Source organism: Chamaea fasciata, unplaced genomic scaffold (assembly GCF_029207755.1).
Source record: "Chamaea fasciata isolate MVZ Bird 193981 ecotype frontalis unplaced genomic scaffold, bChaFas1.0.hap1 SCAF_32, whole genome shotgun sequence".
Lineage (NCBI taxonomy): Eukaryota > Metazoa > Chordata > Aves > Passeriformes > Sylviidae > Chamaea > Chamaea fasciata.
Genome location: NW_027094117.1, coordinates 2,500,219 through 2,570,422, shown reverse-complemented (window position 1 = coordinate 2,570,422; position 70,204 = coordinate 2,500,219). Strand labels below are relative to the sequence as shown.

Genomic DNA, 70,204 nt, shown 5'->3' with positions numbered 1-70,204 from the left:
GTGTGGGGTCTACTACTTGTGCTGAAAAGAGCCCTTCTTAGTTCATCTCTGCTTTCTGTTTGGAAGCCATTCTCTTGATAATCCTGAGCGGTGAATAGTTTTGCAAGTAAAAGATTTGAAAGCAATCTTGTTGAGAACTCTTCTCTGACAGTCAGCAGATGGTGAGTTGCTCTCTTAGGCAATCCAATTGCATGGACAGAAGATCTTCCATGTCCTGCTCCTTGCTGCAGGCAGGACACTGCCAGCCTCAGGGGCCTTTGGAGGTGCCATCTGACCACAGTTGTCAATTCTGATCAGGACTGAGAGACAGCAGCATCATCCCCCAGTGCCTGAAGGTGTCTGCAGCTCTCCTGACTTCTCACTTGATCCTGCACCAGCAAAATACCTGGGCCCTGCTCGTGTAGAAGTAACTGCCTTGCACTTACCCTTGGCCAATCTGCTCCAGTTCCAGGTATTTCTCTGCAGGCTCCCCCACGCTCACGCTGTTTCCTGAAAGAAACCACATGGAAGACACTCTCTCCCAGACAGAGACCCCACCTTGCAGCAGAGCCAGAATGCAGCCCCACTCCCTGGGGGCCCTTGTTCTCAGCTGGGGAAGGACAATCAGTCACTCTGGGACATTCAGCTGCAGAGCAACACCGGCTGCAGCTGATGCTGAGACACACACACAGCACCTGCTCTGGCACACAGGAACAGAGCAGACGTACTCAGCTGCATCAGGCACTGCTCCCCTCTTTCCTCTGCCTGCAGGGCTGTGCTGCTGCCAGAACCTTCAGCCCAGGATCCCGCAGCAGAGGGAGGTTCTCTGTCCTCTTCGCAAAACGCTGCAGGTTCTCCGTCCTCTTCCCAAAACGCTGCAGGTTGGCCATCGTCTTTCCAAGCCATGGGACGTTCACCCTCCACTTCCCATGCTGGGAGACATTCACCCTCCTCTTCCCAAGCCACAGGATGTCCTCTGTCCTCATCCCACACCGGGAGATGTCCGTCATCCTCGTCCCACGCCATGGCAGCTTGGCCATTATCGCCCTGTGCCGAGTGACGTCCACCATCCTCGTCCCACACTGGGAGATGTCCACTGTCCTTGTCCCACACTGCGGGAGCCTCGCCGTTGTATTCCCAATCGGCGGGATGTTCACCCTCATCTCCCAGAAGAGTGGGAAGTTCACTGTCGTCTCCCGGCACAGAGGGAAGTTCACCATTATCTCCCTGAAGAGTGGGAAGTTCACCGCTGCCTTCCTCCTCTTTGGCCTCCTCTTTGGAGGCAGAGGGAGCTGGAGGAGGTGCTGATGCTGCTTTTGTGCCCTGTGGACAGATGGTAGTGTGAGGGACGGGAAGTTCCATCTCAGTTATCACCTTATTTATCCTCAGCTACACATCCAGCTGCACTAAGCAGAAATAGGGTTCCCAGCTGTTCAAACAAACAAACAATGGGCTAAAGTCGACATTGCCACTTATTGTTGGGAATTTGATACTCCACCATGGCTAAAGCCAGCAAGCAATCTTCTGCCAGCAAAACCGCACCTGCAGCTCTTCAAAAGCACCTCAACAGAAAAGGAGAAAACTTCCAGGGATGGCTTTGCTGCTGCTGCTGCTGCTGTTGCAAAGACACTGACAGGAACTTTCCTTCAGCCTCCCAGGCTTGCACTCGGCTGCCACACGCTGAGCTCACAACTTGCTGCACAATTCCAAACACCAAAGGTTCCCTTTGAACTCACCAAAGGAGGAGCTGCTCGAGATCCACCTGTCAGGTGCCCTGCAATGGGAGAAGGAACATGAACCAGATGCTGTCAGGAAAAGAAATGCCTGTGGTGGGAAATGCCACAGAGCAAAGCAACCCCAAGAGAGCATTTTGCTTTCACAGCATCCCTCTAGGAGCCACAGTCCCTTCACACAGCAAGCAAGAGAACAGCACCAAATACTGGGCTGTGTCAGTTCTGGGCCGGACCAGCAAACGGAGGGAGTTCCAGGCTCGGCTGCCACACACTCTCCCCTTGAGAGTACGGAACTCTCCCAGGCCTCAGTGCAAATTCTGTGCACACCCTGCTGGCTGCAGACATCCCCTTTTTTCAGCTGCAGCTGCTGGCAGCAGCTCTCCCAAACCAATGGTGTCTTCATGGCAATTTGGTTACAAAGCCAACCCAGTTCCCGAGGAAGAACAGAAAGCACACAGCAAGCTCAAAGCCACAGATGCTGCACCGAGGGAAAAGCTTGACTTACGTGCCAAGTGGGTCAAGAAATACACCGAATAAGCCACAGAGTACAGACTGCAAACTGCAGCAACCAAATTCTGGAACATTTTGGCTGCGCTGCACACGTCTGCAGACTGTAGCCCTGCAAGCACAGAAGGACAGCCGTCAGGGTGTGGGCTGACCGCTGGGAATGCCTCGGGCAGGAGGATCCTCCTGCAAGGAGCAGGCACCCAGAGTCGCTCTGGACACTGCGGCCTCTGTGTCCCACAGCAAGAGCAACACCACGGGGACGTGGAAATGCTCCTGTGACATCACAGCAGCAGCTCATGCAAAAACCGCCTGGAAGGTTCTCCCGTGTCGCCAAGGAGCAGAAAGAATCCTCCCAGGGCACAGGCTATTGCCCAAAGGATGCAAGAGGAACTGTGTAAATGCAGCCCTAAGGACGCCTGATAGCCCACCCTGAACACTGAGGGAGGAACAAGGATGGGAGAAAATCAAAGGAAACGTGTCCTTTGGTCACTGATGCTTCTGACTAAAATCAGCAAGGCTCTTCTATCTGGGGTCTTTGTTCTAGTTCTAAAAACAAACAAGATTCTCCACTCTAAATATACAGAAGGCAGGAACTGGGGTGGAGGTGGGATTAGGAACGAGGAGGAGCAGGACTAGGAGGGAGACAGGAAAAGGAGGAGCAGGAAGGCGAGGAGCATGGGTGAGAAAAGAAGGAGAAACAGGAGATTCCAGTGCCCCCTGTGTCCGCAGCACCCTGGCCAGGGGACAATCACCCCCACAGCGTCCCGTGGTGAGGTGAGCAGGGAGGGGAACTTTGTCCTAAATCTACCGGGGCTTCCCTGAGAGTCTTTTTATTGGGGTGTGTTTGGAGCTCGCAGGTTCCAGAATTGAGTCCCAAATATCATCTGCCGTCCCTGGGAGTTACCCATTGGTGTGTGTAGGTGTGGATCTTGCAGGACCCCAAAGCTGAGCCCCTTGGGGGGATCTTTGGGGGTCCACGTGGCCGTTGCTTGGTATCTGTGGAGGGAGGACATTGGTCCTGGGGACCTCTGGGAGAGCAGAGGAGGGAAAACCCTTGGACCCTCAGGGTGGGGAGAGCAGAGAGGGATGATCCCAGAGCTGGGGGACCCCTGGCAGGCTGGAAAGGGATGAGCCTGTCGAGGAGGGATCCCTGGGATCTCGAACTAGAGCATCAGGGGAGAAAGGACCCCATGGGCCCCCACCCAAAGCCCCTGGATCATCCCTAAGCAGGACCTCGGAGAGAAGGGAATGCCTGGAGCCATGGGACCCCCAGGGAAGAGAAACCTCTGGAACCCCAAAGCATAGAGATCAGAGATGGGGAACACAGGGGAGGGTTTTTTGGGCTGAATCTTGCTAATTTGGAGACTTTCATGGATGCAAAATGCCTGCTGTGTTCTAGAGATGGATTTGGGCAGCAGCCCAAGGAGGCCTCAGCCCAAGGAGGCCCCCCGCTTTTTCCCCCAAACAAGAATTTGTCATTCCGAAGCTAAAGCTGGATGGAGGAGGAAGAAAAGCCCCACAAATGCTTGGAATGTGGGAAGAGCTTTATCTACAGCTTCCACCCGAGGGAACACCAGAACACCCACACTGTTGAGAGGTCCTACGAATTCCTGAGTGTGGGATGAGCTTCACCCAGACCTCCCACTTGACCCAACACCAACGGAGGCACCATAAGGGAAGCCCTGCGAGTGCCTCGAGTGTGGGAAGAGCTTTGTGCGCTGCTCCAGCTCCGTCCCCCAGGGGAGAATCAACACTGAAAGATCCCCAGTGACCCCCATTGGGCAGAGCCGTGGTGACTCCTGCTCTGGGTCATCCCCATTGAGTGGAGGGAAGATGTTGGAGAGATTTCTTTCCCTTGTCTTTTTCCTGCTCTGATTTGGTTGGTAATAAATTCCCTCCCTGTGGCCAGGCTGGGTCTGTTGTGCCCATGCGGGTGCTAAGGGCAAGATCTTTTCTGGTTATTTTATTACCTCCTGAGCCTTTCCTTTTATCTCCTCTCCCTGTGCAGCTCCAGAGGGCAGGGACAGGGTGGTTTTGGTGGCTCCCAGGCATCCAGGCAGGGCCAGCTCAGCCTCAGGGTTCCGAGGGGCTTGTGGGGATCCCCTGTTTGTGGGACATCCCTGCTGGAGGAGGGTGTCCCCCCTTTGCTGCAGCCCCAGCCCTCAAGCAGCACTCAGCCAAGCAGTGAACAACTTTAGCTGGGGTCTAAGTTTTGGGCACACCTGAGCCCATGGACATCTCCATCCCCATTCTGGGGTGCACCTGAGCTGCTGGATATCTGGGACCCCACTTTTTGGGATCTATTGGGTTTGCACACAGCCTTGTTTTGGTAGTGGGGTGGGTTCTGAGAGAAGCTGCTGGAAGCGTCCTCCGTGTCTGGCAGAGCCAATCCGTGGTGGCTCTGAAGACGGAGGTGCCGCATGCAGAGATCCATGGGGATGCAGAGATCCACCCGCGGCCCCTGGAGCAGCCCCTGCAGGAGCAGGGGGATGGCTGGGAGGGGCTTTGGTGGGTCCTGGGGAGGCTGGGAAGGGATTGGGAGGAGGTTTCAGGGCCTCCTGGGTGGGTTGGGGGCAACTGGAAGGGTGCTTGGAGGGGCTTGGGGTGTCTGAGAGGTTTTGGGGGTCCTGGGCCCTGCAGACCCCCCAGAGATGCCGCTGGACACCACCTGCAGCAAGCTGCTGATGGGGATTGGGGGCTTCATCTTCCTGGCGCTGGGGCTCGGCTTCCCCACATCTCGCAGGTGAGCTGAGATGGGGAGCTCGCCCCAAATCTCTCAGGGGGTCCCCGAGCGGCCATTTTTCTTGGGGCGTGTTTGGAACTCGCAGGTTCCGGGTTCGAGCCCCAAATATCGGTAAGGGTCCCTGGGAGGGTTTCATTTTTGGGGTGGGGGGGATGTTTGGATCCTGCAGGACCCCAAAGCTGAGCCGCAAATACCCCTTTGGGAGATGTTTGGGGTCTCCACGTGGTGATTGCCCGGTGCCAGCGTGGGAGGCGGACATCGGTCTTGGGGCCCCCCCAGGAGAGAGGTGGAGGGGAACGCCGGGAGCCCGGGGCTGGGGGGAGGGGCGATCCCGGAGCTGGGGAACCCCCAGCAGCTTGGAGACGGGGGGAGCCTGGATAAGGGGGAATCCCTGGGATCCCAGGAATGCCAGAGCAGAGAGTGAGCAGAAAGGACCCCTGGGACTCCCAAAACCCGCCCGGATCATCCCTCAGCGGGACCCCAGAGAGGGGGAAACCTCAGGAGTCACGGGACCCCCATTAGCCCAGGGAAGGGAGACGCCCAGAACCCCAAAGTGGAGACATCAGAGAGGAGGAACTCCAGGAAGGGTTTTTTGGGCTGAATTGTGGCTGCTTGGGACTTTTATGGATACAAAACACCCAGAGACTTCCAGAGCTAGACCTAGGCAGTAGGAACCCCCCACCCTATGGCACTCAGCGCTTATTTTTCCTCCCAAACCAGGATTTGTCATTCTCAAGCTGTGGTCAGATGGAGGAGGAGGAAGCGCCCTAGAGAAAAGCCCTCCACACAAGGAGGGGCTGCAAACCCAGCCCAGGGAGTTGCAAGGAGGAAAGACCCTCCCTGTGCTGGGAAGGCGGCCAGAGACCCAGCTGGAGCTCAGAGCCCCAGGCTGTGGAGAAGCCCCAGAAGTGCTTGGAATGTGAGAAGAGCTTCAGCTACAGCTCTGACCTGAGCCAGCACCAGAGGATCCACACTGGGGAATGGCCCCACAAGCGTGGGGAATGTGGGAACAGCTTTAGCTGGAGGGTTGACCTGAGAAGACACCAGCACTTTCACACTGTGGAGAGGCCGTACCAGTGTCCCGAGTGTGGGAAGAGCTTCTCACAGAGCTCTCACTGGACCAAACTCCAATGGAGGCAGCACTGAGGGAAGCCCTGCGAGTGCCCTGAGTGCGGGAAGAGCTTCGTGCGCTGCTCCAGCTCCATCCCCCATGGGAGGATCGGCGTTGGATGATCCCCAGTGACCCGCGTTGGGCAGAGCCCTGGTGATTTATGGTCCTGGTGATCCGTGTTGGGAAGACACCTGGCTGGGGGGCTCCACCGCTTCCTGGCTCCCCGTGGTAACCTGGGTGAATGCAGGGGCAGCAAGATCCATAGGGATGCAAACCAACATCAGGAATTCACTGGGGAGAGTGGATTTGTTGTCTTTCAACCCCCAAAAAATCTTTTGAGTTCAGTCATATCTTCTGGTGGCATCAACAACACTTGAGGTCTTGAGGTGTTTTCCAACCTCAGTGATTCCATTCTGATTTTCTATGGCCCAAAGGTTTCTTCTGCAGCCAAATGGTGATGGATTGGGCAAAGACCAAGATTTTGGAGACAGCAGGGTGGAAACCCTTCTGAAAAAGCTTCTTCCCTTCCACTGAAGCACGTGGATCCTCACCCAGAAGACATGGAAATCCTTTTCTTTTGGCCTTGATTTGCTTTTCATTTCTTTTCATTCTTTCAAAACATCTGAAATGGGAGTAAAAATAAAGACATTGAACTGAGACGTGGGTGGGGACATGGAAGGATATAGACATGGTGGAACACTGACATGGGGACATGTGGACATGGATGGGGACGTGGCCATTCGTGGGGATGTGAGAGGACACGAGCATGGACAGAGGTATGGGGGACAATGACAGGGATGGGAATGTGGTGGGGAAACAGCCAATGGGTGAGGACATGGTGGGACATGGCCAGTGGCATGTGGGGACATGGCCATGGCCGGTGCCATGGGGGGAACTTGCAGGGGCTGTGGGGGATGTTGGGTTTGAGGGAGCTGAGGGTTCCTGGGAGGGCCTTGGGGCTTGCTGAGGGCTTTGGGGACCCCAGACCGAGCAGCTCCAGCTGCACTGGGAGACCCTGGTGGAGGTTCTGGGGCAGCTGCTCAAGGAGCCCCTGACCTGGACCCCCAGCCGGGCATTGGGCTCCTGGGAGGGAATGAACATCCTTGTCCCCAGGAGGGAAATCCCAGCAGCCTCGGGGTGTCAGGGGCAGCTGAGAGGCCACAACAGGGAAGGGGAAAGCCAGACAGAGCTGTCCCCCTCCAAAACTGCATCCCAAAAATCCCAAAACTCAGGGATCCTTCCAGAAAAAAGCTGCCAGGAGCTGCCTGAATTGAGGGCAAGGGGGATGGTACCTGCAGTCTGAGCAGTAGGGGCCTGGAATCCCCCAAACCAAGCACAGGGGAGAAGGGTGGTGGGGACTGGGGGGATGATGAGGAAGGCAGAGAAGAGGGGGGAAAAGAGAGGTCTGGGATCCCCAAAGAGAGTCAGAGAGGTGTGGGACCCCCAAACTGAGTTGGGAGGGGTCTTTGGGTTGGAGAAACAATGGGGGAGGGGAGGGAAAGGTGGGGCTGGGACATGAAAAGGGGTTTCATATGGGTCCTTTCTTGTCCCCGTCATTCCATCCCTGGAGTGATTCCCTGGGTCTCGGGGTGGGGAGGCAGGATGGATCTGCACTGGAGGGGTCCCCAAGCCCCCTGCTCATCCCTGGGGGGCTCATAGGGGGTTTCCCACACAGCATCCAGTGCTTCAGCGGCCATGGGGCAAGGGGGTGGGAAAGGGGGGGTCTGGGTTTGGTGGTTAGGAGGAGCAGGAGGAAGAGGAAGGAGGGAGGACAAGGAGGGGGAAAAGGAGGAGCAGGAACAGGAGCAGAAAGAGAAGGAGCAGCAGTAGAACCACGTGGTTCCCCCACCCTCCTGCTGAATCCGCAGATTCCCCGGCCCCAGCAGGTGAACAGGGAGGGGAAGCTCGCCCCACATCTCTCAGAGGGTGTCCTGGAGGGCCTTTTGCAACGGCTGGGATGTTTGGATCTCACAGGACCTGAAAGCTGAGCCACAAATGTCCCTTGGGAGAATCATGGAGGATCCACATGGTGATTGCCCAGTACCGGAGGACGTGGGGGGGTGACATCAGTTTTGGGGTTCGCAAGGAGTGGGGAGAGCAGCATGGGGAGATCCCGAAGCTAGGGTTCCTCAGCAGCCTGGCAGGGTGGGGGAGGATAGAGATGAGCAGGGTCTCGGCCCACCCCGTGGTCAACAGGTGGTGACTTCTTGAGCGGGACTTGGGCAGTGGGACCAGCTAACCCAAGGTGCTCACCCCTGCCTTTTCCCCCAAGCCAGGATTTGTCAATCTCAGACTGTGTCTAGATGGAGGTAAAGGAGGCTGCGAGGAAAAAAGAAGATGCCTGGGATACGGAGGCAGGTGAGGAGGAAGTCGTTGCCCCTTTCCCCCTCTCCTCTGCTCCATCTCCCAGCCCAGCCTCACCCCCGGCTGCAGGACAACCCCACTGCCGACGCTGTCCTGCCAGGGGTAGGCTGGGGGGGATCTCCTTCCCCTTCCCTCTGACAGAGGCAAATCCTATCCTCTCCTTCCTTCCTCTCGTCATTCTGTCCTGCTTCCTTCCTCATTCCTTCCTCTCCTTGTCTTTCCTTACTCCAGGCACTGAGCTGCAGACAGAGACCAGGGAGAAGAAATCCCCGCCACGGAATCTTGTGGAAGAGGCTGTTTTGAGTGGCTCCCTGGCACAGGAATCCAGTGGTAAGGAAAAGCCCAAGAGCACCCACACAAGGAGGGGCTGCAGACCAAGCCCAAAGAGCTGTGAGGAGGAAAGACCCCCACCCCTGTGCTGGGGAGGTGGCCGGAGATACAGCCAGATCTTGGAGCTGGTGGAGAAGGCTCAGGCCAGTGAGAAGCCCCACGGGTGCTTGGAATGTGGAAAGGGCTCCAGGTGGAGCTTCGAGCTGAGGAGACATCAGAACATCCACACTGGGGATTGGGCCCTACAAGAACGGGGAATGTGAGATGAGCTTCAGGCGGAGCTCAGCCTATTCCTGGTGCCTCCAAAGACAGCGGTGCCAGATGCAGAGACCCCCCTGCAGCCCCTAGAGATCCATGGGGATGCAGAGATCTCCCCGCAGCCCCTGGAGGAGCAACGCTGGAGCAGGGGGATGCCTGACAGGAGGCTGTGACCCTGTGGACAGAGGGGCCCCCGCTGGAGCAGCCTGTCTCTGAAGGACTGACCCCGTGGCAGGGGACCCATGCTGCAGCAGTTTGAGGGGGGCTGTTGCCTATGGGATGGACTGAGGTTGGAGAAGTTCCGGAGAACTGTCCAGTGGGAGTTCCCCAGGGTGCAGCAGGAGAATGGCTCCTGTCCCTTAGCAGAGGAAGAAGCCTGAACTGAGGGGCATGAACTGAGCGTGGCCCCCCATTCCCTGTCTCCCTGCACTACCGGGGTAGGAGGTAGAGGTGGAAGGAGGGAGGGCTGGGGATGGTGTTTTGAAGGGTTTTTTCCTCTCGTTGTCCTACTCTGAGTTTGTTAGCAATAAATTCAATTCATATCTCCAGTTTGGAGCCTGTTCTGCCCGTGACGATGTTTGATGAGGAAACTCTCTTGCTCCTTAACTCATGAACCCTTGGTTAAATTTTCTCTCCTCTGTCCTGCTGTGGAGGGCACTGACAGAGCAGCTTTGGTGGGTGCCTGCCATCGGACAGCACCACCCCACTACAATGGGACACGTCCTTGTGTGCCCCCGTGCTATGGTGCCACTGTTGCTGTTGCTTTTGTCTCCCTCATCAATTTTATCTTTTGCATTAAACGCTTGCGAAGTGCCCCCGGTGTCCCTCGTGTTCCCCCGGCGCCGGCAGCCCCGTCCCTGCCCTGCTCCCCCTCCCACGTCCCGTCCCGGCTGGCGGAGCCTTGGAGCTGCCGTGGGGGCCGTGGGGCTGCCCCGGGGGCTGCGCCCTGAGCCGGGGCCCCTTCCCAGCGCTCCCAGTCTGCCCATCCAGCCCGGAGCAGCCGGCGAGGGCTTCAGCTGGGACGGCAGGGGGGCGATGCTGAGGGGTGGGACCCACCTCGCTTGGGTTTGGTTTGCTCTTCCCAGCCTCAGGAAAAAAGATTTTTGGAAGTTTCTGCCAGAAATCTCTCCCCTCCTCCACTCAGCCCAAGGGCCTGGGGGGTTTTCCCTTTTATTTGGCGAAATCAAAGCCATGCACGTCATGCTCATAATTAGGGCCAGGAGAAGTGACGGCTTTCCTCGGAGCCGGTGCCGGGGAACACGCGGGGCTGGGAAAGGCAGGCCGGGAGGTGCGGAGAAGTTAGTTTGTGTTTCCAGCTCAATCCCGACTCGGGCCCGGGCCCGTCCCAGCGCTGTTCCTCATCTGCGGCTTTCCCCTCACACAGCCCGGGGGCGGGGCCTGAGAGCGCGGGGCGGGGGTGGGCCGTGTGCAGAGCCCGCCCCTGACGCGCTGCCATTGGCGAATTGTGCCGTCCCTCTAGAATTTCACGCGCTGATTGGGCCGATCCCGGCCCCGGGGCCGCCCCCCGGGCGGGCGTGGCCCGGCAGAGGCGCCATTGGCGGAGCGTGTGTGCGGGCCCGGGAGCGGCGGCAGCGGCCGGAGCCCGGTGAGGCGGCGGCGGAGCTCGGAGGCGGCCCCAGCGCGGGTGGGAGCCGCGCTCGGTTCTGCCGGGGCTCGGGGCCGGCTGCGGGCGGAGGGGGCGGCAGGGGGCTCGGGCGGGTTCCTTGTGCCGTGTCGGCGCCGTGTTCCCCGTGGCCTGAGGGCGCTGCGGGAGCGGCTGCCCGCGGTCTCCTTCCCGCCGCTGCCTCGGCAGGAGCCGGTGCCGGAGCAGCGCTGCCTCGTCCCGCTTCCTGCGGGTAGGACGGAGGTGGCCGCCCTGTCCCCGGGGCTGTGCGGGAGAATTCCCGTGGCCAGAGGTTTGTGACCCCAGAGGAGACCGAGGAGTCCTGTAAAAGTGACTTTATTCCTGAACAAAGGGAGAGGCCGTGCGGCGTTTGCCGTGGGGTCTCTCCAGTTGTTGTCGTACGCGACCTCCTTTTTATCCTGATTTTCCCTTCTGCATCTCCCTGTCCCTTTGCCCAGTGGCGAAGGTTGGGGTTCCCAGGGGTTGGTCCATGGTGTTGCAGGATTTGTTCTGATGGCCGTTCATCTTTTCCCCATTTTTGGGTGCTCCCTCCAGCCAGGGCTTCATCAATTGATCTCTTTTCTCTAATTAAATCATCACATACTTGCATTCCCAAGTGATTTCTCTGAACTTGTGGTAGCACAAACACCCCAGTGGTCTAATGCTCCCTGTGTGACACAGACAGTGAGAGCACATGTTGGAGTGGGGAGAGCGATGATTCCCCCCACTTATTTGTGTGAAGTTTTCACAACATTCTTAATTTGCTGTTTCCCTTTGCAGCTGAAGCATCCTGCATTACCCCAGTCCCTGAGGGTGTGGTAAATTCTTTTGATATTTTTTCTGCAAGGCTTGCCCAAATAAGGCTGGTGCTTCTATGCATCCCTGCAGAAGGACTGTCCACGTCTTTCCCATTTTCCCTTCTCTTTCTTGTTCCCACTCAAAGGCCAAATCCTGTTCAGCATCCTGTGTCAGTGGGCATCCCCAAAAATCATCTTTGACATCAAGTCCTGAATGGCAGCAGTGTGAGGAGGGAACCTGGTTCCAGGTGGTGTAAGGATCTGAGACTGTGAGGTGCCTGGGTTTGATAATCTCAATTCTTCTTGTTAGGTCCTGCACCATTCTGTGGATTCCATCTGATTTCTTGGTTAGCAGCACAGGAGCATTATAGGGAGAGATCCCTGGCTCCAAAAGCCCTGCCTTGAACAGGGGCTGGATAACAGGCTGTACGCCCTTCCTTCCCTCCCTTGGAACAGGGGATTGTGTTGAAGAATGGTTAGCAGAGCAAGTCCACGGATCATTAGAGGCCTTATGACCCGATACCAAGTGCTGGCAGCCTACGTGCTGCTAAGACAAGCTGTCCTTGGGACAGCAGTAAGCACGGATACAGGCCAAAGATAAAAAGAACTTGTAGTTAATAGAGCGTAGCAGTAGCACATATACAAAGTTTTCAGCATGCCAAGAGGAGGAACCTTCTCACGCTTGATATAGCCAATCAAGTATAGATGAGTAGTGGATGCTAACCAATTATAATTTGACAAGTATGCTGAACGCTTCGGGCAAAAGTATAATAACGGATGTTATGAGCAATAAAGTGGAACAATGCTTTACCAATCATATTGATTGATTGCATTATTCCCTCGCTGAATTCCTCTGCAGGATTGCTTTTAGACACCACTTGTCCTGGTTGCTTCAGAGTAATTTGGAGAGGCTGGGTGTCTAAGTTTTCCCTCTTTCCCTGGGGCTGCCCACACTTGTGGGTTCACTTCAGCACAGGCCTTGCCAGACATTTGACACAAAGGTACCACAGAACTGGCCTCTGTATCATCTTTTACAATATTAATTTGCATTCCCAATTTGGCCTTCAAATCCCAGTAAATTACAATCACAATTAGGAGCAAATAAAAATTCCTGCATTCCAAAGCCATCTCCCACATCTGCTGATAGTGGTTGAATAAAACACATCTGCTCATCTTTCCCACTTGTCTCCTGAATAATTAAAGTCAGTTTTGGCATTTTCCCCCCTTAGCCCTAAGATCCAGAGTGGATGGAGAGGCCCCTGTGTGTATGAGGAAAGGCCTCGTGTGGATGCAGCCCCAGCCTGAATGTTGTCAAGGGCTGCAGTGTGGTGGGTCCCTGGTGGAATGGGAGCTCTGGCAGCCCCAGGAATCCATGTCCATGCAGGGGTGGACTTGCTCCTGCTGAGGGTGCTGCCGTGTGTGCCTGCAGTGTCCTTGTGGCCTGCAGATGGAACCCTGCTTCCTTGCCAGGGAAATTTGGGGAGGTGGGAGGGGGGAGGGGGGAGCGCCAAGGCCGGGCCCCCCCGTGCTGTCGTGGCGGGAGCGGCTGCAGTGGGCAGCGAGTGCGGGCGGGAGCGGCCGAGAGCCCAGCGCTGCCCCAGCCCGACCTGCCCCAGCTCCATCCGTGCCCCTGCGGTGGGATGCTGTGGGTTTGGGGGGAAGAGGGAGCCGGCAGTGGGTGCTGGGCCTGGGGGCAGGAGGAGAAGGGGAGGGGAAACCGGGCTGAAGAACAAGATGGTCAAATGTGCACGTGGGACTAGAAGGTGGGATTGTGCAGGAGAAAGAGGAATAGTAGGAGGAAGAGGAGTGTGAGGAAGAGTAGGGACACAGGAGGAGAAGGAGCAGGAAGAGGAAGCACCACAACGTTCCATGCCTCCCTGTACCTGCAGCCTCTCCCCCAGCCCCGGGAGCATTGTCTCCCCACATGCAGCAAGTGACCAGGGAGCAGGGTCCATGATTTTCATGGGGGTTAATCTTGGTGTTTCCTCGCTTTACTGGGATAAATGTGGATGCTTTGGTGTTTTTCAAGGGGCTGAATCTTTATATCTTAGAAGAGGTGTTGTCTGAGCCTTGATGTTTGGAGGATTTTGGGGCTGAATCTTGGTGTTTTGGAGGTTCTGCAGACACAAGGTGCCAATGACTTCCTGAGATGAAGTTGGGCAAGGGGGAACACCCATCCTAAGGTGCTCTCCTCTTGTTTTCTCCTCATACCATGATTTATCATTCCCAAGGTGTGGCCAGATGGAGAAGGAGGAAAAGCCCCGGAGATCCCGCAGGAGGAGGGGCTGCAAACCCAGCCCAGGGAGCTGCGAGGAGGAAAGACCCGCCCTGTGCCAGGAGGGCGGCCGGAGATCCAGCCGGAGCTCAGAACTGGTGGAGAAGCCTCATGGAGGGGAGAAGCCCCACAGGTGCCCGGAATGTGGGAAGGGTTTCAGCTACAGCTCTGCCCTGATCCGGCACCAGGTGATCCACACTGGGAAACGGCCCTACGAGTGTGGGGAATGTGGGAAGAGCTTCAGTCACAGATCCAGCCTGATCCAGCACCAGAGGATCCACACTGGGGAACGGCCCTACAAGTGTGGGGAATGTGGGAACAGCTTCAGCCACAGCTCCAGCCTGAGGAAACACCAGAGGATCCACACTGGGGAAAAGCCCTACGAGTGTGGGGAATGTGGGAAGAGCTTCAGCCGGAACGGCTACCTAATGAAACACCAGAGGATCCACACCGGGGAACGGCCCTATAAGTGTGGGGAATGTGGGATGAGCTTCAGCCAGAAAAGCCACCTGACACAACACCAAAGGATCCACACTGGGGAAAAGCCCTACAAGTGTGGGGAATGTGGGAAGAGCTTCAGAGAAAGCTCAGCCCTGATCCAGCACCAGGTGATCCACAGTGGGGAGGGGCACTACACCTGCTTGGAATGTGGGAAGAGCTTTGGATGGAGCTCCAGCCTGAGAAAACACCAGCGCATCCACACAGGGGAGAGGCCCTACGAGTGTCCCGAGTGTGAGAAGACGTTTGTAATGAGCTCCAATCTCCTCGTCCATCAGCGGATTCACACGGAGGAGAGGCCCTTCCGCTGCCCCGACTGCGGGAAGGGTTTCAAGCAAAACTCTGCCCTCACTGTCCACCAGCGCATCCACACCGGGGAGAGGCCCTACGAGTGTCCTGAGTGTGGGAAGAGCTTCTCACAGAGGTGTAACTTGATCCAACACCAACAGAGGCACCAGTAAGGGAAGCCCTGCGAATGCCCCGAGTGCGGGAAGAGCTTCGTGCGCTGCTCCAGCTCCATCCCCCATGGGAGGATCGGCGTTGGATGATCCCCAGTGACCCCGGTCGGGCAGAGCCCTGGTGATCTGGGTTCTGGTGATCTGTGTTGGGAAGACACCTGGCTATGGGGCCTGCACATCTTCCTGTCTCCCTGTGGGTACCTGGATGAACACAGGGGCAGGAACATCCATTGGAACACAGACTGCCACTGGGAATTCCTTGGGGAGAGCAGATTCACTGATTTTCACCCCCAGAAAATCTTTTGCGTTCAGTCCTATCTTCTGGGGGTGTGGGAAGACAGAGATAGTGCTAAAGGCAATCCTGCCCCCGATATATTGCAGCTGTGTTAATTACCAAAGAGTGGGAACAGCCTTGCCCTCACAGCTGTGGGTGTGATAAAAGAGTGAGTTAGTCGGTAGAGAGTCAGTTGGAGTCTGCTGACTGTGCTGTGAGGAGGAAGGGACAGGAGGTCGTGTGAGGGACAGATAATTAAACCACTCTTCGAGGGTTAAGTGGCCTTGCTAGGGACAGGAAGCAGCGACCTGGAACTGCAGAAGGAAGAGAGAAGAAGGAAAGAGCCAGAGCTGTGGGGAGCTTCCCATAGGATTGCTACATAGAAAAGGTATGAAAGATGTGTAGATAATAAGGTGCTGATACTTGAAGCTCTCTGAAGTTTTTAGTGAAACACCTTGTGTGCATGGCCGTCTCAACTCCGACAGGACCCCCAGCTGGGCATTGGGCTCCTGGAAAGGAGTGAACATCCTCGTCCTCAGGAGGGAAATCCCAGCACTCCCAGGGTGTCGGGGGCAGCTGAGAAGCCACAGCAGGGAGGGGAAGGCCAGACAGAGCTGATCCCCTCAACAACTGCACCCCAAAAATCTTAGGGATTCCTCCCCGGAAAAAAGATGCCAGGTGCTGTCTGAATTAATGAAAGGGGGTATGGGACCCCCAGACTGAGAGGAGGAACCTGGAACCCCCAAAACCAAGCATGGGTGACAGCGGTGGTAGATTCACGGGGAGTGGGGAAGGGGTGGAAGAGTGAGGGAGAAGAGGGGTTTGAGACCCTGAAAGAGTGGGGGAGGGTGCTGGGACCCCCAAATTGCTTTGGGAGGGTTCCCACTCCTCCTCCTTTCTAATCCCCTGCATGGAGCTCGGGCAGGTCAGGCTGGGGCAGTGCTGGACTCTTGGCCCGGCCTGGGCGCCCCCCATGCACCCCCTCCCCAAATTTCCCTGGTTGCTTAGAGGGGTCCCTGTGCCTTTTGGGGGTTTGCTGGGTGCTGTGCTGGGGTTCAGGTGCCTCCCAAGGAGTCACCAGAGCGGGGTGACACAGGGGAGGACACACAGGGGTCCCCATTCCCAATCCATCCCAGGTCCTGTTCTGCTCTCCCCCAGTCACGGTCCCTTCCCATGGTCCCCCCAAGTCCATCTCCAGTGCCCCCATAAATTGGACTGGAGCAAACTGAGAAACTTTATTGGGAGCAGCTGGGCAGAGACAGAGTGACAGCGGGGCTGAGGGGACACACGACCCCCCCAAATCATCACGGGGATGGAGTGGGGGGTCCTGGCTGGGCCCGAGGCCACGGGGAGGGGCAGCGGCCGCCGGCGGCTCAGGAGCTCTGTGGGCAGAGAAAAGGGGGCGACACTGGGCTGGGGGCCCCGGGGGGAGCACACACGCCCTGGGGGAGGGGGGATGCAACCCCCGGGACCCCCCCTCACCTTCTTGCACAGGCAGAAGCCCAGCCCAGCCCCAGCGCCAGGAAGACCAAGCCCAACCCGAAGCCCCCGATCCCCGTCAGCATCCCTGCGGGGGCAGCTTTCGGGAGCAGGGGGGCACAGGATCCGGGAAACAGCAGCGGCTGCCGGGAAGGGACTGGGACGGAATGTGACAGGCTGGGATGGACTGGGACAGACTGGAACACCAGGATATACCAGGACCAGGACCCAGCAGGACCAGAATTGGAGCACAAGGGATCATACTGGGATTTGTTGGGACCACACTGAGGACTACTGGGAACATGCTGAGGGGAATTCAGTGCTGTTGGCCTTTACTGGGCATGATTGGGATCATACTGGGACTAACTGGAATCATACTGGGAGTGACTGGAACTGTAGTAGTGGTGAAAGGGTGCAGTTGGAAAAATGCAGGGGGCAGCTGCACCCATGCTGGGATCATACTGGGACTGACAAAATCACGCTTGGGGCGACTGGAGTAATACTGGGAGGATCTGGGCATGACTGGGATCATACTGGGAGTGACAGGGATCAAACCAGACTCATACTGGGAGTGACTGGGGTCATACTGGGAGTGACAGAGATCAAACCAGACTCATACTGGGAATGTCTGGAAGTTGTTAGGATCATAGTGGGGGTGACTGGACTGCAATCATGCTTGAAGTGACTGGGACTACACTGGGAGCAAATGGCATCCTAGAGGGAGTGACTGGGAGTGACTGTGTTCATACTGGAAGTGGCTGGGGCCATACTGGACTCCTACTGGGAGAGACTGAGATGGATTTTTTTAGGGGAAAAAAAAAGTGTAGCCAGATGCTACAACTGCTCTCCTTTGGCCCCTGTGTTCTGTACACAGAAGTTAGTTTAAGTACCCGTAAGTACCCAGTAGTTTGTCTTCTAGCAACTCATGGGGAAAATTTCTGTAAGTGAAAAAGAAAGAAATCTGGTCCCCAACATACAGGCTCCCCAGGTAGCACTGAATTGCTTACTCAGCCAGCACCCCAGTCAATCCAGTTGTTTTAGTGCTGCTGTTGAACTGAGTTGCGGTAATAAAAGAGATGCCGAGAACCTTTTTCCAAAACCTCAAGGCTGAAAATTACTTTTGCAGTCCGAATTGCATTGATGGATAAGCCTGTTTCCTTTATGTCTCATGATGGAAAACATTTTTGCACTGGGTGTTAGCACAGTAAGTCTCCCCAAGCTACAGGGCCCACCTGTGATGTGTGCTGGAATACCAGGCCAGGCTCTGTTTCCACAAAGGAAAAACATTTTCTGTGGGAACTGAAAGGGGCTATCATTAAATGCGGACTGAACTAAAGAAGTATGATTGCACCAATTAATCTCGTTTTTGTATACAGAGTGGTAAGGACAAACATTCTTAACCAAAATTTGATCTTTCCCTGTACAGTTTAATTTGGCATGAAAAAATCATGTTTACAGAACCAAAGATCTCCAATTCTTCAGGTTCAGAAGATGCCTTGGGAAGGTGAGCAACCCACCATTTCCATGCATCTACAGGGGACCAAAAATCCCATGTGGATGATCCTGCAATTGTACCTTGAATGGCTGTCAGTTTTCTCTGGAGCTGGCCAAGCATCCACTGGCACACCAACCAGACAGGTGGAAAATGGCTTTTCTGGGGTTGTATTGGACAGACATACGGTATCTAAACCTGATGCACTGGCTAAAGTCACCCAGACATTTGTTTTAGGTTGACTAACTGGCAAATTTGCATTACTAAAAGCAAGCATGCAAAAAAGCATAACATTTGATTGAACCCCGTATTTCCCTTAAACTATTCTCTAACAAAAGAATTCTACAACACTACTGATCCCCAAGTGTTGGTCTTTGGTTGATCGACAGGTAAGGTTGCATTGATGAAGGCAAACAAAATAAGAATATAAAGACATACCTGATTTAACTTAATGCTTTTTGATTTAAGGCACTTCCTTTTTCATTTTTAATTTCCAAGCATATCTTTTAGCACATTCCCTTTTTTGGTTCTTCCACAAAATTCACTCAGGACTGGCCAGATATAAGGCACTGAATTATTTTGTTTGCATTAAACTCTCCAAATTTGAATCTGATTCTCTCAAAAATTCCCTCCTCCATTCCTCCCGAAGAATGGGAAGATGGGGGCTGCTTTCTTCATCATGACCCACTGCAACGAAAAATCCAATGGCCTTGTGCTTTGTTTGGGATTCTAAATCACAACACGATGTTCACCACGCTTGTGCCAACAGAGCTCTACGATACCAACGATTCCCACACCTTTTACACGAACACAAACCCCAGGGTTGACAGTTCTTGCACGTGGGACAAAAGATGTCTGCCATCAGCTACAGTCTCCGTGCAGCTCACGTCTGCGTGCTGCTTCTCTGCTCTTGGAGCTGTCAGCGTGTTCCTGTGCTTGATTTGGCTTCACGTTCTCCGCTGGAATACACCTGGGCCCTGGACCTGCACAAACACAACCTTTGTCCCAGGTTATTAGAGAAAGTGGACCTTCAGTTTGTCCTGATTCTGGATTTCTGAACAAAACTAAAGGGTTTCCTTTTCTTTTTCCCTGTGTGTACCGATGTAAAGCTGCACTTCCAGATAAATCCACTGACAGATACAAATTTGTATTTCTCAAAAGATGGGTATTTGGTAAAATCTGCTTCCTATAATTGCAAACTCTGCAATCCTCATGGGTTGACTGCTCCTGTGGATACAGGAGGTTGCGCCAGCGCGCAGACTATTTATGATTTAAGACTACTTATGATTTTTGGCAGACTATTTATTGTTTATGATTACATAAATGCATTAATGATTGCTTTGGCTTGATCCCTGGAAATACAAAACATTGCATAAGTGCGCAGGTACTCTGATGAAAAAATGCATGACTTGTTGAGAACTGACAGCAATCAAGAAAATTCAGGTACAACAACTAAGAATATTTGAAATGACAGGCATATTAATGACTATTAACGATAACACATGTGAAATTGGATGAATATTAATCACTAAAACACTGTATCATCACCCCAGATTCTGCAAACAGCTGACAAACCTCTCTCCAGTGAGGACCCCGACATCCTTTCCTGGGCAAGGTGCTCAGGTCCACTCCAAAAATCTGTCCAGCTGTCATTGTATAGGGTCAAATTGCCAAGTCAGTGACTTTAACGCTGTTTTGATGCAGAAAACATCTGGGCTTGTTGGACAAACATCCTTCCAGGTAGAGTCAGGGCCTGGAGTGATGTCCCTTAGTACATTTCTAAAACAAAGCTCTTAACAACAGTTATGAAATGTTCAAGGAGGTAGAAAATAAAAAGGATCTTGAAATGACACGTGTCCTTTGGATAATTAGAAATGTTAAAGCACAGGAGAAGTCAGTTATAAATATAGAAAATTAACAAATTCGCATCACATAATCAATATATCAGCACCAATCATCTTAGGAAGTTGAGGTAACACCTTTCTAAACCTTCATGTACTTATGACCTTGAGAAAAAAACCAGAAAAAACACTAAAACAGCTTAAAACAGCGGAGATTGTAAGGAATAATAAAACCTTTCAGGAAATCAAGAGTCCAACAAACTATATCTTCTTCAATCCACAAAGAACAGGTGTTCATCAGTGTTCCATCACAGCTGTTTCAGTCTTACCTCTAAAGAGAAAATAACTAAACTTTGCAAGTTAGATAAGCATATCTTAACAATACCTAGGATAATTTTTAAATTAAATGAAACTTAAGCTCGACTTGGATAAATTTTGGCAAAAAGAATCTTAAATTGTATTAGCTTAATAAAACTTTCATGAAATAGAACTTCAAATTAATAGAATATAGACCTAATATCCCTCAAGCTTTATAAAACTTAAACAAAACTTAAAAATAACTTAAGCCTAGCACGGGCCTTAACTTAACAGTACTTTATAAACAAAGTAATTTAAGAGCACCAATGGTTTTTATAACATACTGTCAGATCTCCTTTTCTCTACAAACTTTGATCATTTGGAGTAAGGCGGGCTGTGGGTCAGGCAAGGCTCTAATTATTCGTTTACATTCCTCATTAGCATTGACAAAGGCAAGGTTTGGAAGCAGATAAAGACGTGCCAGCTCGTCCTTGCACTCTCTCTGTCATATCTGTGACCAGTGTGAGATACGGCTCTGATGTTCCTTGCTCTATTTCTGTAGACAGTGGATCAGTGAGGAGCCCTTCATCCTCCCGGTGCCCCCCATTCCCCCCTCTCTCTGTAGCACCTGAGGGATGTGAGACTGGGGGGGGCAGAAGTGGGGCCTGGGGGATTTGTAGGTGTTGTGACGTCAGGCGGTTGTGATTGTCTCATTTTGGGGTGTGCTGGAACTCTGGATGATGAGAATTTTGGACTCTGTATGGATGGGCACTGACCCCCAGGGAAGCACTGCGTTTGACCTGAGGCGTTGGAACAGGCTTCCAAAACTGAGGGATAGCACTGAGATCACGGGGTGGAGTTTGAATGGAGGGAGGTGTGGCATCACAGGGCGGAAAAATTAAGAGTTTGGGGTTTTAGTATATAGTGATTTGTAGAGAGCAAGATGGAGGATTTGGGCTGCAGATCAGTTGTCTTTTTACACCTTCTTCACTTTCTTCTTCATTGGCTTGGGTGGTTTCTTTGATTAGTTAATAAAGTCTGCGTTGCGGACCACAGGTGATGGGTCATTGGGTCAAAATTAGAAATAATTTGAGTGTCATTTTCTCATTGGATGATTTGTCCTTGAAAAGAGCGGGTAGGGATAGACAGAGACTCACCATTCTGTGCTTAGCTAGTTAGTGTGCAAACCTCATGGCTTGTGAGGCTGTAATGCAGATAAGAATGAATAAAATCCTGAGCCCGAACACCAAAACTGCGTCTCCCGTGCTCCAATCCTGGCGCTGGCAGAGGCTGAAAAGAAGCCGGCGCCTCGACACGGCTGCTCCCCGCGGCAGGCTCACGCCGATGGTGGGGGTGCTGAAAGCCTCTTTGGCCGCGCTCCGGGGCCACCCGCCCCCATGGCTGGTGACTCCTGCTCTGGGGGGTCACAGGGACCCCCGCCGGCGGCACCCCGGGGCCGCGCACCTCCGGGGCCGGCCGCAGCCGCGGCACCTCCGCCGCCGGTGTTCCGGGGCCGCCCGACCCTGCAGCGGGCACGGCGGCCAGAGATGGCGCTGTAGCTGGAGGCTGAGTCTCGGTGGTTACAAAATGGCGCCGGCAGCCGTGCGCATGCTCCGTGTGGGGCGCCGCCATCTTGTTGTGCGGAAAATCACAGGGAGCGGCCATTTTGTTGTACGGAAGGTCTTTGCAGGGAGCCGCCATTTTTCTGTGCGGGCGGCTGTGCCGCACATGCGCAATAGCGCTGCAGGAAGTTGTTGAAATTCCCGCGGTGTTCAAACCCGTTTCGTTCAGGAGGGCTGCTGTTCGGAGTGGGCAGCCCGCTGTCAGCACCGGGGGGGTCGCTACGAGCCCAGGTAAGTTACGGGAGGATTGAAGGGGCCCCTCACGGGTTCACTGGGAACGGGCGTGGGGCTCTTCTCGGGTTCGGCGGGGTCGGAGCCGGCTGCAGGTCCTTTGCATCTCCTTACAGTAAAACCGTCCAGTGATACCTTTGCAATGGTTCTCCTCTGTTGATGGCTGGAACCAAAAAGGCAAATCCAGCAGCATCCTCTGGATGCAGCGAAAAAACAAACTTTTAAGTCAATGACAACAAGAGGCCAGTCTCTTGGAATCAGTGAAAGAGAAGGAAATCCAGGTTGTAAATGCCTCACGTCTTCTATCACTTGGTTGATCATCCTCAAGTCATGAAGCAATCTCCAGGAATCAGAGAAGTCTTCTGAATGACAAACACTGGGAATTCCAGGGACTATTTGTGGGCTTGATGCAGTCTTTCTGTAGCTGTTCGCTCACTAATTTTTTGAGGGCATTCTATATTTTCTCTGTTCAAGAGGCCATTGATCTATCCAAACAGGCTGATTGGTTTTTCATGGTAACTGAATAACGGTAACTTAATGACGTGTGGCAGGCATTGCTCTGGTTTCCATTAAGAATCCACTTCCATCTTTGTTCCCCACTGGAACATCACGTCTCTCCCCCATACTGTTGAGTTATTCCACACCACGTAGGGCCGGATGTCTGCTGTCTTTCCTTCGGGACCTGTGACAGTAATCTCGGATTTACTTTGCTGAGAACGTGTGACTCCTCCATACCCTGTGAGAAAACTCTTGTGTGGCTCCAGATTCCAATCTGGCGGCCAATCATCATGAGAAATGGCAGTGACATCCGCCCCCGTGTCCAGCATGCCTGTAATCTTGACTGTTTTATCACCATTTGTCAGACTGCACTCCAGCTCCGGCTGTTCCTTGGTGATATGTTTTACCCAACGGTCATTAGGGACCCGGCTAAAGCCCTCACAAGGTATTTCTCGGTATCCAGCTAGCTTATTTGTATTCATTGGCAATGCAATAGCAATAGCTATTGGTGTTTTTGGTTGAATTACAACTGGAGCCTTGCGAGCAAGAGCTAAAATCCTCAGCTCTTCATTACAATTTGCTGAAACAACAGTTGGAAAAACTGAAAGTCGAAGAGTTTTATTATTGTGCTTGCCTATAATTAGAAAGTCTTGTCTATGTTTTGGAATACCAGTAACCCCTATGGCAATCCATCCATGGCAAGAGTTTTTAAAAGAACATATCAATTCAGAAGTTGCCAGTTCACATCGTGTCCCTGGGGATAATAAGTCGGGGTAGCTTGGGAGATGGTTGGCTGTGTCACAAACTGCACCTGGCTCGGGTTTTCCCCAGGTATCCTCAGGTTGTTCAGGTGTTCCTGTCATTGAGCTGCCATTACTTGTTTCACCGCACGATGGCGCTGTGCGCTGCTTTTTGCACAGCCTCTGTATGTCCTCAACGGCTGCTTGGTGCCGCTTGGCCACCGAGCGGCCACTGGGGCCACCAGGGCTAACAGGGCCAGGCCTTGAGAGGAGGTTGTAGATGTCCTCAAGTGTCCCCAGAAGGTGATGCGTGGTCAGGCTGGCGCTGGCCTCACACAGCTGCTCAACCTTGGCCATTGTGACCACCAAGGCCTTGAGGAATTTGGGGGCCACCTTCTCTGTCCCCTTCAGGACAGCCTTGATGTAGTCAAGCTGGTACAGCAGCTCCCAGGGGAACATGATGATTCTGCCACACGCGACTGCCAACTGCACCAGCAGCCTCAGGGCCTCCTCCAACCAATGTCCCCTCCTGGTGGTTGCCCCCACCTGGCTGGTGGCCGTCACGGCCTCGTCCTTCCAGGTATTCAGGACCTCAGTGACCTCCTTAATCAGCCAGATCGAGCTCTTCAAGTGCAGCAACGCTGCCTTCTGGCAGGCTCTGGTCGCAGCTCTCACATCGGCCCAGGTGGGCCTCGGTGTGGCCGTGAGGGCGGGCAGGGCCACAGAGGTGAAAGCACTGTGCTCCAGGGCGTCCCGGAGGGTCCAGGTGAATTTACACAGGGCTGCCTGCAGGTACTCTGGGGGCAGGAACAGACGCACGTCCCTGCATGGTGCGGTCACAGTGTCCACCAGCTCGCTCAGGGCAGCCACCATGTCCGCCTGGGCCTTCCACATCTGGGGAGGGGATACGGGAGGTGGCAGGGACCTTGTGGCACTTGCGGCCTCCTGGGGTCCCCTCTAGCCCCTCCCTGGAGGGCTCAGCTGTCCCCTCTCTCCTGTCAGCCCCTGCCACCACCTGCTGTCCCCTCCTGCCACCTCCTCGCTGTCCCCCTTGCCCCCAAATCCCCCCAGGACCCCCCAAAGCCCACCTGGGACCTCCCCCCAAATCCACACAACCCCAGCTGGGATCCCCAAAACCCCACCTGGGACCCCCCAAAATCTCCCCCAGGATCTCCCAAAACTGCGTGTTCCCCCCCATCACCTCTCACCTCCCTGCGCTGGGATTGTCGCACCTCGCAGGCATCCATGACTTCTGGGGACACGGCAAGAACGCCTTGGGGACACTCTGGGGACACTCTGGGTGTTACAAATGCATATTGTATGATTGGCTTTTGCAAATATTAAAATGAATATAACATGTGTTATGTTAGAAAGTTATGCTGTATAATTATAGTCTCTTTTACTAGTGTGATAAATACAGTTTTTAGGCTATAGCATATGCTTTTTGTAACTAATTGTCCTGGGTTGAAGTATATTCTATCACCATCTTCATGAACTGTTGAAACCAGGTGAGGCAGTGCTACCTGCCTCCTCCACTCTGGCTTCTCTTCTGTTAATGGGCCATCAGCACCTTTGCTGCACAGCTCACAGATAACCCCCTCCTGGGCTACCTCCTGTTAATGGGCCCATCAGGCCTTATCACATGACTCACCATCCCATTGTGAGATCCTCCGCCCAGAGGGAGGAATCAAGCATTCCAACCTGGATATAAGCTGAGACTCTGAACACCAGAGGGGCGCTTACCCACTGGATTCCCAGAGGACCCGAGCGACCAGACCTTTCTACAGGATCACTGCTTCAGGAAGACCACCTCATCTGGACTGCATCCATCACTACGCTCAGGCTGTATTCTGACTCTGTCAGTGGTCTTTTGTATTATTGCATCGATTTTATTTTACTTTCTTTCCTTTTTTTCCTATTAAATTGTATCTCTGACTTGGAGCCTCACATTTGTTTTGCTTTCAAACCACTACAGAGAGGAGGAGCACCCACAGGCACTCAGGGGGGCCTCAGGAGCGGCACAAGAAGCCCCTGGAGCACTTGGGCACAAAGGCACAGCAGGTGAAGGCAAGAAGGGAGGAGGAAAAGGCCAAGCTGGAGGCAAAGGCCATGGCAGAGTTTCTACAGCCCATGAGGGATGAACCCCAGCGCCCAAGGGGGCCCCAGCACCGAGGGGACGGGCTCGGCCACAAGCACCTGGCACAGGCATTGCCCTCCTCGGCGGGGGAGAGCCCACCCAAACAGCCCCTGGCAAGGAAGCAGGGTTCCATCTGCAGGCCACAAGGACACTGCAGGCACACACAGCAGCACCCTCAGCAGGAGCAAGTCCAGCCCTGCATGGACATGGATTCCTGGGGCTGCCAGAGCTCCCATTCCACCAGGGACCCACCACACTGCAGCCCTTGACAACATTCAGGCTGGGGCTGCATCCACACGAGGCCTTTCCTCATACACACAGGGGCCTCTCCATCCACTCTGGATCTTAGACCTAAGGGGGGAAAATCCCAAAAATGTCTTTGATTATTAAGGGGACAAGTGGGAAAGATGAGCAGATGTGTTTTATTCAACCACTATCAGCAGATGTTGAGGATGGGTATGAAGTGGAGGAATTTTTATTTGCTCCTAATTGTGATTGTAATTTACTGGGAAGGCACCTGATGAATGAATTGGGAATGCAAATTAATGCTGTAGAAGGTGATACAGAGGCCAATTCTGTGGTACCTTTGTGTCAAATGTCTGGCAAGGCCTGTGCTGAAGTGAACCCACAAGTGTGGGCAGCCCCAGGGAAAAAGGGAAAATTACATACCCAGGCTCTCCAAATTACTCAGAAGACACCAGGACAAGTGGTGTCTAAAAGCAATCCCCTATTCCAGGGAGGGAAGGAAGGGCGTACAGCCTGTTATCCAGCCCCTGTTCAAGGCAGGGCTTTGGGAGCCAGGCATCTCTCCCTATAATGCTCCTCCTATGCTGCCAATCAAGAAATCAGATGGAATCCACAGAATGGTGCAGGACCTAAGAAGAAGAAATGAGATGATCAAACCCAGGCACCCCACAGTCTCACATCCTTACACCATCTGGAACCAGGTTCTCTCCTCACACTGCTGCCATTCAGGACTTGATGTCAAAGATGATTTCTGGGGATGCCCACTGACACAGGATGCTGAACAGGATTTGGCCTTTGAGTGGGAACAAGAGGGAGAAAGGAAAATGGTAGGCGTGGAAGAAGTGGTAGAAGAAGCCTCTATGGAATGGCTCCATTTTCAGGATAAAAAACATCTTTGAGTGTTTGAAAAAAAAAAAAGCACAAATGGTGGAGAAAAAGTTTAAATATTTGGGACATATTTTGACTGAAGGTTTGTGCTGAACTGACCCAGAGAGGGTCCAGGGAATCTCAGAAGTAACGTTACCCAGGACTAAAAAAGGAGCTGGGACAATTCTGAGGATTAATGGGGAATTGCAGGACCTGGATTGAGGATTCTCTATTGTGTCCAGAACATTGTGTGACATTTTAACCCCAGACAGCCACAATGTTATGGTATGAACATGAGAAAGAGAACAAAACATAAGAAAATGAAAAACAAAATGAATGATGCCCCAGCCATGGCTCTCCCAGACTCCCAAAAGGAATTGGAATTGTCTGTGGATGTTAAACAGGCCACGACTGACCCCGCACTGAAGGCACCGGAGCAGCAGCCAGGGCTCCACAGCGGGGGAAGCCCCTGTGCCTGCCCACAGATCCTCTGCTGGAATCGTCTGCCTGGGTACCTCCTGGGGCATCTCCACACACTGGGGGCCAAGCCTTGCTGCCACTGCTGGAGCTTCAGTGGTTTCTGTGCCTGCACTCGCCACAGGGCTGGGGAAGACAACGGGAGAATTCCACTCTGGCTCTCAATCACACTCACACACTGGGCTGGAAGGGATTACATTGTGCGAAAATATACCAATGTTAAGTTTATTTTTTATTTTATTTCTCTATCCACGCTTCGTTTTCCTTTGCCCTGGGGAAAGGAATTTTAAAGATTGTTTTTTAAGGGATGTTACACCACTAAACAGAGATGATTTTAACATCTCAACAGATTGCGAATAGACCAATGAACACCCACAAAGATAACAACCATCAGCAAAACATCAACAACCATCAGCAAACAGCAACCAACATCTACCCCAGACCCTGCCCCTGGAATAGCTGGAGACACCTGGTCTGGAAAAGGCTGATAAGGAAATCCAGGAGTGCCGACCTAATTAACATCAGAGGCAAAGAAATTCGGGTTCAATAGGAAACCAAATACTGAAAACTTCCCAACTTAGGAGCAATGAACATCAAACCAATGGATTTCTATGGGTTCAGACTGTATAAAGTTTAGAAAAAATATAATAAAACTCAGATGTGAGAGAATGATTTTCTCTGCACACCTGAGCTATGTGTGGATCAAATGATTTCTGTTGCACATCCTTGGCTATGATCAAGTAATGCCTTGACTCTCTAACCCTGAAGATATTGCTGGAGAATTTTTGTATTTCCTGCAGTTTCAGTGACAAGATTACATTATTGGAAAAATCTTCCATAATAACCATACTTTTATATTGTCAGTTAGGAATGGGCCAGGGGTGTGATAATCAATTTTTACTCCTAGCAAAAGAAGTAGAAAAAACTTGATAGCTTTGCAATGTTTTTGTGTATGTCTGTGTGTGACTTAATGATGGAAAAATTTTGGTAGGGGTTTTTCAATGTTCACCTTTAGGTTGCATTATGCAAAACTAGAAAAGTTTAAAGGTGACCCTTTGACGCAGAAACCGTTAATAAAATATCGCAAAAAACAACAGCAACAAAAAAACCCCAACAACAACAAAAAACACCCAAAAAACCAAAAAACCCCACCATACTGTGGAGGGGCCACATGTGAGTCATCCAAAGGCTGCTCTGGAAGAGAAGCTTCCTTCCAGGCAGCCAGGAGAGGAGCTTTAGAAATGCAAATTAACACTGCTGGGGAAATGTGTGGACAATGCACCAGGCTCTACTTGCCCGGGGGAGGAATTGGGCTCATTCCCTCTGTCCCTCACCCCAAGCTCTGCCTGCTGGCACAGATGGAATTGGCACAGCCAAAGGCAGAGCCCACAGTGAGGAGATCTGACTCTGCAACACAAATTGCTTCAGCTGCAAAGGGAAACAGCAAATGGAGAATGTTGTGAAAACTTCACTAAAATAAGTGGGGGGGAATCATCCCTCTCCCCACTCCAACATGTGCTCTCACTGTCTGTGTCACACAGGGAGCATTAGACCACTGGGGTGTTTGTGCTACCACAAGTTCAGAGAAATCACTTGGGAATCCAAGTATTCAATGATTTAATTAGAGAAAAGAGATCAATTGATGCAGCCCTGGCTGGAGGGAGCACCCAAAAATGGGAAAAGATGAACGGCCATCAGAACAAATCCTGCAACAACATGGACCAGCCCCAGGGAACCCGAACCAATTCAGATCAGGAGCCAGAGAACCCACTGATCATTTCAATGGCAGAATTAGATTACAAGATGTCCACAAAATAATAACCAACCAGACAGATCCAGCTCCTCAGCCTGGCCCACCAATCCACTCAAATGAAGAATGCAACATCTCACCGTGGGATGGGATCAGATTATCCATTAGCAGAAGGAGGAGGACAGGGTGGAAAATTAAATGACTCAAGATAAAAGCAGCTCATGTGCCGGTCGAAACGTAGAAAGGATGGGAATGGGACACGGTTTCGTGGTTCCCTGGCACACCATGGGTTAAACGAAGGCTCTTTCTCCTCCGTTGTGCTCCAGCAACTCTCATCTTTGGACCGTGCACACACCTCGCTGAGGGCAGCTCATTCAGCAGCTGAGCAAGGGGATGCAGGTGGCAGCCAGGCCTCCTGATCCACACACGGCTACAAAAGGACAGGGAATGAGGGCACTGACAATAATCCCAAAACCAAAGAGGACCCAGCAAGGAAAAACAGAGTCAACGAGTGAATCTGCTTGGAGATCGGCCAGGCAATTGGAGATAAGGAAGGAACGGGAAAAACCATCAGTTTCAGAAAATGTTACTCATTGACAGGGACTGCTGCTCAGCCAAGATCCTCCGAAATTCCTGAAGATGGAGAAGAACAAAGACTGAACAGAGTCACGAATATCGGATGTCTTACAAAAGGGGGGTGCATATTAACGAGGACATGCAGGAGGCGGATCGGGAAGTCGGAACTTCCCAAGGACCTTCGCCACTGGGCAAAGGGACAGGGAGATGCACAAGGGAAAATCAGGATAAAAAGGAGGCCGCGGACGACAACAACTGGAGAGACCCCACGGCAAACGCCGCACGGCCTTTCCCTTTGTTCAGGAATAAAGTCACTTTTACAGGACTCCTCGGTCTCCTCTGGGGACACAAACCTCTGTCCACGGGAATTTTCCCGCACAGCCCCGGGGACAGGGCGGCCACCTCCGTCCTACCCGCAGGAAGCGGGACGAGGCAGCGCTGCTCCGGCACCGGCTCCTGCCGAGGCAGCGGCGGGAAGGAGACCGCGGGCAGCCGCTCCCGCAGCGCCCTCAGGCCACGGGGAACACGGCGCCGACACGGCACAAGGAACCCGCCAGAGCCCCCTGCCGCCCCCTCCGCCCGCAGCCGGCCCCGAGCCCCGGCAGAACCGAGCGCGGCTCCCACCCGCGCTGGGGCCGCCTCCGAGCTCCGCCGCCGCCTCACCGGGCTCCGGCCGCTGCCGCCGCTCCCGGGCCCGCACACACGCTCCGCCAATGGCGCCTCTGCCGAGCCACGCCCGCCCGGGGGGCGGCCCCGGGGCCGGGCTTGGCCCCGCTCGGCCCAATCGGCGCGCGAGATTCTGGAGTGAGGCCACAATTCGCCAATGGCAGCGAGCCAGAGGGGGGCTCTGTGCACGGCCCACACCCGCCCCGCGCTCTCAGGCCCCGCCCCCGGGCTGTGTGAGGGGAAAGGCGCATGGGAAATGGAGTCCTGGAGGATCAATCTGGGCCCCGAGGGGTTGAAGCCGGCTCCAAAAGGGTCACTGTGGCCCTGGCAGGGTGAATTCTACCCCTTGGGGGAGGATGCCCCCGAGGTTACCCCCAGCAGGCACCGGAGGGTCTGGGGTATTTGTGGAGCTTGGGGGATTTTGGGGGGGGGATTGGGGGGTTTTGGTGAAGTTTGGAACCCTCAGGGCCATTTCTGTGGCCAGGAGGGAAAAGGGAAGTGGAAAGTTCCAGTGTCTATGGAGTTCAGAGGGGCGGGGAAGGAGAAAAGGGGGGGTGGGAGCCCCCAAATTCCCGGCGGGATTCAGGTGGGACTCCCCAAAATCTCACCTGTGTACCTGAGAGCCCCAAAACCTCCCTGGGACCTCACCTAGGACACCTGGGAAACCCCAAATCCTCACCTGGGCAGCTGGGATAGCCCAAATCTTTTGGAATTCTCACCTGGGAAACCCAAAACCTCACCTGGGAACCCTCCAATCCCTCGGGAGCCTCACCTGGGACACCCCTCCTCGCCTCGTGTCCACTCTGCCCCCCCTGTGCCATGTCCCCTCAATGTCCCCTGCTCACCTGGGACGCCCAAACCTCACCTGGGATGCCCAAACCTCACCTGGGATCCCCCGAAACCCTTCCAGGGTCCCCCTGAAACCCTCCCAGGGCCTCCCAAAGGCCCCTCAGGATCCCCAAAACTTCATCTGGGACCCCCCACCCCCTCTAAAACTTTGCCTGAGACCCCCCCAAACCCCACCTGGGACTCCCAAAGTCCCCTCAGGACCCTCCAAACTCCCCCTGGAATCCCCCAAACCCCACCTGGGACCCCCCAAACCTTCCCTCACCTCCTGAACCCCCTTTCCTGTCCCCAGGTGTCCCCCCCGCCCTCCCGTCTGAGGTGGCCCCGGCAGTGGCCGTGTGGCGTGGGGCTCTGGTGGCTCTGGTGGCCCTGGCCAAGGCCTTGGGGACACCGGGCAGTGACCCCGTGGTGCTGGCCCCGGCTGAGGCCGAGCTGGGCCAGGCCCGGGCGGCCCTGAGGGGGCTGGAGGTGGCCCAGGAGGCCGTGGTGGCCCCGGCAGTGGCCCAGGGGATGAGGACCCGGAGCGGCTGTGGCTGCTCGGGGCGGTGGCCGAGGTGGCAGCAGCGGAGCTGGAGCGTGAGGAGCGACGGGCACGGCGGTGCCAGCGCTGGCTGCGGGCTGAGCACGGGCTGGCCGTGGGGCTGATGGTGCTGTGTGCGGCCGTGTGGGGGTAAAAACCAGTATGGACCAGTATGGACCAAATGTGGACCAGTATAGAGCAGTACAAACCGGTTCAAACCAGTTCAGACCAGTATGTATATATACAGACCAGTAGAGACTTCTACCTGCTCTGACCAGTATGAACCAGTTCAGATCAGTTCAGACCAGTTCAGACCTTCCCCTGCCCCAGGATGGGGACACTGGGAGGGGACCGGGGACACTGGGCTGATGCCATGGGTGGCACTGGGGATACTGGGATGGTTCACTGGGATGGTGACAGTGGGGGTGGGGACACTGGGCTGGTGACACGGGGGTGGTGGCACTGGGCTGGTGACATTGCCATGGTGACACTGGGGTGGTGACGTCACTTCTTCCTGTTTCTTCTTCCTGTTTGCTCCCGGCCATGCCACAACCTCGCGTGTCTGCGACTGTCACTGGGTCCTGTTCGCCCCCCGGAGTGTCCCCAGAGTGTCCCCAGCAGCCATGGAGCCCCGGGAGGTGCAACAATTCTTGCGCGGGGTGGCAGTAGGGGACAGGGGGCCGCAAAGGGGACAGGAGGGCCTGGGAGGAAGGGAGGAGGTGACAGAGGGGTGGAGGGGACCGAGCGTGGCAGGAGGGGACAGGAAGAGCAGGTGGTGGAAGGAGGGTGGCAGAGTGGATGAGGGGGTGGCAAAGTGACAGACAGGACAGCTGAACCCTCCAGGGAGGGGACAAAGGGGACCCCGGGAGGGGCACAGGGGCCACCCCGGGAGTGGCACAGGGGCCACCCCAGGAGGCCACAAGTGCCACGAGGTCCCCGCCACCTCCCCTGTCCCCTCCCCAGGTGCTGGAGCTGCTGGTAGCCCCCGTGGCCACCCTGGGCAAGCTGGCAGCCACCGTGACTGCACCACGCAGGCGCGTATGGCCACTCCTGTACCCAGAGTCCCTGCACGCAGACCTGAGGAGATTCACCTGGCGCCTCCGGGACACCCTGGACCACGGCAATGTCACCTCCCTGCACCAGTGTGGTGTCACCCCCCTGGGCCAGGCCCTGGCCACCCTCAAGGCCACCCCGGGGGCCACCCGGGACAATGTGAGAGCTGTGGCCAGAGCCTGGTGGGAGTTGATGTTCGTGTTCGAGGACAGGTGGGCCCAGCTGTCCTGGGAGTCCAGGAGGCTCCTCAACACCATGGAAGACAAGGCCATCGCCGAGGCCATCACTGAGGACACCAATGAGGCCACGACCACTGGCCTGGCCAGGGAAGAGGCCGTGGTGGCCACCAGGCAGGCGGGGGCGGCCACCAAGAGGGAAGAGCGGATGGAGGAGGCCTGGGAGCTGCTGGAGCACTTCTTAGATGCGTGTGACGAAGCCATCGTGTTCCCCTGGAAGCTGCTGCACCAGCTCTGGTACATCAAGGCTGCCCTGGAGGGGACAGAGGAGGTGTCCCCTGATGTCCCAAAGGCCTTGGTGACCATGGTGGCCAAGGCTGAGCTGCTGTGGGAGGCCAGCGCCCACCTGACCACGTGTCATCTGCTGGTGACACTTTGGGAAATTGACTTCCTCCTCTCGAGTTCTTCACCCTGTGTATGGGGGGACCCAGGGGGTCCGGGATGGTCCCTGGGGCTCGTGGAGGATCCCGTGAGGGGTTCTGGGCCCTGGTACCCTCCTGAATTTCCATGCCCGGGCACTGGGACCCCTCTGCACTCCCTTTTCCTCCACCAATCCCCCTCTGCACTCCCCATCCATCCTTCCTTCCCCAATCCCTTTTCATTGACCCTAAGAGGCCGTGGACCCCCATTCCTGCTTTTCCCAGCCCCCAGGCCCCCCTTTCCTCTGCATCAAGGATCCCTGAGCCTCCTATTCCCAGGTCTCCCCACCTTGTCGTCTCTCTTTCCTTGGCACTGGAGAAGGTGCGAGAGCTCCTCAACAACGTGGCGGGGCTCTTCCCGGCCCCCAGCCCCCGCCCCGGCCGCCGGCCCCTCGCCAGCCCCGCGGCATCTTCCGGCAGAAGTTGCAGGGGTGCCAGAACCTCTGGAGCTTCGCCCGCTTCATGGCCGAGCGCAGCGCCGAGCTGGGCGCCGGGGGCCGCCGGACGAGCCGGAGATCGCACCCGGGCTCACGGCTGTCTGCACGCCCCTAGGGCAGCCCCGCCGGCACCGGAACTCCCGTCTGCATGTCCATCATCTCCATCGTCTCCATCATGGCCATCCCATGTGACAGGATCCCAACCGCATTCCCAGGATGGAGATGCAGCCGATGGCCGGGATGCCCCACGGAGCCCCTCTCACCTCGCCGGAGCGAGGGCTCAGAGGCACTAACGGCATCTCCCGCCTCTTCGGCTCCTCGTGGGGACCCTGCTGTCCCCGTGCCACCACTCGGCCGCAGGACTGCCCTGGTTGGCTCTCCCACATCCTGCCCCACTTCTCCGTGGATCCAGGTGGCCCCAGTGGAGCCGGGTGTCCCCCGGGTGCTGTTCCCTGTCCCCGAGCCCTCCCGGATTTTCGAGTGATTCAATGGGTCAGGTGACACAGCCTAAGAGCTGCTCGCCCAGTGCCCACCATCGGGCCCACGGAGAGCGCTGCTGTCACCGGTGTTGTCACACCCTGCCTGCCCTGCGCCGGCTCTGCTCCCAGGGAGCAGCTGCGAGTGGAATCCTGTGTCCCTGCACAGTCAGTGTCCCTGCACAGTCTCCGTGCTTAGTGTCCCTGAGCTCAGTGTCCCTTTGCACATCCCCGTCCTCATCCCTGTATGCTCAGTGCCCCCTGTGCTCAGTGTCCCTGTGCTCTCAGTGTCCCCAGGCTCACTCTGGCACACTGGGTGTTCCACACTCCCAGCATCCCTGTCCCCTCCGTGTCCTCCCTGAGCCTCTCAGGCCAGGAGGGGACACGGAAGGGACAGGGGCCACCACAGCCCTGACCATGCCCAGCAGGGACTTAGCTCTGACCGCTGCACTGCGACAGTGGGTGTCAGCCCTCACTGCCTCCCCCCTAATTTATACATTAATATTTGTGTGTTTCTTGATTATTAGAGTTAATTTAACTACTGCAGCTTGCAGAAGTATTTAAGGACATTTCTAATATGTAAATATCTATTTTTTCTTACATTTTTTTGTATGGTGCTAAAGTATGGACATTGCAAGGATTTATGTATATTGATATTTTTGGTACACATAGAAGGGCAGTACCCCCACCCATGTGGCATTTCTTTTTTTTGTACAATGGCAGAAGGGAATAAAGTGCTGGCCTTGGCCAATGGGCCACTGGGACGTCGTGTCCCTGGGTCCCTTTGTCCCTGTGTCTGTCCCAGTGCCTGTGGGCAGGTATTCTGCTGGCCAGGTTGTGCCTGATGTCCTTGCCAAGGCACATGGGGTGTGACATGGAGTGGGGCATGTGGGACAACATGGTGTGACACATGGCATGGCACATGCTGGGATGTGGCCCATGCCATGGCACAGAATGTGGCACATGGTGGGATGTGGCACAGGATGTGGCACACGACACAGTGTGGCACAGGGCATGTGACATGACAGGCTGTGGTGTGCCATGACAGGGCCTGGCACTGCCAGGAATGTGCCACGCCATGGTGTGGCACGGGCCGCACGGCACCTCCGGCCACATGTCACAGCCCTGTCTGGGCCAGCGCCACCGCCACACTGAGCACAGCGTCCTGCAGTCTGGCCAGGGCCACCATGGGGACCGAGCCACCCACTGCCACCAGTCCCTCTGAGTCAAAAATTCTAAGACCTGGTCATGTGTCCCCATGGAGTCACTCGTTCCCCATGGGTGCCATGTGCGGTGCCACTGCACTGCCCGGCTCTGCCGCCGGCCCTGAGTCAGTCCCAGGAGCATCGCCACCAGGACGGCCACCACGGCCCTCTGGGGACACACGTGCTGGGACAATGTCACCATGAAGCAGCCTGGGCCAGCTTGGCGTGCTGTGGGTGCCCGTGAAAGTGACCGTGACTGTGCCACCACCAAGCTGTCCACCCAGCTCTGGAGAGGGCTTCAGAGGGGAGGGTGCAGGTATGTGACCCCCCTGGCACCGTGGAAAGGGCTGGGGGTCCCCAAACACGGGGTGACACCAGATGAGTGTCACTGAAGGGGTGGTGGCTTCTCTGGTGTCCCCAAGGCCACTCGTGGGAAAAGCCTGTGGGTGACACCTGTGAGATGGCACTGCTGGGGTGGCACTGCTGGGGTGGCACCGGTGGGGCACAGGGGTGGGGTGAAGCAGCCCCAGCAGGGCCCCACCGTGAGTCAAAGGGGAATTTGGTGCCCTCCGTTACTGGGCTCTGGGTTTCTCTGGGACAGGAGCACCTGCCCCGCTCAGCCCTTGCTCAGCCCCCCGGGACGGCCCCCGGACACCCCCAATCCCACCACAACCCCAGCCCCACACCTGGGGACACCCGGGGCTTTTGGTGACCCTGGAATCTGTGTGTCCCCCCTGCCCGTGCAGGGACACCATGGGATGGGGACCTGGAGGGGAGCCAGAGGGGGATAAGGGGGGTGTGGGGGGGAATTATGGGGTGGGGCAGTAATGGGGGGAGCTGGGGCAGTTCTGAGAGGGGCTGGGGCAGTTCTGGGAGGGGCTGGGGCAGTTCTGGGAGGGGCTGGGGTGCGGGGGCAATGATGGGATGGGGAGGGGCAGGAGGGAACAGTTGCTGGCTGGGAGAGGAGAGGTCTGGGGTGGGGAAGGGGCAGGGGGCAGCTCCGGAGCAGGGATGGGGATGGATCAGTTCTGAGTTGGGATGGGGCGGTGGGGGCAATTATGGGACGGAGAGAGGCCAGTTCTGGCTGGGGCAGCAGGGGGAAGCACGGGGACAGGGATGGGAACAGGGATGGGGCAGGGATGGGAGGGCATGGAACAGGGATGAGGAGGGGGCAGCATAGGGACAGGGAAGAGGGAACAGCACGGGGACAGGGATGCGGCAGTGAGGCGTCATGGGGACAGGGAAGGGGACAGGGATGGGGTGGGGTGTCTGCAATGGAGCTGAGGACAGTTATGGGCAGGGATGCTCAGAGGGGACCTCTCGGAGGGGCACGGAGCAGCAGCATGGCAGCGGTGCCCTTGGAACACCCTGGGCAGGTCGGTGGTGGGGATGGAGGGGACAGTGAGGACAGTGGGGACAGCGGGAACAACTGTCCCCTGACCAACCTGCCCCAGCCCCTCCTGGCACCCCCAGACCCCCCAGGACCCTCAATCTTTTCTGACCGGAAAGGCTGGCTCCCCCCTTGCCCATTTCCTGCTCCCTCCTTGGGGCACACTGGGACCCCCGGCCCCTGTCACCCTCTCCTCAGGCTCCTGCATCCCTCTTCCTGCTGCCCGTCTCCAGGGGGCATCGGCACAGGATCCGTGCGGGGATATTCCTGTTTCCAAAGGGATTGGAAAAGGGAATATTCCTGGGCATCATCTCCCATCCTGGTACCTCCCACCCTGGCATCTCCCATTCTGCCATCTCCCTATCCAGCCTATCTGGACCAGGAATTCGGGTTTTCCCACCAGAGCATTCCCGCCAGCAGTGGCTCAGCATCTCCCCACGGGTTTGTCTTTTTTCCTAGAGAAAACCCATCCTTTAATCCTAGCGCTTTTGCCCGAAGGGCTGAGCTGGTGGGGACACCGGTGGAGGCACCGATGTCTCCATCGGTGCCACCTTGATGATTCCACCATGACCAGGGGTCCCACACCCCTCAGGGGGCCCCAGCCTGGACTGAGTAGTTCCTGAGAAATCCAGGAAAAGGTAAAATCCATGTCAACCCCTGCACACAACCCCCCAGGACGTTTCCTATGGTAATAATCAAGTGTGATAAATTCCTCAGTTAATTAAGTGCGTCAGGCCATCAGATGTCCATCAATATGTGATGTGCTGCTCCCCATATCCCAAAAAGATTTGGGATGAGGCTGCAGGGCGGGAGATAGAGCTCATGGTCCCCACCCTCCACAGTCCCCAGTTCATCGCTGATGTCCCACTAAGACCGGACTGGGCTAAACTGGACTGGGTCATCGATGCCACCGGCAAACCAGGCTGGTCCTTGCGTGGGGAAACTGAGGCACGCAGCAGCTATGGCCCAACTCCATCAGCACAGGGAGGGTCTTCGTGTCCCCCTTCTCCGTGTCCTCCCCGCCAAGGGAGGACACCCAGGGTTGTGGTGGCTCTTGTGTCATCATTCCTGGGCTGTCACCGCTGGTTCACCTGCCGGGACACAAACTTGCTAAACCTAATTAAAGTTCCAGTTTGGCTCCGGTGAGAAAAAAATGCAGAGAAGGAAAAAAAAAAATCCATTTAACCTGTTTTTCACCCAAATCGGGCAGCAAACAGCCTCGCAGTGTCCTGATCCCATGGGATCCCCACGAGACGGTGGCTCGGAGCCCTCCTGTCTGCTCCAGCACCCTCTGCCTGCTCCGGGCAGGGGGCAGCCCCGCCGACGGAAGGGTTAACCCTGGGCCTCTCCCTCTGGGTGGGTTTGTTCTTTTTCCTGCAGAAAACCCACCCTTTACTGATAATACTTTTGCCCAAAGAGATGAGCCTGCGGCGGGCTGGGGGACATCGCTGCCACCGCGGCCATCCCACCGTGACCAAAGAGTGCGGTACCTCACCACCACTGCCCCGCACCTTCCATCTTTCCAAGACTCCCAAAAAACCTGAAACCAGACCTTTTTTTACCTCCTTCGTTTTATTGCCTGCTCTGGCAGCCAGCGGGGAAGCCCCGGCCCGGGGAGGGGAAACGGGGGGGTGAAAGTGCTTGCGGCTCCTGAGTGTCAGCACCGCGCGTTCGCCACCGTGCCTCAACACCCCCGAACCCCCCATGCGACCGCGCATCTCCCTTGGGGAGTCTCAATTCATCGTTCCCAGCCCACCCACCCGCGAGCCTGAAACAAAAGACGACACTAAATTCCTCTGACATCAACTTTTTTTCAGAAGTTTATTTCTAAGAATCATTCATGATTTCCAAAGCCTCGACTTCCTCATTTCCAGTTTCAATAGAAGTACGATAGCGGCTGATTCTCCCCCAGCCCCTCTCCTCCCCTCTTACAACACAGGCTGCCGGACCGGTATATAAACCCCGAGAAGTCCCCCAGTACGAATATGAATTTCTGAAAACTTCCTCTGCCAACACCAATCCCTATTAAGTCGCTCCCGGGACGCGGTTCACAATGAAGTTCGTGCCGGCAGGTAAAGAAAAAGGGGGGGGATTTTTTTTTTTTTTGTACTGTTAAATACTTTCGCCCCTCCCTCCTGCTTTTCCTCCTTCTGGGTCTCCCGATGCCGCGAGGCGCTGCCGTGTCGGGAGCACTGGAAGGATGGGGAGGCTGCCAAGTACAGGAGGAGGGTTGGAGGGAGCAGCCCCCACCGCAGAAGCCGTTCTGGGGGGTCCCACGGGGCAGCACCCACCTGGGACCCCCCACCCACCCAGCCCCTGGCACAGGTGGGTGCCGAGCCTCCCCCTGCCCAGCCGTGAAATGGGCAGAAGCAGCGGCCGAGGGGACGCAGCGAGAGGGGCTCGTGAGCGGTCAGGGAATCTACATCCCGTGGGAACACCCGGGGCCCTGGGGGCGCGGGGAGGCAGGGTCCCCCCGTCCCGTGCGGGAGGGGAGCGGCGGGTCGGGGGTCGGAACACACCCAGGTAAACCCTCTCCCACCTGGGTAGGGCAAATAAATCGAGGCTTGGATTACCTGGCACCGGCGGCACGTCCGAGGCGCTGACAAGTGCGGGCCGTTTCGGTGCTCGTCACGGCCCGGGGACTTCGCCCGGCATCACCCTCGCGGCGGGGCACGGGACCCCACCCTGACGGGGCCCTGCTGGTGACATCCAGGTCACCCAGCAGCGGCGACACCCGGGTCACCCTCCCCGAGGATGCCCAGCGCAGGGGCGGGCTCCGGAGGCGGTTTGCCCTCCCCGAGCAGGGGTGGATCCCGGTTTGGGGGAATCTCCGGGAAACTGGGGGCTGCAGCGCCCCTGTCTCAGGAGGAGACGCCGGGGCGACCCAGTTGCCGGAGGCTCAAGGGTCCCCTTGTTCCGCGTCCAGGGATTTCCTGGCTGGAGCCTCTGGCAGCTGCACTGTCTCTCCCCAGGACTCCTCGGCACTGCGCCCGCTTGTCAGGCGGGGAAACTGAGGCAGGCGGTGGGGCCGGGGGCGGGAGGGAGGAGGCACCCCTGGACGCCTTTCCCTGGACTGGGGATCCCCTGGAACCCTCATCCCACCTCTCCCAGTCCTTCTACTCCCCCCATTCCATGACTCTGGAACCCCCTGAGCCCCCATTCCTGGACACCGGGACCCCCCTGCACGCCCTTTCCTGTTCATCCCAGCTCTCCCACCCCGAAAACCCTTTTCTTGGCCCTGGGATCCCCAAACCCCTTCCCAGCTCTCCCAGTTTCCCCTTTGATTGATCCATGACCTCTCCCCCACCACCCCCCAAACCTCTGTGTCCCCCACTTCTCCACTCCCCACATTACCTGGATGTGGCAGTGTCAGAGCCCAGCCCGGGGGTCCCCCAGTTCATGGCAATGGGGTTTGTGGATGGGATCCCCTCCGTGTGCTACGACAGCGAGCGGGGCCGGATGGAGCCGCTGACACAGTGGATGAAGGACGGAGCTGAGCCGGGATATTGGGATAGCCAGACCCAGACCAGGGAGGGGAACCAGCCCGTGGCTGCCAGGAGCCTGGAGACACTGCGGGACCAGTACAACCAGAGCGGGGCTGAGTGGGGGGATCTGTGGGGTTGGGATGGGATCCATGGGGGTGGGATGTAGATCCATGGGGTCGAAGGGGCTGGGATGAGGCTCTGTGGGTCTCCATCAGGCTCTGGAGCTCCATAGGGCTGGAATGGGGCTCTGTGGGGGTGGGACACAATTTCATGGATCCCTATGGGTACAATCCCCCCAGGTCTTCACACAGTGCTTTATGGCTGTGACCTCCTGTCCGACGGGAGTGTCCGTGGATCCTTCAAGGATGGCTACAGCGCGCAGGATTTCATCTCCTTCGATCTGGGATTCAGGAGATTCGTGCCAGCTGACAGCGGTGCTGAGGTCACCAGGAGGCGCTGGGAATAGGACAGGACCGAGGCTGAGGGTTGGACAAATTACCTGAAGCACAAATGCCCAGAATGGCTCCAGAAATACGTCGGATACGGGCAGAATGAGCTGGAGCACAAAGGTGGGTGGGAATTTGGGATTTGGGAATGGAGGATTGGAGAACACGGTAATTCATGTCAGAATTCCATGGGCAGATCTCACCCCCATCCCATTCCCATGGAATTCCATGGATGCATCTCACGGTTATCCCATTCCAGAGCCCCCTGATGTCCATGTGTCCGGAAAAGAGGAACACGGGACGCTGATCTTGTTCTGCCACGCGTATGGATTCTACCCCAACACCATTGCAGTCAACTGCATGAAGGGGGATGAAATGTGGGATCAGGAGATGGAGCGGGTCGGGATCGTTCCCAACAGCAACGGCACCTTCCGCACCTGGGCCAGGATCCAGGCGCTGCCGAAGGAGTGGGAGCAGTACCGGTGCAGGGTGGAGCATCCTGGAATGCCGGAGCCTGGGATCTTCGCTTGGGGTGAGGCTGGGAATGTGGGAATTGGGAATTTGGAATTCCCAGATGGGGATTCCCCTTCCCCTCCTTACCATCCTGCATTTCCCAGAGGTGACATCGGGCGGAAATCTCACCATGGTTGTTGCTGTGTCCATCACCACTGCCATCCTCATCCTCATCCTCATCCTCATCCTCATCCTCATCCTCATCCTCATCCTCATCCTCATCCTCATCCTCATCCTCATCCTCATCTTCATTGTCCTCATCGGATTACTTATCTGGAAGCGCCAATCTGGTAACACACAGGATGGGGGTCAGGAAGGGTCACGGCTCCACCCGGCACCATTCCAGGAATCCTGTGCCACTGACGCTGATCCCACTGTTTTTTCACAGGGAAGAGGGACAGGAATGGATACAACATGGCAGCCAGTGAGTTCCAGTGGCAGATCCAGCTCTGGATCCCCTCTGTGTGGATTCCAGGATGGATCCTGGGGTTAATGCTGGTGTGTGATCTGTGCTGGAATCTGATGGATCTTCTCTTTCTGCAGGAAAACATGTGGGAACCAACGGCTCGACTGCAGGTACGGAATGGGATCAGGGTGGGATTCCTGAGGGAGACTGGGGCAGGATGGATGGAATGGGATCAGGGAGGGATTCTGGATCACAGCAGGATCAGATGGAATTGAAGAGTGGGATCAGGGCTGGATTCTGGAGTGGGATCAGGTGGAATGGCTGGAGCAGGATCAGGGCTGGATTCCAGACAAGAATCAGGTGGGATGGAATGGAGCAGGAGTGGGGCAGGAGGGATGGGGCAGGATCAGGTGGGATTCTGGATCAAGGCAGGATTCCAATGTGGGATTAGCTGGGAAGGATGGAGCGGGATTGGAGCAGGATGGATGGTGTGGGATCAGATTAGAATTCCAGAGAGGGATTGAGGCAGGATTGGGGTGGGATCAGGTGGGATTCTGAAGCAGCTCCCGCTCTCCATGGGCTCCAGCCAGGTCCATCCTTTGCGATGGGGACAGGGACAGGGTGACACCGTGACCCTCTCTCATCCCGGCAGGAATCACCGCCTGAGCGATCCACAGAGCTGGATCCAGCCCCTCCCTCTTCCAAGGAAAACTGAGAGCTGCCGACAGAGCTCATCCCGCTGCTCCCACCCACCCCACAACTCTTGCTAACGGATCAATTTCCCATTTTCCAATGTTTTAAAGTCAAGAATGACGATTGTTCCCAATGCTTTATTTCTGGTGTGAAATTATCCTGCTTTGGGCAGTAAATCCTGCTTGGGCAATTGCGGAATCCCTGGAACCCCTCAGGGGAAAATCCCAGGCCTCGCCTTGGAGGAATACACGGCAGAGTCTGGAAGAGAAGTCTTCTCCCCGCGGTGCCCTGTGACACGGTGTGACCTGCTCCAGGCTGGTCTCCCCTGTGCTCCCAATTCCCGCGGTTTCTTCTTTCCCTGGCCATGGTGCCCCTGGTGACCGTCCCGTTGTCCCCAAAGGTCTCTGCCCTTTGCCCTGCCCTTTGCCCTGCCCCCGTGCCCTCAAACCCTTGGTTCCTGACCTCTGTTCAGGCCTGTGCACAGCTCGTGGCCCGACCTTTGTTCCCGATCTCCCTTCGGCGTGCTGGAATGAACCTTTGCCGGAATTAATCCTGCCAAGGCCCTTCGGCCTCTCCTTGCTGAGCTCAGCCGTGGCGTGTGCGGGGCGTGGGCTTGACCGCCTCGCCTGAATTCCCCCCAGGTGGCTTTTCCACAGGAGATGGTTACTGGGAACCGGGCGGCAGCGACCGCCATCTAAGCCCACAGTGCTACAGGCAATAAATCCCCGTTCCCTCCTCCAGTGTCCGGCAGTTCCTCTCTGGGAGTCAGGAGTGGGAATGGGGATGGTGGGGACAGTGGGGACAGGGATGGGGACACCAGGAGCAGGGTGGGGACACCAAAATCAGGTTGGGGACACCAGAAGTGGGATGGGAACACCAGGAACAGGAGTGGGGACACATGAAAGGAAATGGGGACACCAGGAGCAGGGCGGAGACACCAGGTTGGGGACACCAGGAATGCAATGGGAACACCAGGAACAGGAGTGGGGACGCAGGAAGGGGAATGGGGACACCAGGAACAGGATCGGGACACCAGGAGCAGGGTGGGGACATAAGGTTGGGGACACTAGGAATGGGATGGGAACACATGAAGGGTGTTGGAGTCCAGGGCATCCCTCTGGACGCCCTGGCAGGTCACAGGCCTCAGCAGAGAGGACTGGGACCCGAGCAAGAGGGTTTGAGATCTGTACAAGAGGGTTTGATTGCTGGACCGGGGGGTGTGGAGCCGGTCCAGGCAGGTTGGAGACCCTGGCACAGAGCCCAGAGAGACCCAGCCTTTGACTTCAGTCCGTGGAAAAAAGCTTCTAACACTGAGAGAAGAATTAATTAGAAGTGACAAAGGTGTGACAGACAGTAGTGTAGTGTGTCACAGGGGGGAAAATTTTGTAGTTTTAGGGTCCTTAGTATATAGGTGCATGGGGAACAAGATGGGAGGATTTAGGGTGGTGCCCTGAGTTCTTCCTTCTCCCCTGGCCTCCATCTTCTGGTGACGGTGGCACAAAGTAGTTCAAGGAGATTGGGTCAGAGTAGAGACGACCCATTTGGTATAGGTGATAGGCATTGGCACGTAATTGTAAATAATATACACGTAGTTATCTGGATAAAAAAACAGCGACCTCTCATTGCGGGGGGAGTCGTCCTGTGTCCGAGCAGCAGAACAGACCTCGGCCGGGCACACAGAACATTGTGAGATAACAAAATAATAAACAACGCGGGAAACCAAGAAAAACAAGACCTTGAAGACTCCGTTTCTTTCTCATGTCTGGCTCAGGACCTCCAGAGGCAAAAGACTTTTAACCACCTGAACCTCAGGTGAGAGAACCAAACCCGAGATCACCCTGCCCTGGGGGGGCCTTGAGAGGCACCTGAACCCCAGCAGGGCATCCAGCGAACCCCAAAAGGTGCCGGGACCCCCGTAAGCCGCCCGGGGAATTTGGGAGGGGGCGCGTGGGGGGCGCCCAGGCCGGGCCCAGAGCCCAGCGCTGCCCCAGCCCGACCTGCCCCGGCTCCATCCCGGCTCCTCCCGCCGGATGACGCGGCGTTGGAAAAAGGGGGACAAAGGGTGGGCGCTGGGCCCGGGGGGAGCGGGAGAAGGGGTGGTGGAGGAGGAGGGATGAGGAAGGAGCAGTGGAGCGATAAAGGAGGAGTCGGGGCCATGCGGGAGGAAGAAGAGGGAGAGAGGAAGAGGAGCAGGAAACGGAACAGGAACAGGAGGAAATTCTCGATTCCAGCGCCCGCTGTGTCCGCAGCACCTTTGGCCTCGGCAGCATCACCCGCCTCCACCCCACATGCCGCAGGTGAGCGGAGACGGGAAGCTCCCCCCAAATATCCCGGGGCGTTCCTGGTGGTTTTTCTGGGGGTTGTGGATATTCAGACCTTGGAGGGCCGCAAAGCTGAACCACAAATGCCCCTTGGCAGATAATGGGGGTCCACGACGGCTTGGGGTTCTCTCTTGGGGAGGGGTGCAGGTGGTCGCTGCCGGCGGAGCGTGGGCGGATGTGGGATCGCCGGATCATCCCTAAGCAAGATCCTAGAGAGGGGGGACAGCAGGAACCACGGGACCTCCATCGGCCTGGGGAAGGGGACCCGCGAAACACCAAAGTGTGCAGATCAGAGAGGGGGAACTCCTGGGAGGGTGTTTTGGGATGAATCTTGGTAGTTTGAAGAATCTGACAGACACAGAATGCCTGGTGACTTCCTGACATGGACTTAGGCAGTAGAAACCCCCATCCCAAGGCACTCACCCCTTGTTTATTCCCCCAAACCAGGATTTCTCATTCCCAAGCCTAGGCCCCATGGAGAAGGTGGAAAAGCCCCGGAGATCCCGCAGGAGGAGGGGCTGCAAACCCAGCCCAGGGAGCTGCGAGGAGGAAAGACTCCCCCTGTGCCAGGAGGGCGGCCGGAGATCCAGTCGGAGCTCAGAGCTGGTGGAGAAGCCTCAGGCTGGGGAGAAGTTCCACAAGTGCTTGGAATGTGGGAAGAGCTTTAGCTGCAAGTCTAGCCTCAACAACCAGTGAAAGATCCACACTAGGGAACGGCACTACGAGTGTGGGGAATGTGGGAAAAGCTTCCAGTGGAGCTCCAGCCTCATCCGGCACCAGACAATCCATACTGAGGAACGGCCCTACAAGCGTGGGAAATGTGGGAAGCGTTTTAATCGCAACTCCCACCTTATCAGGCACCGGCGCATCCACACTGGGGAGAGGCCCTACGAGTGTCCTGAGTGTGGGAAGAGCTTCTCCAGGAGCTCTAACTTGGCCAAACACCAACGGAGGCAGCACTAAGGGAAGCCCTGCGAGTGCCCCGAGTGCGGGAAGAGCTTCGTGCGCTGCTCCAGCTCCATCCCCCATGGGAGGATCGGCATTGGATGATCCCCAGTGACCCCTGTTGGGCAGAGCCCCGGTGATCCATGGTCCTGGTGATCCGTGTTGGGTGTGGGGAAGGTGTTGGAGAGATTTCTTTCCCTTCTCCTTCTGCTGCTGTGGTTTGGTTGGGAATAAATTCCTTCCCTGTGGCCACGCTGGGTCTGTTGTGGCCGTGCTGGAGTTTGCTGAGGGATCTCTCCCTGTCCTTGTCCCCATCCAGGACCCCTCAGTTCCATTTTCTGTCCCCTGTGCAGCTGTGGGGGGCAGGGACAGAGTGGCTTTGGTGGGTGCCTGGCATCGGGCCAGCATCACCCCCTGCCATGGGCACCCCTGAGATCCCAGTGTGGGGCTGCATTCCCCCCTCCTCCTTTCCAGGCTGCAGTGTGATCTGAGAAACGCTCGTTAGGTCTTGTCCTTGGAAACAGCACCTGGGCTCAGCCTTTTCCGAGCTTATCAGAAATACTGCCCGCCACCAGGAATTGCCAACAGGCTCCTGTTTTCCTTATGACCAGCCTTGGAAAATATTCCTCTTGCCTGAATGGCTCAACATTCCTGTTCTCACACATTTCGAGAAAGTGCTGACCCAAACTGTGGCCGGGGTGAAACATTGTTATGACTGAAGCCCACTCTCCTGTGGCCCCATCAACAGTGGTCCCAAAGGAGACCCTTTGAGCTCTCCTGGGCCACCGTGGGCTGTGACAGCAATGTCCCTCTGAGGGGCCTCTCAGAGCCAGCAAACCCTCGGGTTGGCTCTGCCTGGAGGATCCCTGAAACACGACGTGTCCTGGGCCGATGCCCTCACTCCTCAAGGCCCCATCCTTCACCCAGCGGGAGATGCAAAAACATCCCAAGTGAGGATTTCACTGAGCTCTGAGGGGAATTTGTCACAGTCATTGCTTGCACTGACTGTTCCTGTCTGTGAGTGTGCACCTCCACATTTGCTATAGCAAATCTGGGAGAAATACTGCTTTCTTAGCTGTGGAAGTACCTTGGACATTTAAGTTAGGCCTGTAAGTAAGGTTCAGTTATAGTTATGAACATACTGAAATGCAGGGAAGTGTTGTCCTTTTTCCTAAGTTGTTAAATGGAAGTTTTGAGCAAAGTTATGTGTTGCTAAATGTAGTTTTTCTGTTAAGTTGCTAAGTAGAACTTGGAAGTTATACTGTAAGTTAGGTTAAATGCTATTAAGTGTTATTCCTCTGCTGAATTAAGGTTAAGCTGTAAGTTAAGTGAGGTATAAGTTCAGTGTTGTTCCTCAATGAATTGCTAGGCCTAAGGTATAAGTTAGGTTACAAATTAAGGTAGAAGTTAAAATGCTGCTCAGTGTTGTTAAGCTTTTGGGCTGTGATCCTTTCAATCCTTGGCTGCCTTGTCTTTTGTCCGATTCACCCAAACACAACACACACCCATCCACACCACCTAGAGAGTTCTCAGTTCATTTCTGGTTTGGTTGCCTGGATTTGGTTTGGTTTTGTTTTTGTTTGTTTTCCCTTGTTGTGCCTTAGCTGTGCTGTAGGCAGCAGAGTGAATCTTCCCAACCAACTTGTTGTGCTCTGTCCCTTCATATTAAATCTGACTTTTGTTCATGCCCCTGCCACTGATTTTTAAGCAATCTCAAACACTCATTCATGACAGCACCACCATGTCCTGCATCACCGAGGGCGCTGACACCGCCCGTTGTCACAAAGGGCCACACCCGGCCCCCAACAGCAGAGGGACAGACTGGAAGCGCCCGGAGCAGCCCCGGCCTTGTGGCCTTGTAGCCCGTGCCGTGCCCAGAGCCCCGGGAGGCTTTGGCCACGGTGCCCCCGACAGCCCCAGCCCCGCCCCGCAGAGCCCTGGGGCTGCAGCCCGGGCTGACCCTGCGGGCCCCCAGAGATGCCGCCGGACGCTGCCCACAGCAAGGTGCTGACGGGGATCGGGGCCTTCGGGTTGGGCTTGGTCTTCCCGGCACTGGGGCTGGGCTTCTACCTGTGCAAGAAGGTGAGGGGGGCTCCTTGGGGTCGTGTCCACCCTCCCCCGCAGCGTGTGTGCTCCCCCCGGGGCCCCCAGCCCGGTGTCACCCCCTTTTCTCTGCCCACAGAGCTCCTGAGCCGCCGGCGGCCGCTGCCCCTCCCCGTGGCCTCGGGCCCGGCCGGGCCCCCCTGCTCCGTCCCCGCGATGATTTGGGGGGATCATGTGTCCCTGCAAGCCCTGCTGTCACTCTGGTCCCCACCCAGACGATCTCAGTGCTCCCAATAAAGCTTCCCAGTTCGCCCCAGTCCCAGGGAGCAGCTGGAGCAGCTGCCCCAGAACCTCCGCCAGGGTCTCCCAGCGCAGCCGGAGCCGCTGGGCCTGGGGTCCCCAAAGCCCTCAGCAAGCCCCAAGGCCCTCCCAGGAACCCTCAACTCCCTCAAACCCAGCATCCCCCACAGCCCCTGCAAGTTCCCCCCACGGCACCGGCCACGGCCACGTCCCCACATGTCACTGACCATGTCCCACCATGTCCTCACCCACGACTGTCTCCCCACCATGTTTCCATCCCTGTCATTGTCCCCCACGTCCTTATCTGTGCCCGTGTTCCCCCCGTGTCCCCATGAATGGCCACGTCCCACTCAAATGTCCATGTGCGCCCATGCCACTCTCCATGTCTCTGTCCCACCATGTTCATGTCCCCCCCATCATCCCAACCATGTCTTAGTTCAACGTCTTTATTTTTACCCCACTGTTGGATATTTAAATGGATGAAGAGAAATGAAAAGCAAACCAAGGCCAAAAGAAAAGGATTTCCCTGTCCATGCCGGCTGAGGATCCACGTGCTTGGGTCGGAGGGAAGAACCATTTTTGGAGGGATTTCCACCCCACTGCCTCCAAAATCTTGGTCTTGGCCCCAGATCATCACCATGTGGCTGCACAAGATGCCCTCGGGCAATAGGAAATCAAAATCGTGTGGAATCCCTGAGGTTGGAAAAGATCTCGAAGACCATCCAGTATTCCTTGATGCCACCAAAAGATAGGACTGAACGAAAAAAATTTTCTGGGGTTGAAAGTCAACATATCCACTCTCCCTAAGGAATTCCCAATGTCAGTCTGCGTTGCAAGGGATGTTTCTGCCCCTGTGTTCATCCAGGTGCCCACGGGGAGACAGGAAGATGTGGATCCCCCACAGCCAGGTGTCTTCCCAACATGGATCACCAGGACCACGGATCACCAGGGCTCTGCCCAATGGGGGTCACTGGGGATCATCCAATGCCGATCCTCCCATGGGGGATGGAGCTGGAGCAGCGCACGAAGCTCTTCCCGCACTCTGTGTGCTCTAAGGGCTTCCCTTAGTGGTGCCTCTGTTGGTGTCTGGTCATGTTAGATCTGTCGGAGAAGCTCTTCCCACACTGAGGACACTCGTAGGGCCTCTCCCCAGTGTGGATGCGCCGGTGCCTGATGAGGGTGGAATTGTACTTGAAGCCCTTCCCGCAGTCGGGGCAGCGGAATGGCCTCTCATCCGTGTGAATCCGCTGATGTTGGAGGAGTTCGGAGCTCCTTACAAACCTCTTCCCACACTCAGGACACTCATAGGGCCTCTCCCCAGTGTGGATGTGCTGGTGGTATATCAGGTTTGAGCTCCATCCAAAGCTCTTCCCACAATCCAAGCAGGTGTAGGGCCCTTCCCCCGTGTGGATCACCTGGTGCCGGATCAGGTCATAGCTTGCCCTGAAGCTCTTCCCACATTCCCCACACTTGTAGGGCTTTTCCCCAGTGTGGATCCTCTGGTGTTCCCTCAGCTGGAATCTCTGGATGAAGCTCTTCCCACATTCCCCACACCTGTGGGGCTTTTCCCCCGTGTGGATCCTCTGGTGTTTCCTCAGGCCGGAGCTGTACCTGAAGCTCTTCCCACATTCCACACATCCATAGGGCCGTTCCCCACTGTGGAGCCTCTGGTGCTGCATAAGACTGCCCTTCTGGCCGAAGCTCATCCCACATTCCCCACACTCACAGGGCCGTTCTCTGGTGTGGATCATCTGGTGTTTCACCAGGTGGCCCTTCCGGCTGAAGCTTTTCCCACATTCCCCACACTTGTAGGGCCGTTCCCCGGTGTGGATCCTCTGGTGTAGCACCAGGCTGGATCTGAAGCTGAAGCTGTTCCCACACTCCCCACACTTAAAGGGCCGTTCCCCGGTGTGGATCCTCTTGTGTTGGATCAGGTGGGAGCTCCAGGCGAAGCTCTTCCCACATTCCCCACACTCGTAGGGCCGTTCCCCACTGTGGATCACCTGGTGCTGGATCAGGTGGCAGCTGTAGCTGAAACCCTTCCCACATTCCAGGCACTTGTGGGGCTTCTCCCCTCCATGAGGCTTCTCCACCAGCTCTGAGCTCCGGATGGATCTCCGGCCGCCCTCCTGGCACAGGGGGGGTCTCTCCTCCTCTCAGCTCCCTGGGCTGGGTTTGCAGCCCCTCCTCCTGCGGGATCTCCGGGGCTTTTCCTCCTTCTCCATATGGACACTCCTTGGGAATGACAAATCCTGGTTTGGGGAGAAAACAAGAGGAGAGTGCTTTAGGCTGGGGGTTTCTCCTTGCCCAAGTTCATCTCAGGAAGTCATTGCTACCTCGTGTCTGTAAGAACCTCCAAAACACCAAGATTCAGTGCACAAGTCCTCCAAATGTCAAGATACAGATCAAAAACTCCACAAATACTGTACTTTACACCAAACTTTCTCCAAAATATAAAGATGCAGCCCCTTGCAATAAACCAAGATACCAACATTTAGGCCCAATAATACTCAGAAAAACCAAGATTCACTCCCACGAAAATGATGAAGACCCGTAAACAGGGAACCCCCATGAAAGGAAGAAAGGAAAGTGTCTTTACAAACAGATGCTGCGAATCTGCTTGGGGATAGGGCCAGGCACTTGGACATAAGGAAGGGACAGAAGAAACCATCACTTCCACAAAATGTTACTAACTGACCACACAGACTGCTGCTCAGCCAAGGTCCTGCTAAATCCATGAACATTGAGAAGAAGAACAAGGACATAACAGAGATATGAACATCGTTACCTATACAGAAGTGGGGTGCATATTAACGGGGGTATGTAGTAGGTGGATTGGGAAGTCTGTACCTCCCAATACTTCAGCCAATGGGGAAAAGGAGAGGGAGACGCAGCCAGGAAAATTAGGATGGAAAGGAGACTGTGTGCTCCAACAGCTGGAGAGATCCCATGGGAAATGTCCCATAGCTTCTCCCTTTTTCTATAAATGAAATTACTTTTACAAGACTCCTCTGTCTTCTTTGTGGACACAAACCTCTGATGATGTCAATTTTTCCACACACCTTGGGGCTCCTCTGGAATTCCTTCCACCGTCCGGGGCGGCGGGCAGTGAGTGGAGCTGAAGGTGCCTCACCCAGTTTGGGTGATCGGCTCCCTGGGGTGGCGGCGGCACCGGGGGTTTGACTGGGGACCCGAGAGTGTCCAGGAGACAGATCAGCAGTGACACATCAGGGGGGTCTGTGAAGAGTCGGCAGGGAGACAGCACTGAAAATCTCATCAGTGAGGACACTGGGATCTTCAGGGAGTGAACATGGCAGGGCATCCATGGAGGGTGGAAAAGGGAAAGCCAGGAAGGCATCCTGGCAAAAGGGATGATGATCCCGAAATATCTCTGAAGGGTCCCTTGGGAGAATGTTGAGGCAGTCTGCACATTCTCATTAATTACTCCCAGAGGTAATTAAGGACATGGACACCCAGCAAGGCAATAAAGGAAGTCCAGAAGGGATTTAGACAAGTGGGAATGGATGGCGTTGGTGTGCTGGGAAGGCACTGGGTGAAGGGGAGTCTGCAGGAATATGGTTAATGCAAGAAGCAGCAGGAGGAATCTCTGCAGTAAAAATAAGGATGATGGAAAAGAGGAGGAAGAGAAAAATACTGAGGACTGGGACATTTTTCAGCAGGGTTTTATCCTCTAAATTTGCCAGCTGCTGCAGATCCTTTGAACCCCTGGTTTCCAGGAGAGGAAAACAAGGAGGTCAGGATCCCAGGGGAGTTCTCCGTGCTGGGGAGCGGCAGCAGCGGGCGCAGAGGTGCGGCACTGGGAGCATGGGCTGGGGCCCTGTGGGGAGCTGTGGGGCAGCCGGGGCTCAGCAGGAAGGAAGGAACAGCTGGGAAATGTGGATTACTCAGGGAAGGATCGAGATTCTCCTTTAAGGATTTTGTTTGGGTCGCTGGAGAAAGGAATGACTCTGCAGAAAGCTCAGCAGCGGTCAGAGGAGGAGCACCCACAGGCACTCGGGGGGCTGCAGGAGCGGCACAAGAAGCCCCTGGAGCACTTGGGCACAAAGGCACGGCAGGTGAAGGCAAGAAGGGAGGAGGAAAAGGCCAAGCTGGAGGCAAAGGCCATGGCAGAGTTTCTACAGCCCCGGAGGGATGAACCCCAGCGCCCAAGGGGGCCCCAGCACCGAGGGGACGGGCTCGGCCACAAGCACCTGGCACAGGCATTGCCCTCCTCGGCGGGGGAGAGCCCACCCAAACAGCCCCTGGCAAGGAAGCAGGGTTCCATCTGCAGGCCACAAGGACACTGCAGGCACACACAGCAGCACCCTCAGCAGGAGCAAGTCCAGCCCTGCATGGACATGGATTCCTGGGGCTGCCACAGCTCCCATTCCACCAGGGACCAACCACACTGCAGCCCTTGACAACATTCAGGCTGGGGCTGCATCCACACGAGGCCTTTCCTCATACACACAGGGGCCTCTCCATCCACTCTGGATCTTAGACCTAAGGGGGGAAAATCCCAAAAATGTCTTTGATTGTTCAGGAGACAAGTGGGAAAGATGAGCAGATGTGTTTTATCCAACCACTATCGGCAGATGTGGGGGATGGGTTTGAAATGCAGAATTTTTATTTACTCTTAATTCTGATTGTAATTTACTGGGAAGGGATTTGATAGCTATATTGGGAATGCAAATTAATGCTGAAAAAGATGATACAGAGGCCAATTCTGTGGTACCTTTGTGTCAAATGTCTGGCAAGGCCTGTGCTGAAGTGAACCCACAAGTGTGGGCAGCCCCAGGGAAAGAGGGAAAATCAGATACCCAGCCTCTCCAAATGACTCTGCAGCAACCAGGACAAGTGGTGTCTAAAAACAATCCCCTGTTCCAAGGGAGGGAAGGAAGGGCGTACAGCCTGTTACTGAGCCCCTGTTCAAGGCAGGGCTTTGGGAGCCAGGCATCTCTCCCTATAATGCTCCTCCTATGCTGCCAATCAAGAAATCAGATGGAATCCACAGAATGGTGCAGGACCTAAGAAGAAGAAATGAGATGATCAAACCCAGGCACCCCATAGTCTCACATCCTTACACCAGCTGGAACCAGGTTCCCTCCTCACACTGCTGCCATTCAGGACTTGATGTCAAAGATGATTTCTGGGGATGCCCACTGACACAGGATGCTGAACAGGATTTGGCCTTTGAGTGGGAACAAGAGGGAGAAGGGAAAATGGGAAAGACATGGACGGTCCTTCTGCAGGGATGCACAGAAGCACCAGCCTTATTCGGGCAAGCCTAGCAGGAAATATCAAAAGAATTTACCTCACCCCAAGAGACTGGGGTAATGCAGGATGAGGATTACTTGCTTCAGTCAAGAGGACAAGAAGTGGTAGAAGAAGCCTCTGTGGAATGGCTCCATTTTCAGGCTAAAAAGAAACTTTGAGTATGTGAAAAAAAAAAAAAAAAGCGCAAAAGGTGGAGAAAGAAGTTAAATATTTGGGGCATTATTCGACTGAAGGTTTGTAATGAATTGACCCACAGATGGTCCAGGGAATCTCAGAAGTAACGCTACCCAGGATAAAAAGGAGCTGCAACAATTCTGAGGATTAATAGGGAATTGCAGGACTGGATTGAGGATTCTCTGTTCTACCCAGAACATTGTGTGACATTTTAACCCCAGACAGCCTCAATGTTATGGTATGGACATGAGAAAGAGAACAAAACATGAGAAAATGAAAAAATGAAAATGATGGATGCCCCAGCCATGGCTCTCCCAGACTCCCAAAAGGAATTGGAATTGTCTGTGGATGTTAAACAGGCCACGACTGACCCCGCACTGAAGGCACCTGAGCAGCAGCCAGGGCTCCACAGCGGGGGAAGCCCCTGTGCCTGCCCACAGATCCTCTGCTGGATCTGTGGGTCAGACTGTAGAAAGTTTAGGAAATAACCAATAAAACTCATGTGTCATGGAATGATTTTCGCTGCACACCCAGGCTACGTGTAGATGAAAAGGTTTCTGTTGCACATCCTGGCCAAAATCAAGTAATGCCTTGACTCTCTAACACTAAATGTATTATTGGAGAATTACTGTTTTTCTCGCAGTTTCAGAGAAACGATTACACCATCAGAATAATCTCTCATAATAATCCTACTTTTAAATTGTCAGTTATGTTTGAACCAGGGGTGTGAGAAACAATTTTTAGTCCTAGGAGAAGAAGCAGAAAAAACTTGATGGCTTCGGAATGTTTTTGTGTATGTTTGTGGAAGGCATTTAGTGATGGCAAAACTTCGGTTTGGGTTTTTCGATGTTCACCGTTAGGTTGCATTTTACAAAACCAGAAGAGCTTTAAAAGCGACCCTTTAACAGTAAACAGTGAAAAGAATTAAACAGTTAAATTCACAGTTAAAACAAAAGCAGATTGTAGGGAACCACATGAGAGTCATTCAATCGCTGGTCTGGAAGAGAAGCTTCCTTCCAGGCAGCCAGGAGAGGAGCTTTAGAAATGCAAATTAACACTGCTGGGGAAAAGTGTGGACAATGCACCAGGCTCTACTTGCCCGGGGGAGGAATTGGGCTCATTCCCTCTGTCCCTCACCCCAAGCTCTGCCTGCTGGCACAGATGGAATAGGCACAGCCAAAGGCAGAGCCCACAGTGAGGAGATCTGACTCTGCAACACAAATTGCTTCAGCTGCAAAGGGAAACAGCAAATGGAGAATGTTGTGAAAACTTCACTAAAAGAAGTGGGGGGGAATCATCCCTCTCCCCACTCCAACATGTGCTCTCACTGTCTGTGTCACACAGGGAGCATTAGACCACTGGGGTGTTTGTGCTACCACAACTTCAGAGAAATCACTTGGGAATCCAAGTATTCAATGATTTAATTAGAGAAAAGAGATCAATTGATGCAGCCCTGGCTGGAGGGAGCACCCAAAAATGGGAAAAGATGAACGGCCACCAGAACAAATCCTACAACACCATGGACCAGCCCCAGGGAACCCGAACCAATTCAGATCAGGAGCCAGAGAACCCACTGATCATTTCAATGGCAGAATTAGATTACAAGACGTCCACAAAATAATAACCAACCAGACAGATCCAGCTCCTCAGCCTGGCCCACCAATCCACTCAAACGAAGAATGCAACATCTCACCGTGGGATGGGATCAGATTATCTATTAGCAGAAGGAGGAGGACAGGGTGGAAAATTAAATGACTCAAGATGCTGTTGGCAAATAGATGACAACAGAAAAGTGGTGAAACAGATAACAAAGGAAATAAGAAAGCAGCTCATGTGCCGGTCCAAACGTGGAAAGGATGGGAATGGGACACGGTTTCGTGGTTCCCTGGCACACCATGGGTTAAACGAAGGCTCTTTCTCCTCTGTTGTGCTCCAGCAACTCTCATCTTTGGACCGTGCACACACCTCGCTGAGGGCAGCTCATTCGGCAGCTGAGCAAGGGGATGCAGGTGGCAGCCAGGCCTCCTGATCCACACACGGCTACAAAAGGACAGGGAATGAGGGCACTGACAATAATCCCAAATCCAAAGAGGACCCAGCAAGAAAAAACAGACTTTACGAGTGAATCTGCTTGGAGATAGGGACGGGGACTTGGAGAAAGGAAGGAACGGGAAAAACCATCAGTTTCCAAAAATGTTACTCACTGACACGGACTGCTGCTCAGCCAAGGTCCTGCGAGATTCCTGAACATGGAGAAGAAGAACAAAGAGTGAACAGAGTCACGAATATCGGATGTTATACAAAAGGGGGGGGCATATTAACGAGGACATGCAGGAGGCGGATCGGGAAGTCGGAACTTTCCAAGGACCTTCGCCACTGGGCAAAGGGACAGGGAGATGCAGAAGGGAAAATCAGGATAAAAAGGAGGCCGCGTACTACAATAATTGGAGAGATCCCCCGGCAAATGCCGCACGGCCTCTCCCTTTGTTCAGGAATAAAGTCACTTTTACAGGACTCCTCGGTCTCCTCTGGGGACACAAACCTCTGGCCACGGGAATTTTCCCGCACAGCCCCGGGGACAGGGCGGCCACCTCCGTCCTACCCGCAGGAAGCGGGACGAGGCAGCGCTGCTCCGGCACCGGCTCCTGCCGAGGCAGCGGCGGGAAGGAGACCGCGGGCAGCCGCTCCCGCAGCGCCCTCCGGCCACGGGGAACACGGCGCCGACACGGCACAAGGAACCCGCCAGAGCCCCCTGCCGCCCCCTCCGCCCGCAGCCGGCCCCGAGCCCCGGCAGAACCGAGCGCGGCTCCCACCCGCGCTGGGGCCGCCTCCGAGCTCCGCCGCCGCCTCACCGGGCTCCGGCCGCTGCCGCCGCTCCCGGGCCCGCACACACGCTCCGCCAATGGCGCCTCTGCCGAGCCACGCCCGCCCGGGGGGCGGGCCCGGGGCCGGGCTTGGCTCGGCCCAATCGGCGCGCGAGATTCTAGAGTGACGGCACAATCCGCTAATGGCAGCGAACCAGGGGCGGCCTCTGCACACGGCCCACACCCGCCCCGCGCTCTCAGGCCCCGCCCCCGGGCTGTGTGAGGGGAAAGCCGCAGATGAGGAGCAGCGCTGGGACGGGCCCGGGCCCGAGTCGGGATTGAGCTGGAAACACAAACAAACTTCTCCGCACCTCCCGGCCCGCCTATCCCAGCCCGGCGTGTTCCCCGGCACCGGCTCCGAGGAAAGCCGTCACTTCTCCTGGCCATAATTAGGAGCATCAGCGCATGGCTTTGATTTCTCCCCAAAAGGGAAAACCCCCAAGGCCCTTGGGCTGAGTGGAGGAGGGGGGAGATTTCTGGCAGAAAACTCCCAAAGTGGTTTTTCCCCAGAGTCGGGAAGAACAAACCAAAGCCAAGTGAGGCGGGGCCCCCCACCCATGCCGGGGGTTCGGCCCCTTCCCTTTCACCCCCCGGGAACAGCGCCGGGACTGGGGGGGCCCGGGCGGGACTGGGGGGCACAGGGGAGTCCCCAGCACCGGGGGGTCCCTTGGGGCTCGGTCCTGTCCCCCCAACCCCCGTTATCAGCCGGGTCCCCCCGTTATCACCAGCCCCCCCTCTTCAATTTACCGGGCCCGCCACGCACCGATACCCCCTCCCCATTCTCTGCCCCACCTTCACCGACACCCCCAAAGCGCTGGGACCCCCCGATCCATGAGCCCCCCCCAGTGCGCCAGGACCCCCCCTCACCGCCCTTCCCCGACTCACCAGGACCCCCCCAGTCCATGGAACCCCCCCCACCCACCACATCCCCCCCTTCGGCACCCTCTGGGCCCCCCCTATTGACTGAACCCCCCCAAAACGCCCCCAGCCCCTCCCCTCCCCCTTCGGTTCCCCACGCCCCTGGCCTGCATTCTCAAGTGGGAAACCCCGAATCCTTTGGAATTCTCACCTGGGATCCCCCAAATCCCCCCAGGAAACCCCAAACCCCACCTGGGACCCCCCAAAACCATCAAAAGACTGGTGACACTGGGATGGGACTTGATATACTGGGACACAACTGGGAACACTGGGACAGGATGGGGGACACTGGGATGGGACTGGGGGCACCAGGACAGGGATGCTGGGACAGGGCTGAAAACACTGGGATGGGACTGGGGACACTGGGACAGTGACACTGGTATGGGGACAATGGGGTGATGGCACTGGGCTGGCTCTGGGAGCACTGGGATGGAACTGGTGACACTGGGGTGGAACTGGTGACACTGGGGTGGTGACACTGAGGCAGCCCTGGGGGACACTGGGCTAGTGGCACTGGGACAGGGAAACTGGGATGGAACTGGGGACACCTGAACAAGACTGAGGGCACTGGTACTTCACAACAAAGACAAGACTTTCTAGTTATAGCCAAGGCCAGTAATGGACTTTCTGGACTTTCAGTTATTCCTGCTGTTGTTTCAGTAAATTGTAATGAAGAGCTGAGGGGTTTAGCTCTTTTTCATGAGGCTCCAGTGCTAATTCTACCAAAAACACCAACAGCTATTGCTATTGCATTGCCAATGAATACAAATAAGTGAGCTGGATACCGAGAAATGCCTTTTGAGAGCTTTAGCCCGGCGCCTAATGACCGTTGGGTAAAACATACCACTAATGAATGGCCAGAACTGACGTGCAGTCTGACACACCTGGGTAAAACAGTTGAGATTACAGGCACACTGGACACAGGGGCACACGTCACTGTGATTTCTCATGAATTTTGGCCGAGCAATTGGAATCTGGTGACACCTAGGAGTGGTCTCACAGGGATTGGAGGAGCTACAGTGTGTATGCAAAGTGACTTCATGATTACTGTCACAGGTCCCACAGGAAAGACAGCGACCACCCATCCCTACGTGGTGAAGAAGCCCATTACACTATGGGGGAGAGATGTGTTGTCCCAGTGGAGAACAAAGATGGATGTGGATTCTTAATGGAAACCACAGCTATGCCTGCCACTCATCATTAAGTTACCATTATTCCGTTATCGTGGAAAACCAATCCGCCTGTTTGGATAGATCTGTGGCCTCTTGAGCAGAAAAAATTGAATACGCTCAAAAAATTAGGAGGCGAATAGCTACAAAAAGGCCACATCAAGCCCACAAATAGTCCCTGGAATTCCCCAGTGTTTGTCATTCACAAGAAGACTTCTCTGATTCCTGGAGGTTGCTTCATGACTTGAGGAATGAACTGATAGAAGACATGATGCATTTACAACCTGGATTTCCTTCTCTTTCAGTGATTCCAAGAGACTGGCTTCCTGTTGTCATTGACTTCACAGATTGTTTTTTCACCATTCCACTGCATCCAGGGGATGCTTCTTGATTTGCCTTTTTGGTTCCAGCCATCAGCAGAGGAGAACCACTGCAAAGGTACCACTGGATGGTTTTACAGCAGAGATGCAAAGGACCTGCAGCCGGCTCCGACGCCGCCAAGCCCGAGAATGGCCTCATGGCCGGTCCCAGTGAACCCGTGAGGGGCTCCTTCCATACTGCTGGTGACTTACCTGGGCTCGTAGGGACACCCCCCTCCCCCCCCCGGTGCTGACAGCGGGCTGCCCACTCCGAACAGCAGCCCTCCTGAACGAAACGGGTTTGAACACCGCGGGAATTTTGAAACTTTCCTGCAGCGCTACCGCGCATGTGCGGCACAGCCGCCCGCACAGAAAAATGGCGGCTCCCTGCAAAGACCTTCCGTACAACGATATGGCCGCTCCCTGTGTGTTTCCGTACAACAAGATGGCGGCGCTCCCAACCGAGCATGCGCACTGCTGCCGGCGCCATTTTGTAACCACCGAGACTCAGCCTCCATCTACAGCGCCATCTCTGGCCGCCGTGCCCGCTGCAGGGTCGGGCGGCCCCGGAACACCGGCGGCGGAGGTGCCGCGGCTGCGGCCGGCCCCGGAGGTGCGCGGCCCCGGGGTGCCGCCGGCGGGGGTCCCTGTGACCCCCCCAGAGCAGGAGTCACCAGCCATGGGGGCGGGTGGCCCCGGAGCGCGGCCAAAGAGGCTTTCAGCACCCCCACCATCGGCGTGAGCCTGCCGCGGGGAGCAGCCGTGTCGAGGTGCCGGCTTCTTTTCAGCCTCTGCCAGCGCCAGGATTGGAGCACGGCAGACGCAGTTTTGGTGTTCGGGCTCAGGATTTTATTCATTCTTATCTGCATTACAGCCTCACAAGCCGTGAGTTCTGTACACTAACTAGCTAAGCACAGAATGGTGAGTCTCTGTCTATCCCTACCCGCTCTTTTCAAGGACAAATCATCCAATGAGAAAATGACACTCAAATTATTTCTATTTTTGACTCAATGACCCCATGGTCCACAATGTGGACTTTATTAACCAATCAAAGAAACCACCCAAACACATGAATTGACGGTGAAGAAGTAGTTGTGTTTGTGCAGGTCCAGGGCCCGGGTGGATTCCAGCGGAGAACGGGAAGCCAAATCAAGCACAGGAACATGCTGACAGCTCCAAGAGCAGAGAAGCAGCACGCAGACGTGAGCTGCACGGAGACTGTAGCTGATGGCAGACATCTTTTGTCCCACGTGCAAGAACTGTCAACCCTGGGGTTTGTGTTAGTGTAAAAGGTGTGGGAATCGTTGGTATCGTAGAGCTCTGTTGGCACAAGCGTGGTGAACATCGTGGTGTGATCTAGAATCCCAAACAAAGCACAAGGCTGTTGGATATTTAGGTGCAGTGGGTCACGGTGAAGAAAGCAGCCCCCATCTTCCCATTCTTCGGGAAGAATGGAGGAGGGAATTTTTGAGAGAATCAAAAGAGATTCAAATTTGGAGAGTTGAATGCAAACAAAATAATTCAGTGCCTTATATCTGGCCGGTCCCGGGTGAAATTTGTGGATGAACCAAAAAAGGGAACGTGCTGAAAGATGTGCCTGGAAATTAAAAATGAAAAAGGAAGTGCTTTAAATCAAAAAGCATTAAGTTAAATCAGGGATCGTGTTTATATCTTATTTTGTTTGCCTTCACCAATGCAACCTTACCTGTCGATCAACCAAAGACCAACACTTGGGGATCAGTGGTGTTGTAGAATCCCTTTGTTAGAGAATAGTTTAAGGGAAATCTGGGGTTCAATCAAATGTTACTTTTTTTGCGTGCTTGCTTTTAGTAATTTACTTGCTTTTAGTAATTTACTTGCTTTTAGTGATGCAAATTTGCCACTCAGTCAACCTAAAACAAATGTCTGGGTGACTTTAGCCAGTGCATCAGGTTCAGATACCGTATGTCTGTCCAATACAACCCAGAAAAGCCATTTCCCACCTGTCTGGTTGGTGTGCCAGTGGATGCTTGGCCAGCTCCAGAGAAAACTGACAGAGCCATTCAAGGTACAATTGCAGGATCATCCACATGGGATTTTTGGTCCCCAGTAGATGCATGGAACTGGTGGGTTCCTCACCTTCCCACGGCATCTCGTGAACCTGAAGTACCGAAGACTTTTGGTTCTGTAAACATGATGTTTTCATGCCAAATTAAACTGTACAGGGAAAGATCAATTTTTGGTCAAGGATGTTTGTCCTTACCACTCTGTGTACAAAAATGAGATTAATTGGTGTAATCATACTTCTTTAGTTCAGTCACACGTCAGTCCACACGGACATGAGGTACAAATGCAAGTTTCGTTTTAAATAAATAGAGGGTTTTTAAGTGCCTTAGCAAATAAGAGACAAAATCAGTTAGCAAGAAAAAGACCTAAAGTCTAGTTTAAAGTTCAAGTGACATTGCCTTCTGCAAGGTTGGTTTAATTCTAATCCTAACAAAAATAATGTAGCCCTGCTGAAACATGCCTAGACAGAACAGACAGAGCTACATGTGCAGAATTTGTGTAAGAAATTGCAAATATTGTCGCACATCAATCTTAGCTTAGGCCAGGCCCAACAAGGCAATACTGGACTCGTGTTTCTACCTGATTGGTAGAAACCAGTAGAATAAAATGCGCTGCTTTAAAGCTCAGGGAAGACCAATCACAAATGCCACTGTTGTTGTTTCTGCGGCTGCTACTGATAACACAGTAGATATATATATGTATATATAAATATATGCACACTGATAAGACTCAGGGGACACAGACTACAGGTGCTGCCGCTGCCGCTGTTGCTGCTTCTGCTTAGGGCTTAGAAACTTGTAGGAATGCATCTCCACACCCAAGCAAATAATTCTATTTAAGTAAAAAAGTTTCAGTTTACCTTTGAACTTATAAGGAAGCCAAGCTAGAAAGTTCTGTGGCCGTCTCATGGACATCAGCCCAGTGCCAGCACAGGGGCACTGGTTGGGCTTTGGAGATGTTTCTCAGGACCTGTGGCTGCTGCTATTGGCAGCAAGGCAAATTGTCCCTCCTTAATTATCCTATACTTGAGAATGAGCTCAGAGGTGCTCAGGCGCTTTTTAATGTGTCCTAGCCAGGGGTCAGAGGCTTCTCTGACACCTGTGCTCGCCTTTTGTTTCTGTATTGTTTGTCATTTTATCGTTTGTAAAATGTTTTATCTTTTGTTAAAACCTTTCTTTGTTAAAACCTTTACATTACAAAACGCACTTGAAGAGCTGTCTGGCAAATATTATGAAGCCACTCTGGGAGGTTGCAGGCCAACCCTCAGGCTTGATGCATCTTCATGGGGCTCATTACACGCTGGCCTCATGTGAGAATGTATCAGAAACTTTGTTCTTTATGTTATGAAACTTCATGTTCTTTATGAAACTTTCTGTTAGAAAGCTTCCTGCACACTGCTGCTGATATGATGCCACCGCTCCTGCTGGGGACACGGGGACTTCACTGGCTTGAGCTGTGACAGCCTCTGCCTCCATGAGGCTGATTTAGCTATGCAGTAAAGGACTTTGCTTTTACAACTGCCCATCACCATTGATTTCAGTGAGGACACCCCAAAAGCTTGACACAGGATGGCCCCTGTGGCCGAGCAGTGCCAAAGAGCCATCAAGGACATCTCAAAGCTGCTACGGGCACAGCAATGTCCTGTCATAGGGGTGGTGATGCCATTGGGGACATTGCTGGTGGCACTTGTCCCCTCCCCCATCCCCGTACGCTGTTTTAAACAAATTTGGGGAATTTTCCTGGAATTTTCATTGAAACTGTCCCAAATCCTGATGGGAATTCTTAAGGTGACATCAATGGGGACAGTTGGGGACAGTCAGGGAAGCTCAGGGACACTTTGGGACATGCAGGGACGCAGGGCCAGAGGGTGAATTAGCCCCCTCGGTGCCTTGCAGAAGAGGCAGCAGACCCGGGTTATAAATGACAACATAAATGACAATATAAATGATAATAAAATATTGGCTTTTGCATTCATGCTTTTGCCCGTTGTTATTGATTGAAACGATTTTGATACGGTGCCATTTATAATTCAGCTGTTTTTTGGTGTAATATAATCAGTTTATGTATGTGCAGTATAGCCAACAGAAATGGCACCATGATAAATCAATATTATATCATAGGCCTTAGCGAAATATTAAAATAGAGACTGCGCAGTGCTGAAATGCTTTTATATTATAACTATTATTACTGACTTTTACATTATAGCTAACTCAGACAATGGCGTTGTCTTAGTTTGAAAGACAGGTGTCTGCCAGGGAAAGCCGGAGCCTTCCTTGGAATGGAGAATTCAAACCCCCTCCCTCCAAACTGTTATAATTTTGAAAATTAATGGGCTCTCAGGCAGAGGTCCCACCATGTCTATGTCCTCCCATCATCCCAACCACGTCTCAGTTCAATGACTCTATTTTTACCCCAGCGTTGGATATTTTAAATGGATGAAGAGAAATGAAAAGCAAATCAAGGCCAAAAGAAAAGGATTTCCCTGTCCATGCCGGCTGAGGATCCACATTCTTGGGTGGGAGGGAAGAACCTTTTATGGAGGGGTTCCCACCCCACTGCCTCCAAAATCTTGGTCTTGGCCCCAGATCATCAACATGTGGCTGCACAAGATGCCCTCGGGCAATAGGAAATCAAAATCGTGTGGAATCCCTGAGGTTGGAAAAGATCTCGAAGACCATCCAGTATTCCTTGATGCCACCAAAAGATAGGACTGAACAAAAAAAAATTTTTTGGGGTTGAAAGTCAACAAATCCACTCTCCCTAAGGAATTCCCAATGTCAGTCTGCGTCGCAAGGGATGTTTCTGCCCCTGTGTTCATCCAGGTGCCCACGGGGAGACAGGAAGATGTGGATCCCCCACAGCCAGGTGTCTTCCCAACATGGATCACCAGGACCATGGATCACCAGGGCTCTGCCCAACGGGGGTCACTGGGGATCATCCAACGCCGATCCTCCCATGGGGGATGGAGCTGGAGCAGCGCACGAAGCTCTTCCCGCACTCGGGGCACTCGCAGGGCTTCCCTTAGTGCTGCCTCCGTTGGTGTCTGGTCAAGATAGAGCTACTGGAGAAGCTCTTCCCACACTCAGGACACTCGTAGGGCCTCTCCCCAGTGTGGATGCGCCGGTGGACAGTGAGGGTGGAGTTTTGCTTGAAACCCTTCCCGCAGTCAGGGCAGCGGAAGGGCCTCTCCTCCGTGTGAATGTGCTGATGTTTGAGGAGATTGGAGCTCCTTGCAAACCTCTTCCCACACTCAGGACACTCGTAGGGCCTCTCCCCGGTGTGGATGCGCTGGTGTTTTCTCAGGTCAGAGCACAATCCAAAGCACTTCCCACATTCCAAGCAGGTGTAGGGCCCTTCCCCCGTGTGGATCACTCGGTGCCGGACGAGACTGGAGCTGTCTCTGAAGCTCCTCCCACATTCCCCACACACGTATGGTTTTTCCCCACTGTGGATCATCTGGTGTTTCCACAGGGTAGAGCTGTCTCTGAAGCTGTTCCCACATTCCCCACACTCGTAGGGTTTTTCCCCAGTGTGGATCATCTGGTGTTTCCACAGGGCGGAGCTGTTCCTGTAGCTGTTCCCACACTCCCCACACTTGTAGGGTTTTTCCCCAGTGTGGATCCTCTCATGTCTCCTCAGGCTACTGCTGTGGCTGAAGCTCTTCCCACATTCCCCACACTCATAGGGCCGTTCCCCACTGTGGATCCTCTGGTGTCGGATCAGGCGGGAGCTGTAGCTGAAACCCTTCCCACATTCCAGGCACCTGTGGGGCTTCTCCCCTCCATGAGGCTTCTCCACCAGTTCTGAGCTCCGGCTGGATCTCCGGCCGCCCTCCTGGCACAGGGCGGGTCTTTCCTCCTCGCAGCTCCCTGGGCTGGGTTTGCAGCCCCTCCTCCGGAGGGATCTCCGGGGCTTTTCCTCCTTCTCCATCTGGGCACTCCTTGGGAATGACAAATCCTGGTTTAGGGAGAAAACAAGAGGAGAGCACCTTAGGCTGGGGGTTCCTCCTTGCCCAAGTTATTCTCAAAAAGTCAGCGGCCACCTTGTGTCTGTGAAAACCTCCAAAACACCAAGATTCAGCCTAGAACTCCTCCAAACATCGACACAGATCAAAAACTCCCCACACATCGAGACTCAGACAAAAACTTGTCTACAATACAAAGATTCAGCCCCTCGCAAAACCTCTCCCCTCCCACCTCCCCAAATTCCCCTCGCGGGGGCGCTGGGGCCGAGGGCGGGGCGCACATGGCGTCCAGGGGGGCACCGCTGGGACCTGCGGGTCTGCCTGGCAACTGGTGAGTCATCAGCGCCGCGCGCTCCCATTGGCTGAGCCTGCCCGAGGGGTGGGGCTGCAGCAACGGGGGACACCCCGCTCCAGGGGGGATGTCCCGCAAACGGGGAACCCCCATGAAAGGGAGAAGAGGAAAAGTGTCTTTACAAACAGATGCTGCGAATCTGCTTGGGGATAGGGCCAGGCACTCGGACATATGGAAGGGACAGAAGGCGGCATCAGTTCCAGAAAATATTAACTGACCACGCAGCCTGCTGCTCTTGTAACATTAATTTTGAAGAATTAAAGATTTTAGTTAAACCAGATATTGCTGAAGTAAGACAGATAGACTTCCCTTTTGATAAGCAGAAGCCGGATTTAAGGAACTGATAAATCATGAGGCCTGTCAACTTATGTTTGTGTATTCTGACTAATCAATAGGCTTCAAGAAGGACAATGAATTCATAAATCAAATACTCCTGGGAAAACAGGATTCAGATGTCACACAACACTAAAAGGTTAAAAAGTCAAAGCGAAGAAGAGTCACTTACTCCATCATTTTGAGATCCTGCCCCATAAAAAAGACCACTGACCCATTTCAAAGAACAAACCACGCATGCTTAATAGCTTTTGGCTAATTACCATACGAAGCGGGGAATGGGATGTACTAAAGTCATGAATATACACTTGCGTTTTGGGTATTCAATCCTTCTGTACATAGAAGGACCCTGTGATCTTCTGTAGGGGCGCGTGTGTTTGGGAGCTATCCCGCACGCTGCCCGGCGTCGTCATTAAACGTACACCTCCTAACTTTAAACTGTTAGAGAGTCTTTTGTCCGTCATAGTTGGATATCGGCATTAGGGCGATATTCATATTTTTTTAATAATTCACTCTGCCAAGGTCCTGCTAAATTCATCAACTGCGACAAGAAGAACAAAGACTGAACAGAGCTGTGACTATCGTTATCTATACAGAAGTGGGGTGCATATTAAGGGAGGTATGTCGTAGGTGGATTGGGAAGTCTGTACCTCTCAAGTTCTTCAGCCAATGGGGAAAAGGAGTAAAGGAAAATTAGGATGAAAAGGAGGCTGCGTTCTCCAACAATTGGAGAGATCCCATGGGAAATGTCCCACGGCCTCTCCATGTTTTTATGAATGAGATTACTCTTACAGGACTCCTCTGTCTACTTTGTGGACAGAAACCCCTGGTGATGTCAATTTTTCCACACACCTTGGGGCTCCTCTGGAATTCCTTCCACCGTCTGGGGCGGCGGGCAGTGAGTGGAGCTGAAGGTGCCTCACCCAGTTTGGGTGATCGGCTCCCTGGGGTGGCGGCGGCACCGGGGGTTTGACTGGGGACCCCAGAGTGTCCAGGAGACAGATCAGCAGTGACACATCAGGGGGGTCTGTGAAGAGTCGGCAGGGAGAGAGCACTGAAAATCTCATCAGTGAGGACACTGGGATCTTCAGGGAGTGAACATGGCAGGGCACCCATGGAGGGTGGAAAAGGGAAAGCCAGGAAGGCGTCCTGGCAAAAGGGATGACGATCGCAAAATAACTCTGAAGAGTCCCTTGGGAGAATGCTGAGGTAGTTAGGCCAGAGTTTTACCTTTCATGTTTTTCAGATTCTGCGCTGCATAGGGGTGTAGTTCTGAGCCTCAGATTAAGTGCTGCTAAACTCTCATTACAGAGTAGGTACACAAAACAAATCCTTTTCCTGCTGAAGACCAAGGACAACAAGCACAACTTTCAAGCCCAAATACATAAAAAACGGTGGACTAAAGAGACAAACAAGGAGCACGACACCTCACGAGCTGAGGCTGTGGTTGGACAACTGGGCTCCAATATGCAAATGGCCCAAACTTAACAAAATTTAGGACCTTGTGACCAGTCGTCCATTTTGTGACCATTCTACGTCCCCCTGGAGTGTAGCCCTGGTCAGGCTCCTGCCCTGCCCAAGGTGTACCCTAAAGAGCTTTCAATAAATATCGACTTTATTCTCTAGCTCTGTGCAGTCCCTGTTACAGGTCAGCCTTCCCAAGGCATCGTTCTCCCAGAGGTAATTAAGGACATGGACACCCAGAGGGGCAATAAGGGAGGTCGAGAAAGGATTTAGACAACAGGGGATGGATGGTGTTGGTGTGCTGGGTGAGGGTGAAGGGGAGGGTGCAAGAGTTTGATCAAGGCAAGAAGCAGCAGGAGGAATCTCTGTGGTAAAGAAAAAAGATGATGGAAAAGAGGAGGAAGAGAGAAATACTGAGGACTGGGACATTTTTCAGCAGGGTCTTATCCTCTAAATTTGCCAGCTGCTGCAGATCCTTTGTGCCCCCAGTTTCCAGGAGAGGAAAACAAGGAGGTCAGGATCCCAGGGAGTTTCTCCGTGCTGGGGGGCGGCAGCAGCGGGCACAGAGGTGCGGCACCGGGAGCACGGGCTGGGGGCCTGTGGGGAGCTGTGGGGCAGCCAGGGCTCAGCAGGAAGGAAGGAACAGCTGGGAAATGTGGATTACTCAGGGAAGGATCGAGATTCTCCTTTAAGGATTTTGTTTGAGTCGCTGGAGAAAGGAATGACTCTGCAGAAAGCTCAGCAGCTGTCAGAGGAGGAGCACCCACAGGCACTCAGGGGGGCTGCAGGAGCGGCACAAGAAGCCCCTGGAGCACTTGGGCACAAAGGCACAGCAGGTGAAGGCAAGAAGGGAGGAGGAAAAGGCCAAGCTGGAGGCAAAGGCCATGGCAGAGTTTCTACAGCCCCTGAGGGATGAACCCCAGCGCCCAAGGGGGCCCCAGCACCGAGGGGACGGGCTCAGCCACAAGCACCTGGCACAGGCATTGCCCTCCTCGGCGGGGGAGAGCCCACCCAAACAGCCCCTGGCAAGGAAGCAGGGTTCCATCTGCAGGCCACAAGGACACTGCAGGCACACACGGCAGCACCCTCAGCAGGAGCAAGTCCAGCCCTGCATGGACATGGATTCCTGGGGCTGCCAGAGCTCCCATTCCACCAGGGACCCACCACACTGCAGCCCTTGACAACATTCAGGCTGGGGCTGCATCCACACGAGGCCTTTCCTCATACACACAGGGGCCTCTCCATCCACTCTGGATCTTAGACCTAAGGGGGGAAAATCCCAAAAATGTCTTTGATTATTCAGGGGACAAGTGGGAAAGGTGAGCAGCAGTGTTTTATCCAACCACTATCGGCAGATGTGGGGGATGGGTTTGAAATGCAGGAATTTTTATTTGCTCTGAAACGTGACTGTAATTTAATGGGGAGGTATTTGATGGCTATATTGGAAATGCAAATCAATATTGTAAAAGGTGAAACACAGGCTAGTTCTCTTGTACCTTTGTGTCAAATGTCTGGCAAGGCCTGTGCTGAAGTGAACCCACAAGTGTGGGCAGTCCCAGAGAAAGAGGAAAAATCAGATACCCAGCCTCTCCAAATGACTCTGCAGCAACAAGGACAAGTGGTGTCTAAAAGCAATCCCCTGTTCCAAGGGAGGGAAGGAAGGGCTTACAGACTGATATTGAATGCCTGTAATGCAGGATGTGGATGACTTGCTTCAGTCAGGAGGTCAAGAAGTGGTAGAAGAAGCCTTTGTGAATTAGCTCAATTTTCAGGCTAAAAAGCATCATGGAGTATTTGAAAAAAAAAACAAAAAAAAACCAAAAAAACCCCCCAAAAAAAGCGCAAAAGCTGGTGAAAAAAGTTAAATATTTGGGACATATTTTGACTGAAGGTTTGTGGTGTATGGACCCACAGAGGGTCCAGGGAATCTCAGAAGTAATGTTACCCAGGACTAAAATGGAGCTGGGACAACTCTGAGGATTAATGGGGAATTGAAGGACCTGGATTGAGGATTCTCTATTGTATCCAGAACATTGTGTGACTTTTTAACACCAGACAGCCACAATGTTGCAGTATGGACATGAGAAAGAGAATAAAACATGAGAAAATGAAAAAATCCCCAAATGATTGATGCCCCAGCCATGGCTCTCCCAGACTCCCAAAAGGAATTGGAATTGTCTGTGGATGTTAAACAGGCCACAACTGACCCCGCACTGAAGGCACCGGAGCAGCAGCCAGGGCTCCACAGCGGGGGAAGCCCCTGTGCCTGCCCACAGATCCTCTGCTGGAATCGTCTGCCTGGGCACCTCCTGGGGCATCTCCACACACTGGGGGCCAAGCCTTGCTGCCACTGCTGGAGCTTCAGTGGTTTCTGTGCCCGCACTCGCCACAGGGCTGGGGAAGACAACGGGAGAATTCCACTCTGGGTCTCAATCACACTCACACACTGGGCTGGAAGGGATTACATTGTGGGAAAACATACCGGCTTTAAATTTAGGGGGTTTTGAATTTCTCCACTCAGGCTTGGTTTGCCTTTGCCCTGGGGAAAGGAATTTTAGATGTTTTTTTTAAAAGGGATGTTACACCACTCAGCAGAGATGAGTTTAACATCTCAACAGACTGGGAATAGCCCAAAAGACACCCACAGAGATAACGACCAGCAACAAAACATCAACGACCATCAGCAAACAGCAACCAACATCTACCCCAGACACTGCCCCTGGAATAGCTGGAGACACCTGGTCTGGAAAAGGCTGGTAAGGAAATCCAGGAATGCCGACCTAATTAACAGCAGAGGCAAAGAAATCCAGCTCCAATAGGAAACCAAATACTGAGAACTTCACAACTTGGAAGCAATGAATATCAAACCCATGGATTTCTATGGGTTCAGACTGTTTAACGTTTAGGGAAAATCCAGTAAAACTCATGTGTCATGGAATGATTTTCTCTGCACACCCAGGCTATGTGTGGATGAAATGATTTGTGTTGCACATCCTGGCCAAAATGAAGTAATGCCTTGACTCTCTAACACTAAAAATCTTGCTGGAGAATTTTCGTTTTTCTCGCAGTATCAGTGAAAGGATTACACCATTGGAACATTTTCGGTAATAATCCTACTTTTATGTGGTCAGTTAGATTTGACCAGGGGTGTGAGAAACAATTTTTAGTCCTAGGAGAAGTAGAAGAAATTTGATTGTTTTGGAATGTTTTTTGTGTATGTTTGTGTGAGGCTCTTAGTGATGGCAAAACTTCGGTTTGGGTTTTTCGATGTTCATTTTTAGGCTGCATTTTGCAAAACTAGAAGAGCTTTGAAGGTGACCCTTTTCCCATAAACAGTTAAAAGAATGTTGTTAGAAACAAATAAACAAATGACAGACTCTGGGGGGACCACGTGTGAGTCATCCAAAGGCTGCTCTGGAAGAGAAGCTTCCTTCCAGGCAGCCAGGAGAGGAGCTTTAGAAATGCAAATTAACACTGCTGGGGAAAAGTGTGGACAATGCACCAGGCTCTTCTTGCCCGGGGGAGGAATTGGGCTCATTCCCTCTGTCCCTCACCCCAAGCTCTGCCTGCTGGCACGGATGGAATTGGCACAGCCAAAGGCAGAGCCCACAGTGAAGAGATCTGACTCTGCAACACAAATTGCTTTAGCTGCAAAGGGAAACAGCAAATGGAGAATGTTG

At 54.4% G+C, this 70,204-nt stretch overlaps 2 protein-coding genes, 1 long non-coding RNA gene and 2 pseudogenes across 3 annotated transcripts; 3 read left to right on the top strand and 2 right to left on the bottom strand.

The window, feature by feature from the left end:
* The first annotated feature begins 12,986 nt into the window (after positions 1-12,986).
* LOC136303342 (zinc finger protein 502-like) lies at positions 12,987-19,904 on the top strand. Its single transcript, XM_066207034.1, has one exon. It carries the CDS (start codon positions 13,688-13,690, stop codon positions 14,678-14,680), a length of 993 nt encoding a protein of 330 aa, XP_066063131.1. The 5' UTR covers positions 12,987-13,687; the 3' UTR covers positions 14,681-19,904.
* A 10,258-nt stretch (positions 19,905-30,162) lies between these two features.
* Positions 30,163-34,618, top strand: LOC136303320 (uncharacterized). Its single transcript, XM_066207024.1, has 2 exons — positions 30,163-30,268; positions 32,200-34,618. Exons 1-2 carry the CDS (start codon positions 30,227-30,229, stop codon positions 33,571-33,573), a joined length of 1,416 nt encoding a protein of 471 aa, XP_066063121.1. The 5' UTR covers positions 30,163-30,226; the 3' UTR covers positions 33,574-34,618.
* Positions 34,619-39,743: 5,125 nt separating this feature from the next.
* On the top strand, positions 39,744-41,389 carry LOC136303280 (class I histocompatibility antigen, F10 alpha chain-like; annotated as a pseudogene).
* Positions 41,390-48,036: 6,647 nt separating this feature from the next.
* Positions 48,037-64,367, bottom strand: LOC136303279 (zinc finger protein 850-like; annotated as a pseudogene).
* LOC136303382 (uncharacterized) lies at positions 54,778-55,973 on the bottom strand. The gene is made up of 3 exons (XR_010724219.1): positions 55,908-55,973; positions 55,260-55,298; positions 54,778-54,819 (listed from the first exon to the last, which is right to left on the bottom strand). It is a non-coding gene; the product is annotated as an uncharacterized lncRNA (long non-coding RNA).
* Positions 64,368-70,204: the final 5,837 nt, after the last annotated feature.

Excerpts from the sequence above, each read along its gene's own strand:
- LOC136303342 (XM_066207034.1), top strand. The coding sequence starts at position 13,688 with ATGGAGAAGGAGGAAAAGCCCCGGAGATCCCGCAGGAGGAGGGGCTGC.
- LOC136303320 (XM_066207024.1), top strand. The coding sequence starts at position 30,227 with ATGCCCCCGAGGTTACCCCCAGCAGGCACCGGAGGGTCTGGG. Across the intron at positions 30,269-32,199 it reads CAGGCACCGGAGGGTCTGGG|GTGCTGGAGCTGCTGGTAGC; the intron begins GTATTTGTGGAG and ends TCCCCTCCCCAG.